Source organism: Jaculus jaculus, chromosome 5 (genome assembly GCF_020740685.1).
Source record: "Jaculus jaculus isolate mJacJac1 chromosome 5, mJacJac1.mat.Y.cur, whole genome shotgun sequence".
In the NCBI taxonomy this organism is placed as follows: Eukaryota; Metazoa; Chordata; class Mammalia; order Rodentia; family Dipodidae; genus Jaculus; species Jaculus jaculus.
Genome location: NC_059106.1, coordinates 73678885 through 73739832, shown reverse-complemented (window position 1 = coordinate 73739832; position 60948 = coordinate 73678885). Strand labels below are relative to the sequence as shown.

The following is a 60948-nucleotide window of genomic DNA, read 5'->3' as shown; positions in this document are numbered from 1 at the left end:
CCTTTTTGAGATCTGTTCTCCCTCCCTTTTCACCAGGGTTTCTAAAGAGGCTGCCAATCACAGTGCCTGAGGCCAATCTGAGTTCTTTCTTCCTTAGGGGTTTTCTAATTGGAATTCAAGAGAGAAATTTCTTCTCCTCTGGGGGCAATACAGAGTGATAGGAGCAAGGAGGGGGGCACATCTAGGGGGTCCGGGGAAGAGAAAGGCTGTCTAACAGAATGAAACCCACACACCAAGCAAGCAGGGAGGGGCGAGAACACCTCTGAGCCTGGGCACATCACCTAAGGCCAGCCTTACATGCCCACAGCTGTCCTTGCCTTGTGTGCACTCCTCAGTGGGCAAGTTCCTTGGGCCTCTGGCTGGCACCAAATTCTGCCCACTCTACTGCACCCCAGTTAGTCACTCACAAGCAGTGGGAGATTGGTCTACTCCTTCCTCCACCTCCTGTGGGTCCAGGGGTTCAGCCCAGAGCCTCTCTGTGGGAGTTTATGAAAGTCACATTCCTCCTGTGAGCCATAATTTCCTCACTTATACAATAAAGGACTGTCTGGAGGAAGCAGATAAGATGGTGTCCGAGTTGAGTGAGCACTCCGGGCAACAGAACACTAGGGCTTCTGGAAGGGCAGAAGAGGAGCTGGCAGAGTGCACAGGGCTAGGAGCACATTCCTGAGAGGACTCTGCCCATGCCTTCTCTGACCAGGGCCTACCCCAAGCAGGATTTCAGTAGAACTAAGAGGAAGCCTGTACCACTGAGGCCCGCAAAACTTCGAGGGGGTAGCTGGAGAGATGGCTGGAGAGCATGGCAACCTGAGTTCAGATCCCCAGAACCCATGGAAACACCAGACGTGGTAGCTCACATCTGTAATACCAGCACTTCTACGGTGAGAGGGAGGTGGAGACAGGAGAATCCCAGAAGCTCATGGGCCACACAGGCTGACAGACACAGCAGGGAACAAGAGACCCTGCCTTAATCAAGGTGGAAAAGGCCTGACACCTGAAGTTGTTCTCTGCCCTCCACACCTACGTACGAGCACACCTACACCCCCACACATGAACAATCACACACACACGTATACTCATTATACACATACACAAGATTTAAAACAAAAACATGCAAGGGAGTCCAACACCACTCCTGTACCCTGCTCGAGGAGCCTCTCCACTATAGAAGCCCACACCAGTGGTTTCTTCTCCCTAGCACCTCCAGTCTAGCCTCCTACATCTCCCCTCCCTCAGCTACCCTAAAGACCTGCATCTGTGTCTCAGAGTCCCTAGAAGAAGCCCAGATGTGACCATGTTACCAAATGACCAGGCCAGCAGCAGCATCTATGGACACTGCTAACCATTTCCTGCTGTACTTACAGCATGACTATAGAACCATAGCATGTGCCACACAACTTTCCATTTGCTGACCCCATGCCCCCTCCTCCTGGAAGCCCAGGAACATGGGTGGGCAGAGAATATAACCCAGCAATCCAGCGCCTGCCCTCAGGTGCCAAGCCAGCCTCTCTCCACCCCACCTTACCCTACCCCCCTGGTCCTGCATGACGCCTGAGGCTCCATTACAAACCAGCTCATGCAACTCCCCTGCAGCCTTGCAGACCAAGTCCCACGAAGCTAAGCTGAAGTGTCCCTTCCAACAAGCCTGGGTGTGAAACCCCAGCTCTGCCTCTCACTGTGGCCTTGAGCAAGCCATTGTCCATGTTTGGTCTCATTTTGTAAACACAAAATGGGCAGTTGAACATCTCAGCAAGAATGTCGTGAAGAGGGCAGGGAAGATGGCTCCGTGGTTAAAGGTACTTGTTTGCAAAGCCCAGCGGGCTCAGGTTCGCTTCCCTAGTACTCATGTAAAGGCCAAGTGGTGTATGCATCTGAAGTTCCTTTGCAACAAGAGGCCATGGCATGCCAATATTTCTCTCTTTATCCCCCCTTGCAAAAAATAAAAAATAGCGTTTGAAATGTCATGAGGAGCTGAAGTCATGTGCATGAAACTAGGACATCATATGAGCTCTTCCCCTACAGCAAACCCTTGCGTCTCAATGAAAGGCAACCATGACTGTGACTGGCACTGGAGCAGACCAATCACAAGGGGCTTCACCCCACTTCTTACCCCAGCCCAGACAAAGGACATAAACAAGATCACCCAGGGAGGTAGGGACAAAGACAAGGTCAGGGCTGGCTTAACTTCATCACACAATGTGATGAGACCAAGTGACAGGAACTGAGGAGACAGAAGAACAAAGTCGGGGTCTCACTGCAGGGCACAGGCCTGGGGTAATTAAAGAGCTCAGTAGCCAAATCCACAGAGTGAAGTTTATTCCCAACAAAGTTCCCCTTCCCCCTCCCCAGCCCGGGACAGGGACACACAGGCCGGGGTGGGGGGCAAAGATGGGGCTCCGGTGAGTGGCTGAAGGACCTCTGAGAAACAAGGAGGGCCCTGGCCCCCAAGCCACACTGCGCCTGGTTCCCCACCCCCTGGCCCGGCTGAGTCCTCTGCACCTCCTGCCCAGCCTTGGGAGGGGGAGGGGCGCTGGCTCCTGGGTAGTTCCAAAGTGGAGTGTGAAAATAGAGAGATATATATTTCTGTGCAGTGGGCAGTCCGGCGTGGCACTCACACCTCTGTCTGGAAGTCACCATCTGGCGGTTCTGTGGGCTCCCAGGCTGCTGCCCGGTGCAGGGCCAGCCGTTCTCGGGGCTTGGGGGGCAGTGAGCCCAGTGTCATAGATTTGAAGGTGCTCCAGCTCTGATGTCGCCGATGCTGAGACAGGCCAGGGCGCTCCCCGGGGCTGGGCTTCTCCTGTGGAGTGAATGGGGAGAGCCTGTGATGAAGGGCTGGAGCCCTCATTTTCACCATGGGAGCAAACCAAGGAGGTTCCAGGACCACCATGACTACACAACACTACAGAGCAACCAGGTGTCAAAGCACAGTCAGATACAGGCTGGCCCAGTGTGATGGTTTATATTGTCAACACGACAGAATCAAGAATCATGGGCATGCTTGTGAGGAAGTATCTTGATAGGTTAACTACGGTGGGAAGACACACCTTAACTACTATGGGGAGCGCCATTTCATGGGCTGGAGCGGTGGACCACAAATAAAAAGCAGGGAGCTGACTGAGCACCGGCATGTCTCACTGTTTCCTCTCTGCTGCTGTGATGACGGGAGCTGGCTTTCTGTTCCTGCCATGCTTCCCTGCTACGATGGACTCTACCTTCTGGAACCATAAACCAAATTAAACCCCCTTCCTTCTATAAGTTGTTTATGGTCCTAACAATGAGAAAGTAACGGAACTGATACACATGGCTCTGCAGTCGGGACTCCTGACGCTGTGTTCAGTGGCTCCCTTCTGTGCCCACCCTCCTTCCCAAACCTGGAGGCCCCCATCAGTGCTTACTTTCCACGGCACCTTCCTATTCACACCCAACCTCACAACCACTGCTCAGGTGCTGGGTCAGCCCGTAGTGAGACAGGCTGCAGTTGTACAGGCATGGCAGGAGGGCAGGAGGAGGCCATGAGCATCTCCGAGCTCACCTCACCTCCAGCCCAGGGGGACACAGGCTGCACTCGCTCCACCCTTCCCAATGACACGATCTTCTGCCACTGGGGCCACAGGTCACAGTCCCTCTCCAGGGACCACTCCAGTAAGTCAGGCCCCAAGCTGTGAGCAGGCAGCCACCAAGGAGCCCTCACCTTGGCCGAGGACTGGCTGCGGTAGCGGTCGAAAGTATGGAACTTCTGGTTGAGCTCGTGGTAGAGTTCCGAGTGCCGTTTCCGGGTGTGCATCACCTTCTGGGGGGCACTGGGCATTAGAGGAGTGCTCCCCTGGACAGCAGGATGGACCCACCTCAGACCCCCTGGGGGCCCAGCATCCTGCTCCCATTTGCTTAATGTTGGTTCCTGTTAGCACTCTCTTCACCCCAGAGCTGTGAGTGTGGGCAGGAGGGGATAGTGAGGAAGATCCCACAAAAGCTAGAGGCTTAGGGACTTGGGATTTGGCTCTATGATCGGACTTGGGGCACTTTTAAAAGTAGACCATGTGGGGACAGATCTCCCCTCACTCCCAACACTCACCTCAAAGTCCAAGTCTGAATACCGTAGCTTCTTTCGCTGGGGAGCAACAAGAAGGAAATGAAGGAGAGAAGGGCTTTTCCCAGAAAACCTGGTGCCCCAGGGCTCTGTGGTACTTCCCCCAACCAGGTCCTAGAGCTGGGAATCCTTATGGGGCAGCCGTTGGGGTCATAACACAGTAGCAGAGGACTGCAATACACACACATTTTGGGCCACAAAGACAGGTGCTCCAGGGAGCACACGCAGGGATGCAAGCACAGGTCAAAGGTCATGGGGCAGATCACGCTGGGGCAGGGACACAAAGTCCCCACACACGATCACAGAACACATGCTTGCTCTCGGTGCCCTGGATTCCAGCCTTCTCGCCTACCTCATCTTTGTTTTTTGTTTGTTTTTGTTTGGGGGGGTTGGTTGTTTGTTTTACAAGGTAGGGTCTTGCTCTAGCCTAGGTTGATCTGGAATTAGTCTCAGGCTAGCGAAGAACTCACAGCCATCCTCCTACCTCAGCCCTCCAAGTGCCCGGCTCCTGCTTCACCTGCCCCATGCTCTCTTCCAGCCAGCAGTCCCTGAAACCTGCACGCACCCTGTGAGAACTGGGGGCTGTCAGTCCCATCCTCTGACTTGGCCTTGCCTCTTCCTCAGCCAAACCAGTCCCTATCTCCCTGCCTCTCTTTGTGCTCTCCTGATCCTTACTTGCCCAAGACCACCTTCAAGGTCCTAAAACGCTCTGCAAAATCCAGTGCCACTCAAGGAAGAAACCAGTACCAGAATGTTGGCATTAAAAGGACTCCTGAGAACAAGACCACCTTACCCATGAAAAACAGGCATAGGAAGGGAAACTGAGGCACCTGGGGAGAAGGAAATGGATTGGCCACTTACCCCCAGGCCCTCATGGGTGCCGCTAAGACTATAGGCCATGTGAGTCTCCTAAACCCTAACCTGGTGACACGCTCACCACCGCCATCCCGACTCCACTCTCTGGGTTTCCCTCCTACCTCCTCACCTGCTCTGCCTCTGCCGCCCACCCTGCTTCTGTCACTAGGCCACAAGTGTGATGTACCCCATCCCTGGCTATATCTGTCCTTCTGTCGACAGCAACAAACCTCCCCCCACCCCTAGTGCCCCAAAGGCACTGCAAGCACAGCTTGTATCCCAACCTCACAGCTGCGCCTCCACCACCACCCCGCCCATACTATTCTGGCCATAATTTTTGACCCCTCAAACTGCTGCCACATTTATGCTACCTCCCACACAAGAGGCTCAGCCCAGCACTGCCCTGCTCAGTGGCCCAACCACAGGCAGGCGCCCACAGACAAAACCTGCCATATGAGAACTACACGCTTCTCCAACACTGTGTCTTTTCTGTCTGTCTTTGCTACTCTTTCCTGGATCTTTATTGGGGGGGGGGGCATCTGTGGCAGGAGAAGCACATTTTAGGAGCAAAAACTAAACTTACAACCCCTCGAGCTGCTAACTCCATTTTCTTTGGGCAGAAGATGAAGAGCAAAGTTTTGAGTCCAGATACATGTAGCCAATTATGTCTGTGCTACAACCACAATCCATCCCTCATCCCTCCAACTGGAGTTCTACAGTCCTACCAGGGGTCACTACCACATGCTTGTTCCCAGTGGTCCTCCGCAAGGAGCAGGCCAGGCAGAAGACAGGATAGCCACAGAAAACACAGCCAGGACAGAGGGGTTTACATTTTCTCGGGAAATGGACAGCACCTGGAGCTGATTTCAGGGATGATAACAGCAGCGACCCTCAATTTTCTGGCACTTTCTATTTACTCCACACGGAAATTAAAAAACAAACAAACATGATCCCTCCAGGGATATCCAACCTTTTGGCTTCACTGGGCCACAATGTTATTTACAAAGTTCATGCTTGAGAACTTTGTTGTTGTTTTTTTCAAAAGAACACAAACAGATCTCCTAATGGTTTAAGTAAGTTTACAGTTTTGTGTTGGGCTGCATTCATAGGTAGCCCCTGGGTGAGGGTTGGACACCTTTGTTGGAATTCTATATAGAAATCATGTGATGTGCTCAGCATCTCATTGCTGATCAGAAGAGTCTACATCGGATCTCAGTTCCATGGACCCACATGATGGACAGGCCCAGGCTCAGGCCATTACATTATTCTGAGACTGCCCTAGAAATTCAGTACCTTGCCTGAGCCAGTCTCCTTTAAAGGAGGGCTCGTCCTCACCAGTCACCCCAAAATGAGCACTAGAGCATGTATGAACTTAGACTTACACAGCAGTGCCCGAAGCCCCACCCATTTGAGGCATTCAGATAGTCAGGACTGCCTTAAAGCTGTGTGTCAGCAGAGCGAGGAACCCCTAGGGCATGCCTCCCCCCCCCCGTGACTGGCTAGAGGTGCTGCTCTGGGAGTGCTCATATCTCTCCCTTCCTGGCTACAGCCTGCGACTCTGACACCACCTAAGGCACACACTGGGCAAACTCGTCTCCCCATGCTTCACAGCTCCTCACCTCCAGGGAGCCCAGCTTCATGGTAGAGCCAGGCACAGTACGGGGCATGGTCCGGCTGCGTTCCCCTGGCTCGGGCACTTGGCGAGCGCTGGGTGTTGGTGGTGGTGGTTGAAAGGTCATCCCATAGGGGTTCTGGAGAGACCCATAAGCAGGGCCCATCCCCAGGCCTGAGTGGTCCACGGATAGGAAGCTGGGGTAGCCTTCAGTATGGGCCACTGTCTTGGCAGCCCGTCGGGGGGTCCCCTCAGGCCGGGCCCTTGGGGCTTCCTCACCTCCTGCACCCCCGCCACCAGGCTGCAGGCTCAAAGTCCGCCGGGGCAGCACCATGTAGTCCCCCTCAGAGCCCGGCTCGCTTGGCCGCAGCCAGGTGAGGTCCAGTTGCCGCAGACCACCCTCCCCGCACATGTACACTGGGTTGGTCTCCTGGGGGGGCGGTGGCTCCCCCAAACCTGGTGAGGCTGCCATGGGCACTAGAATGTTCCCAGGCAGTGGTGAGAAGCTGAGGCCTCCCTCAGGACCCATAAGGCAGGACTTGGGCTCCTCGTCCTCATCCAGGGATAGGCGAGACAGTGTACCCGTGATGGTGGATGGGTTACAGGTGTTGACCTCCTTGAACAGAACTGGGGACAGGAGTGGGAGCAAACCATGAGTCCTAAGGATTAGGAGCCCCCAGATGCTCCTGGCCCAGACTGGGCAGACAGCAAGCCACTCAGCTTGGGCAGGGAGGAAGAATAAGTCCTAGAGATGTTTGGTACTTTCACACAGCAAAGGGGACAGGAAGACTACTGACTGACTCAGGGACCCAAGGAAAGCAAGGCACAAAACAAAGCCAAGGCCCAGCTCCCACAGTGCCCTGGTGCACACCCTGACCTCGACACCACAGCCCCAAGGCTGTCAAAAGGCCTTGCTCCTTGCCACTTCCCAGGGAGCACCTACACTGGAGACAGGACTGGAAAGAAATTCTGGTATCAGCCACAGAAACGATGTAAAATTATAACAGCTAGTGTATGCCAAGGCCTCCGCTGCATACTCAATGGCCCCTGATGAATTCATGTAGGCCCTAAGCCTCACCTGACCTGGAACAGAGAATGGCAGTCTCTCCTTTACAGGTATGTGACCTGCAGCTTAGTGAGGGGAGGAGGGTGCCCAGAAGCAGGCAGGAAGTGGCATTCCCGGTGTGAATCTAACACATTCCTGCCTGATGCCAACATAGGACTCCAGGAACAGAGGGCCTCATCAGGGGCCCCATCCTGCCCATCCCTGGGGGCTCCCCATTCGACCCACTGGACTTACCTGTTTGGCACGCCAGATCTACATCCTTTTCAAAGTCTGACTACAGGAAGAGAAGGAGACAGCAGGTGGACAGAGGGAGGAGCAAAGTATCAGGGTGGGCATGGCTCAGGCCCCGCCTTCCCAGCTCTGCGCAGTCCTCCTGCCCCGAGGTGCCTCCCACAGCCTATCGCCCAACCAAGCCTTGGGGTGTAGGGAAGCTGACTGGGGGAAGAACTCGCCCGATGCCACCCTGCTGTCAAGCAGGTAGGTCTGAATGAAACCCCCTCCATGTCACAGATGGGGTGGGGTGGGTGGGGCACCCAGAGCAGGAGGCTGGCGGGCGTGCTCAGGTCTCCTCACTCACCAGGATCTGCAGTTGCCCATTCTTACACGAATCAGGGGAGTCCTCACTCTCATCAGCCCGACACACACCCATCTGGCACTTCACCACATCCTGCACCTGGGGAGAGAGGGTTCCTGCTGGGCCACAGGCTACCAGCCATAGTGGGCAGCGCCTCCCACCTCAGACACCCAGGCAAGAGTGGAAAGAGAGGCATGGCATGCGTCCAGTCAGAAGATGACACCAAGGCAGGGCTGTGGGGGAGAAGGAGCCACAGGAGGGCCAGGCCTGCAAGGCTGCCCAGGCTAGAGACATGCACACCCAGGGCTGCGCACCACAGCTGAAGCACTCGGGTCACCTCGGTACACAAAGTGGGGCGAAGCCCGAGCCTGGCATTGGGGGCGGGAGGGAGGCAGGCAGGAGGGAGAGACGCAGCCACCTCTCGGCGCAGGAAGCAGTGCACAGCGGTGATGACAAAGCCTTGTGCCGAGTTGAAGACAGCAAAGAGTGCCTGGAAGAGGATGGAGCGGCGGTCTGTCATGGCCAGGACTGCAGACATCCAGGTGAGTGCCAGGAGGGGCAGCACCACGCAGGAGCTCCAGAGCGAGGCCCTGAGGAGACAACAGCAGAAGGTCTGTCAGAGTGACACTCCACGAGACGCAGAAGCAGGAGCCTAGGCCTCCACTGGGCTTGGGGACTGGCAGGGCAGGGCCCCAAACTCCAGGACCTCAGGCATGTCCCAGAGCAGAGGACAGAAACAAAGCAGAGAACTGTCATGCCAGAAGAGGTCGGACAGACAAGACAGTCGGACACACACACACACACACACACACACGCACACGCACACGCACACACCAGTGACTGAGCCAGAGCAGAGGCAGGGGCTGGGGAAAACAGAGAAGGGAAAAAGGGACAGGAGAAGAAGCAGAGGCAGACAGAGGCAAATGCAGAGAGTTTCAGACCCAACTTGCACAGATGCACCTGGGAAGCTTTGGGAAAGGACACATCCCAGCCATATCCCCAGAGACTCCAAGTAGGATGAGAACATGAAAGGAAGAGGACAAAGAAAGGCGACAGCCACAGTGAGCGAGTGTATGAGACAGGTAGAGACACCCAGGAAGAAAGCTCAGACAGAGCCTGGACAAGCCCTTAAGGAGAAGATGGGGTCAGGCCCAGCGAGGCTGACACTGTTCCCCCAGCTCCTTCTGCCCAGCTCCTGATGGCTGCTCAGAGCCTAATGCAGAAGGATCATAGCAGGGACCCAAATCAAACCTACAGACCCCTGGTCAGCTGGCCAGGGGAGGGCAGAGGCAAAAGGCAAGACAGGCCCAGTGGGCTGCACCACCCCAACACACATCTGCTATAGTCCTTGAGGGACAAGAGGTAGATGAGCTGTCCCGCAAGCCCTTCTCTGCTGGGAGCCACGCCCAGCCCACTGTGCCCCCCAACAAGCCCAGCAGAAAGTCAGGCACCGTTCCAGAATTCTGCAAAGACAGCCAGAGGCTGAGGCAGAGCAATGGACAGAGGGCCAAGACCTGTCCTGGGAAGAGTGTTTTAGGGCTGTTCAGCCCGGCAGGGGGCGGACACAGCATCTCTGAAGCCCTGGAGGCGGAGCCAAGATCCTGAGAGGCTCTAATCATAGTAATAAGAGCTGCCATTGATTAACCAGCAATTCTCTGCCAGGCCCTACACTGAACACTTTACATATATTATTTCCAATTGTGATCAAAACAACTACCATAAACAAGCCTGAGGACTAGTATCCCAAAAGACAGATGAAAAGACTGGAGTGTGCCCAGCTGGGCAGGGAGAGGGGAGCTGGGACACAAACCCAGTTTGGACTCCAAAGCCCACACTTTGACCTGCTGGTTCAGCAGACAAGGGCAGAGCAGAGAGGCAGGTAGTAATCCAAGGAAAAGGACAAGCTGCTCACTCCTCTGGGCTTTGCGGGGATGGCACCAACCACCTCCACAGTCCCCTGGAGGTGTGCGAGACAGAGCTGGGCCCTCGCTGTCCAGGGTGGCTCAGATGGACTTCCAGACCTGGGGTTGGATGGAGGTTGGGCCCAAGGCCCTTTTACTCTGGCTTAGCTGAAGGTTTTAAGACTCTCAGCTTCTGGGAGTTGGGGTGGGGGTGGGGGGCTCAGTGAAATAACTGTCTACCTCCATGATCTGTCTCCACTTGATGAGATTCAATGCTTGTGAAATTCTAAGTCGGAGTCTATGACAGATGATAAGACTATGATTCACTCATTCGAACATTCTTAGCTTCTGATTGTCTTATTCTATCATTCTAACTCAAAGGTTCTGTAACTCAAAAATTCTAAGGGCCTAAGATTCTCTGAGCTTTTAGAGGTTGGTGGTGTGAGGAGGAAGAGTCTGCGGCTATGCCTATGAAGATTACCTGGGGCAAGGGCAGGAAGAAAGGGCCGGCCTAGAAGAACCCAGCACCTTGGGGAGGCACCGTCGCTCCCATTCCCCTCAGCCACCTCATCCCCAAGCCCCACAGAGCATAAAGCAATGAGGAGACACGGCGAGCTCTCCAGGGCACTGGGCTGATATCCCATCCTCCCCCCACCACAGGCACTGCCCCCCACATTCCTTAGGCCCCTGCCCATCCCCACCACCCCCCAGGGGGCACGACTAACATGGCATTCCTGGCCGAGGCTGAGCTGAGCAGGGGACTGGGGACCGCTCCGCACGCTGAGCAGGGGAGGAGCAGGCTGGCCCAGGGGCACCGCTCCGACCTCGGGGGCGGCACAGACATGGGAGAGGGGGGAGACACATGGGAATCCGGGAGATGGGGCAGAATGAACCCCAAGAAGGGTGGGAGGGGAGGGCAGACGAGAAAGAGAGATCTGGGTTAGGGTGGGTGGGCTAGGGTCTGCAGCTGAGCACCCCGGGTGCCCATCTTGCCTGCACCCTTGATGCCCCAAGGATGGGGAGCCCAGGTTGGCAGAGACAAGCCTTGAGTCTCTGAGGTGCCCCGGGCACCCCCTCCCTGCATATTCCCAGAAAGGCCGAGTTTCAGTGACCCCCCCTTACCCGGCCCTCTGCTTCTTGGATTTGTCGGAGATGCCATCACGAGCCATGAGCTTGTTGAACACGATGATTCCGATGAGCATGTTCACCTGGGGGCCCAGTGCAGTGCAGTGGGGAAGACAGGGTCAACGGGCGACCTCCGGGCAGGGAAACACCCCCAGGTGGGAGCTGGAAGTCTGGGAGGAGGCGGGAGGACACTATGACCCCCTGGGGCCACGGCCCTCCCTGGATGCTGAAAGGAGCACGTACCAGAACAATGACTGCTGCAGGGCCTACAAAGGCGTAGAGCAGGCCACCCTCAAGAGAGAGCCAGCAGCTAGGGTTGGGGGAGAAGAGGAGGCATCAGACAGGCAGCAAGCTCCCTCCTAACCCAATGATACCACCCCCCAGCCCCTGAGCTGTCAGTGGAGAATGAACCTCATGCAGGGTGGGAGGGAGGCCATGGACTCTTAATGAGCCTGTTTCCCCTCCCACAAAGGTCCATGGAGCCACCGTGAAAGGAGGCTGACCCCCGAGCACAATGGTGCTCAAAAATGACTATCTCAGCATGTCCCTTTACAGTCAGGGAAACTGAGGCTGAGATAGGGAGGAACTTGCCCAAAAACCTGCAATAGGTATGAGCCAGGACCTCAGCCAGCGAAGATCTAACAGCTAATCCAGTTCCCTCATGGACCCATGAACAGCTTCTACCCCCACCCCTGCCACAGGAGGCCCACGTACTAGCTGGATGTACCGTATCCTTTGGTGCGTGTAAAGCCAACAGACACAGCCACCACCAGGGCAGGAAGACCTACAGGAGGGGGAAGCCAGCGTTAAAAGGCTGTGGGTACTCGGTAGACCCTCAGTCCCCATCACCCAGCCCAACTGACCCCTGTGCCCAGAGAGCTGGGCCAGGGCCAAAGCAATGCTTCCTGAGCTGCCCCGGCTGCCCCAGGCCCAGCAGCAGAGTCCAGCACTGGCCCCGCTCACCCCAGCCCAGGCAGAGGAAGCGCTTGCGAACGAGACGGGTGCGCATCCGCCCAATGACAGCCAGGTAGGACTGCCAGGCCTCAGTAAGCACCCAGCAAAAGGAGGACAGAAAGAAGAAGTGCAGGAAGGCAGCTGTCATGGTGCATACACCCTGCAGGAAGAGGGAACAGGAGGGTGTGCCCCTGAGCAGCGGCCAAGGTGGTGTCGCCACAGCTTCCCACGCTGACTGCTGGGCCTGGGTGCTGCGTGGCCAGCCGCCCACCCAAGCCCCACCCCCCACAGAGCCCTGCCAGGCACCCCCGCCTTCCTGCACCCACACACAGCACGACACAGGCCTGGTGACATGCACACAGCACTCAGCATCCGGGGAGGCGGGCAAGCAGGCCACCCACACAGACGGGGCTGGCAAGGAGGGGGACAGGCAGGAGCACCTGCCACGTCATGGCCGAGCAGGGCCCACACCTGGCTCTCACAGTGCTGGCACTGTGCAAGAAGGCCGAAGAGACATGGGGACCGGTCAGATGGCAAGGAGACCTCACTGGGGTCCACTGCCACCCACTCAACACACATGTACTCAGGCATGCAGCTCATGCACAATTCACTGATACATACGAGCACTCACCACAGTACACACACCAACGCCCTCACGTATGCTCGCGTTACACACATGCCAGCTCCCCCCCATGGGGCCGAAATGTACACACACGTCCATCCTTCAACACACACACACTCTTTTACCCACACACTCCATCCACCTCTGCACCCTTACCCTATGTCCCTCTCCCCTCCCCTCCCCCACACACCCATAAGCCTGCACCTGCCTTGCTCAGCACCCGGGACTGGCCCACGAGGATCAGGATGTTGGAAGCCAGGATGGACAGGCAGAAGTTCAGCAAGATGATGGAGCGCTCTGATTTGATGAACCTGACGGGGCACAGTGGGCAGAGGCAGAGGAACTGGCTGCCTGCCCGTCCTGGGATAGCTGGACACCTCCCACCGTGTGCAGCATTCAACCTACCTCCAGAAGGCGGCATAGATGGCAAGCAGCGTGAGCAGGGCCATGCAGGACACCGCACATCCAATCACCAGAGGGACCGAGGGGGCACCTGCCAGCTCCAGGCTCTGCGGGAGACAGGTTGCTGGGAGAGGGCAGAGGTAGGGAAGCGGGGCTCCCTGCCCGGTGCAGACAGGCACACTCCTCACGTGCAGAAGAGAGCGTGCTGTTGTTCCCATGTGTGCACAAACCAAACCGGGTCACACAGCAGCTGCCTATTTACACTCAGCCGCCCACACTCTTCCACACATATGTACACACACTCACACACTCACCCATGGCCATACACCAACCCAGGGGACCTGGCTTGCATAACCCCAAAAGCGTGCCCACACAAAGCCACATGGGATCACCCAGATGTTTCCCAACACCATCACCAACAGCGGTGCCTTGCCCAACGCAGACACCTCTCTCCCACTCACCAGGTCCTTGGGTGGCTGAGCCAGGACGGCAAAGGTGGACAGGTGCTGACACTGGCAGCGGGTGTGGGCTGCCTGGGTCTCCAAGGTCTGGCAGCTCTCAGTGTCCCAGTCCCCTGAGCTGGCATCACTTGGGTGGGGGAGAGGTGTTGGGATGAACCTGAGGCCCTGCTCTACAGCCCTGCCCCCAATGCTGACCACTGCCCAGGACAGGTGAAACCCAGGGCAAGTTCACATCCACGTGAACCCCAAGACAGGCTTTTGACCCCTCAGACCAAGGATTCCACCAAGCTACCAAGGAGACCTTTTAGGGTGAGAGGTTCTAGGACTGCCCCCAACTCACGCTCTAGAGTAGTCCCAGCTGGCACAGTGGGGATCTGTGGTGCCCTGGGGAGCAGAAGACAGGCATGCAGTCCAGGGTGGAGAGCGCACAGGCCCTGATCGCCACCCACCCTGCCACAACAGCTCCCACACAGGTCAGGCCCACCATCGGGGACAGACCACCTCCCCATCAAGAGAGGCCTCTGGCCACTCGTGTTGGTGAACGCTCTTGGGTCCCACTCACATTGATGATATAGGAGAGCTCCACCGTAATGAGGGGCTCAGCGGGAGGCTGGGTTGGGGGCCGTACAGTCACTGTCATCACCCTGGAGGTGACAGCTAGTGGAGGCCTGCAGAATAGGTGCTGAGGTTAGTGCTTGCCAGCAGGCACAGCGACCTAGTTACAAACCCTGAAGCTGCTTTGGATGTGGGCTGGGCTGCCAGGAGGGTGAGACCCAAGGGAAGAGGCCAAGGCTCAGTGGGGCCTGGCCTTCGGGCGAGGTCTTGCATCTGGTCCACAAAGCTCTGCATGCCTGCACAGCCCCTAGGAGCTGCCTGGATGTTTTGAAAACAGGTCGTGTCCACAGGCAGTTGAGGGGTCCCTGAGGATGCAGAGCTACAGATGGGTATGTCTGCTAAGGGACACTCACCTAGGGGGTGGCAGGATGAGGCCAAGGGTGCGGTAGAGCACAGCACCGATCACGAAGTAGGAGGACTCATCTGGGTCTGCTGGAAGGAGGCGCTGGTGGGCGTGACCTGGGCCTGGGGGCACTGTTCCTGGGCCCCTGCCCCGACCAAGGTTCCCTGCTGTGGCAGCCCCTGGTGCGGCTGGCTTCCCTGGGGAGGAAAGGCTGAGCACCTCCTTGGGCAGGAAGAGGCGGTCCTCTGAATGCCGAACCCAGTCCTTCATGCCCCTGCGGCCCCGCATGGGAAACGTGATGTCGCTGGACACAGCCGAGATGGGCTCCCGTTGAATACTGATCACTGTAGTGGGAGCAGGGTGGACAGGGCAGAGCACACCAGAGACAGACAGAGGGGACACCCACAGGAAAAGACAGAAGGGAGAGGCACGCCCGAGAAAGCAGACAGATACCAAGGTTGGTAGCAACAGAGAAGCCGGGTGGGGGTGATATGTAAACACAGAAGTACAAATAACAAAGAGATGGAGGGGGTTGGTCAGAAACATAGAAAGAGAGAAACAAACACGGAATTAAATGGAGGAAAGACAGGGCCTGAAAATAAGAGAAAAATAGAGCCCCTCAACACCGTCCCTCACCCACGGTGGTCTGGGTTCTGTCACATCCAGCACCCCCTCCCCGGCCTGCCTCCTTGTACCCAGATTGTCCGTGACAATCAGAGAGCTCTGGAATGCCTTGAGGGCATCGCCCACCAGGTGAATGAAGTCCTCCACAACACGGAGCAAGTGCACGGAGCCAGGGGACACCTAGGGACAGAGAAGATGTAAGGGGCAAGGCAGCGGTGGGTCATGAGGGGAAACCTGGAAGGAAGCTGGGCCCCTCACCTGCTGAGCATCGTCCCACTTGTCCTTGTTCTCTGAATCGACCATGAAGCTCACCACCTGGAAGAAGCGCTGGGGACAGAACAGGGATGGTCGGGGGAACATGAGGCCAACAGGGCCAACTTGCTGCCCCGGCAGACTGCCACAGGAGGGCAGCCTCCCTTCTCCACGATCAGCCCCCTACCTCTACCAGTGTGGACTGGTACCTGCACATCATCAGCTGAGGGCACATAGGTGGCCCTCTTGAAGGTGTCAGTGACATTCCTCAGAATGTCCACAGAGAAGAGCAGATCCCCACTGTAGTAGGTACGCCGCGCCAGTAGCTCCTGCAGACTGCGTACCACCTGTGACATGCCCTCACCGGCCAGCATGCGCTGTCCCTTGGCCAGATGCTCCCGAAGCTGCAGGTGACATGCGCGCCCCTATCACTGGAGCATCGGGTACTGTGGCTGGCCCGTTCGTCCTGCCCCCATCCACCCGCTTGTGTACAGGAGGCGAGAGGACATATGAGATGTCCAAAAAGGACACAGAACCCCAAAAGGTAATTTAGAAAGATTGACATAGGGGCTGAAGGGATGGATTGGTAGTTAAAGGCACTTGCTTGCAAAGCCTGATGGCCTGGATTTGATTCCCCAGTACCCACGTAAAGTCAGATGCACAAAATGGCATATGTATCTGAAATTTGCTTGCAGGGCAGGAAGCCTTGGCATGTCAACTTTTCCTCTCTCTGCTTGCAAATAAAAAATAATTTAGCTAGGCATGGTGCCGCCTTTAAATCCCAGCACTCAGGAGGCAGAGGTAGCAGGATCACCATGAGTTCGAGTTCACTCTGAGACTACATAGTGAATTCCAGTTCAGCCTGGGTTAGAGTGAGGCCCTACCTTGAAAAACCAATAATAATAATAATAATAATAATAATAATAATAATTTAACAAAAGAAAGATTGACAAAGAAGCACCTAGAGAAAGGTGCTCAAATGCCTACATATGAACAGCCAATGTCTGTCTGTCTGTCCGTCTGTGTGTGTGTGTGTCTCTCTCTCTCTCTCTCTCTCTCTCTCTCTCTCTCTCTCTCTCTCTGTGCAAACACACCACCAAGACCTACGGTTGGAAACATGTTCATACAGGCCACATTTGCTGACACTACCCTTACTCCATACAGGCCCTCAGCTGGGCACTGGATATACAAAGATAAATTTAACCTTGTCCCTGCCTTCAAGGAGGCCCCAGTTTAACAGAGCACGCAAATATTCTTAACAGTGACTGAGAAACTCGGGGTGGGGAGGCAACAGAAGCTCAGAGTAGGCACAAGAAATAAGAGAAGACACTTGAGTGTTAGGCTTTGACATGTGAGTAGTAGTTTGCCAAACAAGAATCACAGCCAGGCAGAAGTGGGCACAACATATACCAAGGTATGTAGGAATGAGTGAGCCTCAAGCTCCTACCACCCCCTACCAGAGCCTGGGACACACGGGCATGTCATATGATGCCCCAACCCGACAGGGCACACTCACTGACAGATACAGGTATCGATATTCATGGGAGATGCAGCGGGCAAAACTAGGCAGTCCCCAGTATGCCACACCCTGGGCACTGAGGAGACAGCGGCGGCTGGCAGACCCTGCAGGGCGACAGGACAAAAGGCTTCACATAGAGGCCAGGCTCTCCCTCCCTCCTTCCCTCTGAACCTCAGGATTGAGACTCAGAAGCTGGGGACCCAAAGGGAGGCAGCAAGAATGGTGGGGTGAGGATCTGTTCCCCCTTACCCGAGGCATTGGGGGGACACTTGTTGTAGATGATCTCCCCAGCTGCAGCCTTCTTCCACGTCATCAGCATCACGTATTCGTCCCTGCACATCTCATGGAAGGCTATGGGGACAGGGGTGCGCTCAGCCAGGCTCACACACCTGCCCCAGCCCCAGCATGGCATGAGCAGTACCTGGACACCTCTTCTCACTGCAGGGCTTCACTTCTTCTCCAGTGCCCTCGCAGGGGTAGCCCTGCGTGCCCGTGGCCTGGCACATGCGGAAGCGACGCTGCCAGCCTGTGTCGCAGGTCTTGGAGCACAGGCTCCACGCATTCCATGGTCCCCACTTGCCATCAGAGGCTGCGGAGAAAAAGGAACGTGAGAGTCTGCAGGAGCAGAGACCCCAGGGCCAGGGCTGCCACCTGCCACCCGTGCACCACTCACTCACCAGGGCACTCAAGGTTGCTGCACTCGCGGGTGTCAGTGAGGGCCCCCGTGCACGTGGCCCAGGCTGGGCCCGCTACACTGCACTTCCGGCTGCGCTGCTGGGTGCCATTGGCACAAGATGACGAACATGGGCCCCAGGGACCCCATTCTAGCCACTGGCCTTCCACTGCATGGGGAGACACAAGCAAAGGTGGCCATTGAGTAGAACGTGGGTGGACTGGCAGGGGCAGAGGCTGCTGTTCACTCAGACCTGTGTCAGGTCAAAACCACTGAGCTGGGCATATGAAAGGGGCTGAAGGGAGCAGGTGGTGTCTGGGCCTCATCCTGCCTGCCTATCACCAGCTCCAAGAACACAAGACACCTCTCTTCTCAGCATTGAGGGCAAGCCCCAGGGGTGAACTCCATTCTAGGTGAGCACATGGACTAGAGGGGCGCCTGCTGATCTCTAGCCACACTGGAAGTCCAGCTATCTCATGGTCCAGCCGATCATGGGCACCAAGGGCATCCTAGAGGTTGGAGGAAGGGGCCCTACAGAGCGGACCCCTTTTGATGGTCACTATGTGCAACTCTAAGTCAGGGATGAGATTCTCCTCCCACACCTGTGGGTATACTTCTCCAGTCTCCCCATGCTTGGTTAAAGTTAATGGGAAGCCCCCTCCCAACCCACCCCAGAGGCAGAGCACTGGACCTGATGGCCTCCCCTGAGTCTCCCATTCCTCCCACCCACCCGACTGGCAGCGCCTGCCTAGAAGCCCCTTGGCGCTACTGACCCGGGCAAGCGGCCATACTGCAGAGTTTAGTCTGCAGCTCAGGACCCTCGCAGGCCTTGCCGCCATGCTGGGGAGGCACGCAGGTCCGCATCCGGCTCCGGGACCCACGCCCGCAGCTGCGGGAGCACAGGCTCCAGGACCCCCACTCCTCCCACACGCCGTGCACTGCAAGGAAGCACGTGGCCGGTGGCTGGGCGGCACCTTGGCTCCGCCCACTACCAGCGCCTGCCCGTCCGCCCACCAATCAGGAGCTCCGCAACTCAGCGACTGCTCCTTATTGGTTCCACCCTGTCACCAGGGGGATCACTCAGGGCCTCCCAAGATACGCCACCCTTGGAGGGGGATGTAAAAAGCACAGGCTTCTAGTCCCAACTCACACAGGGCAAACCCTGTGGACACCGGGACAGAGAGGCTAGGACCAACCCAGGAGGGAAGCCAGGGATCCTCCTCTCCTGCTGGCATAGGAAAACCGAGGAAAGGATCCAATATCCACCCTAGCCCTGCCCTTCCCACCCCCCCTCCCGACCCAGACCCTGAATCCAACACGGCAGGCCTTGGGGCAACAGACGTGCCCCTCCCAGCCCCAAGCGCATAGACACACAGACAGACATGAGCCTATACATGGACACCAACCGACAAAACAAGCCTCACACACTGAAACACAGCTTCGCCCCGGTCCTCTGCAAGCTCCTGCCTCAGACACCAAGAGCCCCCAACCCAGGTCCTAGTCTAAACCTGCTAGCAGCACGTCACCCCTGGGGAACAGGACCGGCTACCTGCCCTTTACAGTCACCACCTGTCCCAGGCAGGCACATGCATGTCCTCAACACCTATGTGCTTCATTAAGGAAGGCTTGAAGGGCTAGCAGAGGTGCCCAGGGGAATGCGAGGAGAGCCCAGAGAAGAGAGGGAATGCCAGGGATGGCTTTATGTAAAGAAAGTGGCATTCATCTTAAGAGTGGAAGGACCGGCTGAACGCTTACCTAAGGTGGCTGAGGAACAGGACAGTGTTAAGCAAAGATAGGGGGCTGAAACACTGCAAGAGATGATGGGAGGCTAGTGATGTGCGGAGACAAGCCTAGCCTACCAGGACCTGGACATCAGGCGAGTGAGGTGCCCTAGTGGTGTGGTCTGATTCGTGTGTCCCCAGTGCTCCAAGCCAGGCTGGCACAGTGGGTGGGGCTTAAGCAGGATGTGGAGTGAGGCGGGTTGAGGGGGGAGCAGGCAAGTTTATTGAAGAAAAGGTGAATGCAGGCAGATTTTTGGAAGGTTCATGTGCCCAAGTGGCTGGCAGGACCTAACCCTGCAGGCAGATGGGGCAGGGAGGAGGACGGCCTACCTGGGCAGGTGGCTGAATTGTTGCAGGGCCTGGTCTCCCGCAGGGGCCCGCTGCACAGGGTCCCATAAGGGGAGGACACACAGGAGCGGGTCCGCACCTGCAGACCCTGCCCACACGTCAGGGAACACACGCTCCACGGGGACCACTCCTCAGCTGCCGGGTCGCCTACGAGAGAGGGACAGCGTCGGCCGCAGGGGACACCTCCCAAGCACTCAGCTGCATGGGGAGCAAGCATTTAGGGGACCCTCCTACCCTGACCCCGAATGGCAGACTCTTTGGTAGGCAACCCAGTCCTGCCCACAGGCCTCACATGGCAGACATGACTGAGCTCCATGACACAGACACAGACGGGCACACGCCAAGCACACATGCCAACAGATGCCACAGTCGGGCCCCGCCACAGAGGAAGGGAGGTGGCCCGAGTTACCTGTCTGCGCCATGTATAGCCCAGGCTCATCTGCAGACCTTGGCCACTGGGTTTTCACCTTCGGTTCCTCTTCCGGCTCCTCACCTGGAACACGGAGGTGGTGGCAGGGGCTCAGCAAAAGCCAGCTCAGTGCTGCCACAGTGGCAGAGAGGGGTCAGCCTTGCTGGCCCTCAGCCTGAGGGCCTTGAACCAACTGCAGGAGATGCAGACAGAGCATCCCATTCTGCCTCCTGCCCCACCACCACCATTTTACAGATAAGGAAACTGAGGCACAGAAGACCACACAGGACTTTTCCAGTCTCACAACTACCTTTCTACTACTTGCCTCAGCCTAATGAAAGCTCAGAGGGCAGTGGTCACCATATGAATGAGCTCTGGCGAGGCATCTGTGCCAAGCCATGCCCACACCTATTTCCTTTAGCCCCCTCATTGGCAAGAACTGACTGAGATGGGGAAAATAAGAACTAGAGAAAGGAAGTGACTTGTCCAGGAGCACACATAGCAGTAAGCCCATAGCTCAGCTCTTTCCTCTTCCAGAGCTCAAAAAGTCTCTGACAAACCTGTCAGCTCTCTGCTCCATACAGGCTCCTGGATGACCATTCATGCTGGGTTAAGACTGGGCACAGGAGGATTGTGCCCACTCCCCCAGGTAGTACTGGACTATGATGTGGAGGCTCAGGTCAGACTACAGCTCCTCTGAGACCTGAAGGGATAAGGCAGGAGCCTATTCCCAGCAGACCTTCCTCCCACTGGAGGACTGGACTGACACCTCTGGTGTAGGCCTTGGCAGCCCCACTGAGCCTGGAGGCAGGAGCCTGCCCTGCTACATAAACAGCTCCTACAGCCTCTCCTTTGCTGGAGTGTGCCTCTAAAGCATCCCCCAAAGGTGGCAGAAATATTAAGAGGCAGATTTAGTAGGACTAGTGGCATTCCCTTGTTCTTTTCATTCCTAGTCAAAAAGGCTAGTAGTTTCCTGTGTCACACATTCCCATCCTGATGTGCTGCCTCCACAGACCCAAAAACCACAGGAAAACTCACTATGAACTGAAAGCTCCAAAACCGTGAGCCAAAATAACCTTTCCCCAAAACATTATAAAGAACATTTTTGCTTTGTAAGCTGATTATTGCAGGCATTTGTTATAGTAATGCAAAACTGACTTAACACCCTCAGACATGGTGATAGGAATGAGGGTCAGACTGGAATGCAGAGGAGAAAGGTCCCACCCACATAGGGGCCACTGGGCAGGTGGGATTAGAAAAGCATTTAGGGACTGGACTCAGCCCATGGTGTTCCCTAGACTAGAAGATACTGCTTGCACCACCAGATCTATTTCTGAAAGCTGGGTCAACAACAAGCAAGCATTGGGACCTCAGGTACTGTGCTTCTTCTGCCCCCTGCTGCCCACTCCAGGCCTTGCACTTCAGAGAAAGCCCTCCTGACCAAGCCAATAGTGTGGTCACTCCCAGGAAACCCATTGCTATGCTATGAACTACCAGGATTCAGGCTTCCAAACCTTGCCCTCCATGTTAGCCACCAGTCACTGGGCCTGAGCCACTTCCTGAAACTTCTCCATCATCCCTGAAACCTGCATCCCAGAACACTGACCAGCTGTCTCTTCCCATCTCTTATTCTGACTTTCCCTCTGGGAAGGGTACTTACTCATCAAACCCCTTTCAGGACTGATTAAGCCCCCCTGAAGGAGGCTAGAAGCCCCTAGTGCCCTGTGTGGCTCAGAAAACAGGAACTAGATGCAATGTGGTCATTGTCTTCTCTGTTAACCACCTCAACACCATAGGCCCCTTCAACGCTTCCTGTGCCTCTTTTAGTTTTGTGTGGCTCCTGTCTCTGCCAGACCTCAAAAAAAAATGGCATGGCCAGGACAGTAGCTCTGCAGTCCCCTCACCCTTCTGCCACGCCCGCTCAGCCACCCAGCCTGGAGCCTTGTGACAAACCACCTTCTCCACTCCCACTCCCAGACTGCTGAAAGCTCTACAGCTGAGCCAACTGGCACGGTGACAGGTTTGGGGCGCTGTGTCTGCCTAGGACTTCTCAGTGGCCCTTCCTCATTCCCCTCTATGGTCACGACACAAGCCCTCATCTTCTCTCTTCCTCAAGCCTGCCTCAGCCTCTCCTTTTGCCACAGCTTCCTTCACAGAGAGGGGAGAAGCCAGGACACAAGGTCCGAGTTCTGGCCTCACCTCTCCTCCTCCCACCTCTGCTTCTCCCACCGGCTCACCCCTTGCCTTGGCCCTGCCCTGCCTCTGCCCCTCGCCTCTCCTCCACCTTCCCAGGAGGCCCTGTCCACCCACTGTCTTCTCTCTATCAGTCGTTTCTCACAACCTCTCCCTATAGTACCGGTGACTAACCCAGACTTCCTCTATTCTGGGGGGACCCTCCTTGTATCCCACTTCCTCCTCTAGCTGCTGCCCTTGGCTTCTTTCCCATACCACTGAATGGTCCCCAGCTGCCACCTCACTTTCTCACCTGCCACTCACTTCCTGGCTCAAATGTTACCTCCCCAGTTGGTCCACTGCAATCCCGCTGCGCCCACATCTTTCTGCTGGAACTGGTCTTGACAAAATCAACAACGTCCTCCTTGCTGCTAAACCTTGGGAATACTCTGCAGGCCTCATCTCACTTGACTCTCAACACACACAACGCACACGATTGGCCCTGTTGATCTTTCCCACCTTCAGAACTGGCCTCCCTCTCACCTCTCTCCAAGTGGTGGGGGGCTTCTGGCGCCTTCTTTAACAGCGTATTTCCCTGCCGCTCCCCAAAGCAGGTGTCCATGCCTCTGCACTGCACACTGCCCCCCAAGGCTTGAGGAATCCCTCTGAAACAGCAGCCCCAGTTGACCCTCTTGGCAGATCCTATTCAGCACCCTCTACCCACAGTTCCCCACCTCCTTAGCCTAGAAGACTCCTATCCAACCTTGCAGCACCATCTCCAGTGACCTCTCATCTAGGCAGCCTTCCTTCCCGCCCACTCGCCCAGACAGAGTAGACTACCCCTTTCCTAGGTCTCTTTCGTCACTTCTATTTTCCTTCCATCTTCTGAGTGTCTGAAATAGCTCCCCCTCCCCACCTTGAGCCCTGTGAAGCTGTATGAGTCATCTTCCTGACCCTTGTGAACACCAGCAGAGTCTGGCCCAGAAAAATATCAATAAGTGAATGTCAATGAACTCCGTGCCCCAGACGTGTCCCCTCCTACACAGGGATCACTGGAACCGGTCTCCAGCAAGGTGTCTGCTCTGCACAGGAGTGCCTGCATTAGACTGTTAAGCTAGCCTTCACTGTAGGGATGCAAAGACGGGCTGTGAGACAGACTCCCAGCTTCCATCTGAACCACCTTCAAGTCCAACACCCAATCATATGCACTCTGAAAACACTGCTCAACCTGTCACAAGGAGTGGCACCACCCTCTGGTCCTGCCCCAGTTTGGCTTTATTATGCCCACGGCCACATGGGAACAGTGGAGTCCTTCCAGTCCAGTATACAGTAAGCTGATCACTCAGAGACTTCCTGAGTTGTGTGTCATGGGTTCACCCTGCTCATCCAGGTTCTCTACTCACCAACCACTTGCTGGCCAGCACCACATTCTAACCAGACATGGATTGGTAGCTTCCAGAATCTACCCTATTTGAAATCAGCATAATTTCCAAGCACAGCTTTGGGATCCCTCTCCCAGCCTCCTGAACCGAGCCAGAGAGGAAGGAACAAGCCTGCAGCCGCACAGCGAGAGTCTACACCAGCCACACATACCACCCTGCTTCCCTCAGGAGAGGCCAGAGATTCATCGCTCTGCTTGAGAAAGCCAGTGCTCCCTGAGGGGGACAAAGACAGATAAGGCCAGGTGGCAGTGACTGCCAGGATCATTTATTCAACATGCATGCACAGGCCCAGAATAGGGCAGGCAGGGCCTTGGGGAAGCTGAGGCAAGCAGCATCCAAGAGGGCAAGGAGTGCCCGGGAAGGTTGTGAGTGCCCTGGAACTCACAGACACAGACACCCAGACACTGGATGCAGTGTGCCCAGTCAGCTCACCGGACCAGGGCTGGGGTGCTCATAGATCTAACACCCATCAGTCTCCAGTACCATACAGGTGGACCTGCAACCTGGCTCATGCCCACTCAACTACCTGGTGGCCTCTTTTGTTTCAATTAAAGTAGCATGTATTAAACAACTCAAGGTGCGTGCAGATCAGCATAAACTCCCCCCCGCCATAACATCTCATTCAGTCCTCACTAGGGTCAGGCCACCCACTTTACCAGTGAGGAGGCTCCAGTACTCCCATGGGGTGAAGATTAGTGAGACTCAAAGCCAGACCTGTCCACTCAGAAGGCCTGCTCTCTCCCTGGACCTTCAGGCTCTGCTCTCACCTTCACAATGCGCTCAACTGGCACCTTCTTGGATTTTCCTTCCTGATGCCTGTGGGGCCCATGAAACCCCTGTCTTCGCATCCTTCCATCTGCACATGCTACCTAATCGTTCCTTTGTACCTCTGCTGCCTCCACTAGCACTGCTGTGTGAGCCTTGGCTCTCCTGAGTGGCCTCTAAAGTGGCATTCTGAGATCCCAGCTCCAGCCGTATGACTCTCCTCCTGAGGGGCCTTCAGGGGCTCCCCACCAGTTCAGCTACACTGTAACCCTCCAGCTCCTGCCGGCCTGTCTGGTCCTGTTTGTTCCTTTCTGCTGGGCAGCCAAGCACATTGCGAGGCCACCTGGACCAGCGGGAGGGGCATGGATTCTGACAGACAGGTATAGGTGTGACTCCCAGCTCTTCCACCATCTTGTAGATGCCCACAGACAAGTAACTTCTCCTCTCTGAGCTTCAGATTCGCCATATCAAAAATTACATGGAAGAGATATGGACTGCTTGGAGAATAATAAAATGGGGACTGTGCCTTCTTCTCTTTATCCTCTGGGTATGCAAACATTTTCTTCCCCTCCCAAGCATCTGCTAATGTTATTTCCTCCTTGCAAAATGCCCTTCCCCCCATCTTGGTCTGCCAAAATCTACACGTCAAATGCCATCTCTTCCAGGAAGCCCTCCTCTGCTGGCCACACAGGAGTTTGGGTGTGCTAGTCCCCTTTCTGTGGCCTAGACCTCAGGATGTCTCCTACTGTAGCAGCTGTCAGTATCCTATGCTCATAACTGCCATGGTCCTAAAGGAGGGACTCAGTTTCTGGTGCCCTCTGGCACAGAGGGTTTGGACTCTGGACAGGCAGGCATTTAGTAAGTAAGACTATCCTGGTGGGAAAAGGGGGGAGAAAGGGGTTCCTCTACCCTCACCACTAGGGGCCACCCTTGGCTCGCAGTGGTTCTGCAGGCAAGGTGCAAAGATTCTATGCCACTGGGCCACAACTACAGCTATCAGCCAGGCTGGATGTTACCCAAACACCACACAGTCCAGGCCCACCCCACCCCCACAGGTTTCCTGGCCATGAGTGTATTCAAAATAACCACAATAATTACCACTTCCATGGAGAGAGAGGGCCTGGGACTGACAACACAGTCCTTCTTCCCCAAGGCTCTGTACCCTCCCAAACATGGCTCCTAATGCCCAAGTGGCACCAAGGTGTCCCCTGCCAGCTCCCTCCATGGCTCCCCATCCCATAGTACACCAGAATCCCATGGGTGCAGGGGGGAAGGGCAGTGGCTTTTATATACTCCAGGTTCTCCCTGCAGCCCAGTGCAACTGGGTATCCCCATGAATCAGGCGCTCTGTCAGAATGCCAGCCCCCCTCCAAGGATCCTTCCTCCCAAACTGCTGATCTTCATGCTCTGCCTCCCACCTAATCTGGCCAGGCTGCTGCCACCTCCCCACACAGTCTTGAAGAGCAGGGACTGTGCCTGGATCAGCCTGCTTCCTCTTACTGTCTTCAAGCCTCTGGCCAACAGGACTGGGATGAGGCCCCAATGTCTTGGGACTGCTGTCCCAGCCCTGCCTCTGTCTCGCTCCCCTTTCCGCAGCCCACAGCCCAGCTCCTTCTAGCACCTTCCCCGCGTGATGTTTCACACTCCCCTCTGCCACCAAAGCCCTCTTGAAGCTTCCTGAAGTACAAGGCAAGATGACGTGGGGGGGGGGGGGGGCTCAGGAATGTGCCATTAACAGGCACTGCATCCTGGACTGGGGTGTTGCCCCTTTTGTAGGTGTCTTCCAGGACAATTTGTTGATTTGTCTGGGACAGTCCCGTTGGTAGCTACTGTCCTGCTGAAATGGTACCCAACTCCTCCTCCTCAGGAACCTCAAGAGGGCCCTTCCAACTGCATGAAGGAGAAAGTCTGTGTGAGCCCTAGGCTTTACACACCCCCATCCTGAACTAACTTCTCTTTCCAATGAATGGAGAAGCAAGAAGAGCATCGAACTAGGGTTTGACAACACGCTGCCATTGCTTTGCTTTCACTGGGGTCATTTCTTTGGTCATCATCTTTTTTTTTTTTTTTTCTTTTTCTTTTTGGGTATTTTGAAGTAGGGTCTTGCTCTAGCTCAGGCTGACCTGGAATTCACTGTGTAGTCTTTGGTCATCTTCTATTTAAGATACTCCTTCCATTTATGATATGAAATCTCTTTTTAATATATTAAATTTTAAAAAGCAATTCAATTTAAGGAGAAATTTCACAGGCTAGTGAATTCCTATTCATTCCTCAAAACCCACCTCAGAATCACCTTCTTGAACTGTCTCCCAGCTCCTTGATGGTTTGATCACCCATTCTCCCTTCCCATCCTCATGACATCCAGCATATGCACAGTTGTACCCTGAACACTAAATTATAACAACATAGAAACTATCAGTTCGGGACCAACCAGTGCCAACACTGTGGTTTGATCATAGTTTTCAGGTTTCAAGAATAGAAATTTGGGGGCTGGAGAGATGGCTTAGCAGTTAAGGTGCTTGCCTACAAAGCCTAATGACCCAAGTTCAGTTCCCCAGTATACACATAAAGCCAGATGTACAAAGTGGCACACGCGTCTGGAGTTCATTTGCAGAGGCTGGAGGCTCTGGCATACCTATTTTTTCTCTCTCTCTCCTTGAAAATAAAAATACAAAAAAGCTTTAAAAATTATCATGAGGAATTGAGAGGGTAGAAACTTAAAGCTGGGTATGGGGGCACATTCCTGTGACCCCAGAATTCAAAATGTGAAGGCAGGAGGGTCAGGAGTTCAAAGTCATCCCCACTAGATAGCAAGTTCCAGGCCAGCTTGGGATTCATGAGACTGTGTCTCAAAAGAAAAAGAAAGAGAAAAAGAAAAAGAAAAAGAAGGCCAAGCATGGTGGCATACACCTTTAATCCCAGCACTCAAGAGGCAGAGGTAGGAGATTCACTGAGTTCAATGCCAGCCTGAGACTACATAGTGAATTCCAGGTCAGCCTGGGCTAGCGCGAGATCTTCAAAAAACAAAACAGGGCTGGAGAGATGGCTTAGTAGTTAAGGCTCTTGACTGCAAAGCCAAAGGACCCAGGTTCAATTCCCCAGGACTTACGTAAGCCAGATGCACAAGTGACACATACATCTGGAGTTCATTTTCAATGGTCGGAGGCCCTGGTGCACCCATTCTCTCCCTCCCTCCCTCCCTCCCTCCCCCTCTGTCTCTCTATATACCTTTTTCTCTCTATCTTTCTCAAATAAATAAATTAAAAAAATAAAAAGAGGGTGGAAACTTAGTCAACGTGGTTTCTACAGATGGGGCTTTGGGAGGCGACCGGGATTGGAGACAGTCATCAGGGTGGAGCCCCATGACTGACTCCCAGCTAGTGGCTTCATAAGGAGATAGAAAGGGGGGGGAAGGAGAGAAATACATGTGCAGTTCCTTCCTTGCTGTGTAATACTTCGTCCCACCTAGGGACTTTGCCAGCGAGAAGGCCATCACTGCACACAGGTCCTTGACCTGGGAACAGAACCATGAGCCAAAATAAAGCTCTTTCTTTAGAACTTACCCTGTCTGTGATGCTGTGTTATTAGCAACCGGAAATGAGTAGATGCAGCCAGGCACTGCTCTGAGCACCTGCCCACATCTTTCCCCAGTCCTCCCTTTTATCTGTAAAACAGCAGTCACTATCCTCACTTCACAGGTGACAAAAGGGCAGTGAAGTCACTTGTCTGTGGTCACACAGCCAGTCAGTGACAGGATCAGGAATTGAACTCAGGAGTGGATGACTTCAGCCTGTGGTCTCAACTACCAATGTACGCCATCAGATACTGCCTTACTAGAGGGTAAAAAGTGAGCCTCCACTCCCTTGCACCCTCACTCTGTCAGAGCTGGAACGAGGTCTGGCACAAACTCCCTTCTGATACAGACATGTGTGAGAGGCACAACCCAGTCCCTGCTGAGAGGCTTAGGGAGTCTGAGCCCCACTGCCCATCCTAGCATAAAGATTCAGGGGACTGACAGGCTCTCCAGCAAACACCAAGTGCTAGTCTCCCTCAACTTACCCTGAGAGAGGACCTGCCTCCACACTTTTAGAGCCCCGAAGAGGCAGGTGAGACCCAGTTCCTGTCACCAGACCAGGAGAGCCAACAGAGCACAGAGGGCCCTAAGTGTCAAGAGGAATGAGGCCACTCTCAGGACTGGGTTGTCCAGGTCAGGAGCTCGCGTGTATATGTGACTTAGCAGGATGGCAAAGTTTGAGTTCACCCGGGGCAAAGGGCGTTCAGGGGGAGAGGAACAGCTCAGCAAGGGCAGAGAGGCTAGAAAGCCGAGGCTCTGGGGACAAGGGAGGAGGGCAGGGAGAGGGCAGGAGGGAAGTGGAGGGAAAACTGGAAAGAGTCAGGCAGCTTGAACACCAGGCTGAAGGGCTTCGGCAGAGCTGGGGTTCCAATACAGGACTGGGGAAGTGACCCACAGAGAACTGGCAGGGTGGAGCTGAAGCTCTGGGAATGGCAGCAATTGTTCAAATCACACAATAGCCAAGGCAGAGTGGAAGCCTGAAGCCACTCATGCCTCCCAGAAACCCCCAGGTTCCCAACAGCCACGCCTCAAGAATGGAGCACAGATGATGGAGAGGACAGGCCAGCAACATCTGTCCAAGGTGAGACAGTGCTCTACGAGAAGGAGGTGTGCTGCCAAGGAGGGAGGATTGCGCTCACAGAGCACTCCGCCTAAGTTTCTCTCAGCACAGCTGTTCCTATGGGAGGCTGCTTCCTTGGGCTGGAGGGTCAGTGGACGGAAGCTGCAGGCTGGGGCCCACCCTCGGGAACTGGGCCCCGCAGCAGGTGCCACCTCCCAGCTCCGGCCTCAGCTAGCCTCCGTGCCAGTCCTCTGCCAGCTCCTTCCTGCCTGCCTTCCCTTTCTTCCTCTCCCCACACTTAACAGATTGCGGCAGCAAGATGGCACAAATTTATGGCTCAACTCACCAAAAATAACAAGAGATCTATCAAAGGCAGTTTGCGTGAAATTAACAGGCGCCTGTACCCTCTTGTCAAATGCACTCAGCTCTGAGGCAGGCCAAGGCCCCTCACTCGGTCACTTCCCAGAAGCCCCTGGCCTCCTTATGGTCCAGTGCCCACCCAAGCCCATCCTTAGTCTAGCTGCTGACCTCACTCAAAGATATCCCAGAGAGGGTGAGCCCAGCTTCATGACCCCAGCATCTGGCAGAAGGGCTCAGATGAGGGTCTCTTCCTGTTCACCCTCTCATCAACTCTCCCTCAGTCTGGCAGCTCCTTGTGGCAGCTTATTCTCCTACAGCCCAGGGTGAGGCATGAAAGGTAGCATGGAGATGGTCCAAGGACTTGGCAAAGATGGCACAGAGTGCTTCCAGCCCCTCTGCCAGTGCGGAGGATTGACAGGGAGGCTGGCTGAGGCTGGAGCTGACCAGCAGACATACCCTGACACATGAAACAAACTGAGTCATGTGCCCACTGTCTCTCACATCAAAAAGGTTGGGCAGGAGGAAGGAGGTGGCAGAGCAGAAGAGTTTCCTGCTTGCCAGGGGAGAGGAGAGGGCTGAGCCTGACAGCTCTGGGTACCAGGTGCATGTGAACACACACGTCAACTGATGTCCCATCACTCCATGCCAACTTCCCATGCATCCTCCCTGCCCAGCAACCACATGGCAATGTGCCAAGTGGAACAAGGGGGAGGTTATAGGTCAGCCTTGGGAACAGCTAGAGTTTTCAGCTCAGAGGTCCCCACCCTAAGATGTTTAAGAATAACCAGCCATCCAATCTCCATCCCCAGCCCTAGTGGTCCCTCTATCCAGAGGCTCTGCTAACGGTCCCCTTCTAGTCACCAGCCTTCTCTGACCCTTGAAGATGTCCCAGCTACCAACCAACTCCTACTTCCGCTTCAACCAAGCCCAGCTGGCTGCTCCTGGCTCTGTCTTCCACATGGCAGCTTGCCCAGCCCATTCCTGCCCAGGAGGGCAAAGCCTTGCTCAGTCCACTCCAGACCACTGGACTGATGGACCACAGAGAAAGTCAGACAAAAGAACCTGCCCTCAGCTGAGTAGAGTGGGGGAGGCCCTTCGAGAGTGACAGCAGTGGCAGCCACAAAGGAAGCACCATAAACCTCCTGATATACGCCCAGCACTCTCCGCCGATGTTCGACAAAGAAGCAAAATTCAATTTCTTCCTGCAGGCACTAAATCCTAGGCCAGCCTCCAGGACCGGTAACCTGTCCACAACCTGGCTGTCATTCGGACGGCTTCATCGACCACTGTGATAGAGGCCAAGCTGGTCTGGAAGAGAGATCACAGCAAGGCTACTGGGTGTTCACTGTGCCTATGTGGGCATGATGCCAGATGTCTCACAGGGGCAGCCAAGAAGGTCCCCATGCAAAGCACTAAAAGAGACCACTGTCATTGTAACTATCCTTCTGACTAACTCAGAGACAGCTCCATATTTTGCAAAGAAACCAATGCCCTTGTTATTCAAGCTAAGTCAATGGCAGTGCCCAGCTCCAGGACTCTAGTCTCCAAATGAGGGATGGAGGGAGGCACTATCCTCCTCCAATCCTCCCAATGGCCCTTGTAAATACTCAGTGAAGCTCAGATGCCCTTCTGACTGCATATCCCATCCTTTTGGAGGCACTTGCTATCCAAACGGGGTAACTGAGGTCCAGGGAGGCAAGGGCCTCCCTATACATGGACCACCTTCCAGACCTGCCTTCTTCCCACCCACCTGTCTTTCGTTCCTTTTCCCTGCTACACTCTGAGCCAGTCATTGGCCCAGCATTGGTCACCATGCATGCAGGGTCCAGCTGGACCTGGAATCTGAAGGAAGCGGGTCAGTGGAAGGTGGCTGTGGATGGGGAGCTGGGGTGGGTTGGGAGCAGGCAGGCGTAAGGGCTCAAAGAGCTTTTGCCCAGTCAGCAGGAAGCTCTAGCAGCTGGCGGCCTTGGTCCCAGAAGACATGGGCCCAGAGGGGGAGGTGGGATGCTGGGATCAGAGCCAGCCCAGCCCTCTAAGACAGCCTCAGAGCTCAGACCTCTTCACACAGGCACACTCTTCCTCGCCTCCTTCTGCCCCGACCCTGGGGCACTGCCAAAAATCATTGACCCGTGTGGGCAGAAATACATCTCTGCTCCCTGCCTACTCCAGCCTCCAGGCAAACTTGTCAACTCACAGTGCCAGGGCCTGCCACCACCACTTGGGCTTTGGGCCCTTGCGCACACTCAGTCCATCTGCCTGGAATGCCCTCACTGCTCCCATGACTCATCTCACTCACCCCTGTCCAGGAAGGCTCTGTTCCTCAGCTTCCTTCCCTTTAGGAAATCCCCTTGGCTGCCCAGCTAGGGGTCCGACATCAGCCTGCACTCTCTCGTGTGTGCGCCACCCAGCCACCCCGACTGTGCACTCTTCCAGTTGAATCTGACCCCCAAGCCATTTTGATGACCCCTACATCTGGAAAAGGCTAAACACAAAGGTGACATCCACAAATGACCCCATGAGCGACCTGGAATCAGCCAGGAAACTCAACCGGGAGACACTGTCAGCGTCTTAGAAGTCCCCATCCCACTTGGGCCCCGCTCGGACTCACCATATCTCATCTCGGTGGTGAAGAGGTCATTGCTGCTTCCCGAGTGCAAGTCAGCCTCAGCAGGTGGGGCCGGGCCCCCGGGTACCAGGGCATTGGACAGGGTGTGGGCAGCAGGAGGCCCTGGAGGCGTGGTAGTGGCTGGGCTGGCCCCAGCTTCTCCAGGGCAGCTGCAGCCTGGCTGCGCAAAGCCACAGGCCCTGCCCGCAGCGCGGCCACACTCCTCGCTCCAGCGGCACAGCACACCGCAGGTGAATTGGCTAGAGTTGTTGTTGTTGATGAGCAGAACCTCCACAAAGCGGAAGGCTAGGGCGGCAGGCGCCAGCAGGCGTGGGGCCTCTGAGGGCTCAGCCGACAGGCACAGCTGCACGAAGTTCTTGTCGAAGTGCAGGAAGGTAAAGGGTCCTGAGCCACCACACAGCTCCAACCCCGCCGCTGCCTCCTCCTCCTCCTCGGGCCGCCCCGCCTCAGACTCTGCCTGAGTGGCTGCCTCCTCGGGGTCAGGCCGCAAGCAGGTAAAGTTGACCAGGTAGTGGTCCAGAGGCAGCAGGCGAGGGGCAAAGTGGGCGCACACCTGCTCCTGGCGGTTGAAACGGAGGTAGAGGGAGTACTTGGTGGGGTCAGGGTTCTCCAGGGTCCAGGAGCAGCCCGAGGCGATGGTAGGAAATAGGTCCTGCAGCGAGAAGGCCCCGTAGAGCACACCTGAGGCCAGGGCGGAGCAGGCACTGGGGGCGGGGTCGAAGGCGGTGGCCAGGCGCAGGGACAGAATCACAGACAGTAAGAGGGGACAGGCTGGGGTCATCCTATGTCCCTTGCCCTGTGGAGAGAAACAGAGGTCAGCAGAGTCCAGCTCAGCCAGCAAGTGCTCTGAAACTCCAGTGGCCACCTGCGGGTAGTGGGCTCATCATTTAGACCTTGCTCTTTTAAGTCATCAAGTCCACCTCTGTAATCTTATACCAGGCACTTGACCTCTGTAAGCCTCGGTTTTCTTACGTGTAAAATAAAACAACGATGTGATATCTCATGTATTTCCTACGAGGCCACAAAGTGGGGAGGGGCCCAGGAAGGGAGAGAGGCTTGGAATTTTGCAGGCTCTTAATTTCTAAGCGTCCTGTGGTGTTGCGGTCTCTACCACTGCCCAGCTCCTTCTGGGCATCCTATCAACAACAGGTGTGATGTGCACCTCCGAAGCCACCCCACCTTTATTTTCTATAACTGATACAGTCACACTGTACTGTGATCAGCTGTAAGGAGTGTCATGCAGTAATCCAGCAGTAATTGTCAAAGTGGTGATGTTTGACAACCATTTGCTTTTTTCTAAATCAGAGCGACTCAAGGTTATTCCTGGAACAATGTCATTCTCACTCACTTGCTTCACTGAGTGGAGAGGAAGGGGTGGAGTCAACACCAGTGTGCCAGGGACTGTGCCCAACCCTGCCACGCCCACAGGAGGGAGGCCATTGCCAGTGTGAATATTACCACTGTGGATTTGTGGTCAGGGCTGGGAGGGAAGGCACCAGGCAAGGTGATGCTGGGCTTGCCATCCCAGCCAAATACCTGCTGGCTAAGTGAGCCTCTCAAGCCCTCTCCACTCCCCTCCATGGCATTATCCTCCAAGGCCTGGCATAGGGCCTGTCACCACAGTATAACCAGTGGCTCCTATGACTTTTTCCCTTTGCTGTGACCCCCACGGCTCATCTCAAGCTCCCAAGAGTGAGGACCAGAGTTCCTTGTTTCCTTCTTACCCTCAAAGCGTGGACGGACCCCACGGGCATGGAGGGTGCCTGGGACTCAAGCCCCACCCTCCCACCCATCAGGCACCGACCACTCTCACCCAGCCTACACCCCACCTAGTAGAAAACACCCTGGTATACAGTCTGGATGAGCCCCACTTCTGGTACCATCCCCAAAGTGACCGCCAAAGGCCCCCTCCTCCCTGAGACAATACAGCTCACAACTCTACATGGGCCCCAGAGCCCAGCCCTTCTACATGGACGATGCTCAGAGAAGGGAGGCCACCTGCTTAAGATCACACCACAGTGTCTCAACCGGGACCAAAATTGGGGGCCTTGGCTCAGGCCCACCATTCTCTCCCCTTTCCTTTTGCTTGCTGCTCATGATTCAGGCCAAATAGACAAAGCTCTTCACGCTGAGAACTGAAGCCCAAGCACAGGCTAGTTCACAGGTGTGGCTAGATTTTCCCAAGGCACAGCCGCTCCCTGGGGACAGACTTCCCCTAGGCTGCTCTAAATAGTTCAAGGAGGGGGATAAGTATTAGAGCCCCAGTATCCAGTTCTCCCTGCAGTATCCAAACTCGACATGCCCACAAGGGGCATCTCTGAGCCAGACCCAAGCCCCCATCACAGAGGAGCACCTGCCCCGCCCCAAGCATCCAGTGAGCAGGAGGATGGGAGCCAGTGAAACTCCACCAGGCTCATTCATGGGGAGGTGCCACCCCACCCTCCGCCCAATACCACCAGGAGCCAGAACAGACTTTGTCCCCACCATACGCCTCAAAGTTAAGAAGGGGACCCCTGGCTTTCTCTGCTCCACATCATGCCTATCCCAAACTGTTCAGTCAGCAAGGAAGCACCAATAAACCAGCAGCGGATGATGAGTGACATCCAATTTCCCCTGCTGCCCCCAATTATTTTTAAGCAGGCTGCAAAATTCAGGCCATGGCCACAGCTCAGTAGAGGGGAGGTGGGGGCTCATTATAACTGGCCTTTCCTCCCCCACCCACAGCAAGGCAGAGAGCCTCCTCCCCATGGACACATCAACTGGCATAGGCTTTTACAGCCTTGTGCCCCGGAGAAACAGACACAAAAGCATGCATACACAGGTGTTTGTGTGTAGTCAGACATTCACAGGTGTTCTGCTCATGAACACACACATGCACACAGAATTATGACCTTACATGCATGCAGCAGCATAAATACCACACAGGGTAGAGAGTCGGCTGCAGACATACAGAGACGCACATTTTCCTATGTGTGAACACACAGGTGTTTGGCCCTGTATATGACAGGTGGTATTGGGTGAGATCTGCCCATTGCCCCTTCCCTGTGGTTCCGTAGACCCCAGGCCCCACCTCCTGCACCTCTGCTGCTCCCAGTTCATCAAGAAGCATTAAGTCCTTATCGTTCCTTGCCAAGGCCTGAACGAAGCCATCTATACATGCTGGCCAAGCCTCTTCATCAATTCAGTTCCCTTCAGACATGTCACACCCATTCTGAGATTCCCCCCCCCCCCCACCGTCCTCGGGGTACAGCACTTATTATTGTTCAGCTGCAAACTGAGACCCGGGGAAGGGATGTTTTTACATTACTTCCCACCCCTTAAAATAATACCGACCCACCTGAAGCTGAGTTAGTCATTGACTTAAAACCATTCTAGGGTGTGTGGACAGAGCCTGGCCTCTTAGGGGCACTTACCCACAGCCCATTCCCTGGAAGGACGCTGGCCTCCCAGGCATCCAACTGGGTATTACCCATGAGTAACCACCAGGGCCTATTTTTGCACAGGCCTCTTCCTCAGCCTTCTCAGGAGTTCCAGAAAAGACTGGCCCACCACCAACTCTCATGAGATCCCTTTCTGGTTTCCTCTCCCTCTCAGGCCAGAGAAGGCTGGTGGAGAAATTCAACAGGCATCCTCCTCTCTAGGGCCCCTTTGGGCTGAGGTGTGACGGGAGCTGCCTGGAGTAGTGTCAGGAACCCTGTCCTCACCTAAGCAGCCCCCTACCACCAGCTCCTCCAGGAGTTGGGCTGGGGTGGGGAGCGGGCACCTCAAGACAGGACTGGACCTCTGGGATCGATTACTGTCAGGCCAGCTGTGAACTGGGGTGCTGGGCGGCCAGAAGCTGCGTGGCTCGGCTGGGGTCCGGGGAGGGGCGAGGGCGGGGGCGCGGCGACGCGCACATCCGTTGCGTTTATCCACCTGGCAGCTCCAATTCGCGCGTCCGTCACTCATCCTCCACCTCCCGGGTGCCTGCTGCGGGGCCTCCGGGTCTTTTGCCCTGGTACTAAGCTGCGAGTAAGATGCTCCGAGACCCCTCTCCTGGAGCTCCGGCCCCTAGAGAGGCGTACACCTCCATCGGGCCTTCCGAGCTAGGGGGCGGGACCGAGGGCAGCGGGCGACCCCGGAGAGGCCTTCCGGATCTGAAAGGAGGATGGCTCCGTGCCACTCACAGGGTCTCTCGGTGGGGCGGCGGGGGTGGAGGGATCCGGAGGTCTGTCTCACACACGTTAAGGAGGGATGGGCGGGCCGAGTGGACAGGGGTGGGGGCGGGGGCGGGGGCGGTGCCGCGCGCGCGGGTGGCAGGGGAGGGGGCGGTGACTCAGCTGCCCTCCGCCCGCCTCCCCATAACTTTGCAGCAGCTGGAGCTACCGTTGCTACAGGAACCGAAAGCTTTTGTTCCCCAATGTCTGGGCTGCCCTGGCGGGAGGATGGTACCCCTCCCCAATTGTACCTAGGTCCCTCCACATCGCCAGAGGCCTTTCAGTCTAGCAGAACGCCACGGGCTCCGGACCCCCTTCCTCCTCCTATCCACCCGTCACTGAACCGCTCACGCTAAAGCCAGGTTTCTTCAAACTCCTTGGGCCCTCAGACCAGGTTACCCCCTAACTCTGATTCGCAATGCTAACTGCCCTGGAAAGTTCCTGATGATGTCTAATATCCTGAGGGAGAAGGGAAGGCTCTATGCCTACGAGTTGCTGGGGAACCGTGATCCCACTTCCCTGACCTCTGTATACTTGAACCTATACCTCGGAGTCCTTGACCTGGCATTCATAGTTGCCCTTAGGGACAGAGAAGATCCCAGAGGGGTTAAGCCAGACGATGATGGCCAGTGAGGGGGAGTCATGGGCTCCCTAGACGCATGGGGCAAGGCTTATTTTCTGTATTACCCATGAGGTTGGAGTAAAGGCACTAAAACCGATTTTGCATTTCTCCCTTGGGATTAGGACTGGTGAGGGACCTGACCTTGGTTTTGAAGAAAAACAGCGCAACACATTATCATTAGTGAATATTATAGGTGCCAGGTATTTCATACGTACAATCTGAATTTATCCTCCTAACAACTATATAGCGCACTGGTCACTGAGCCACTTTATAGTCAACTGAGGTTCAGAAAGGTTAAGTAGCTTGTCCAGGTCACACAGCTTTTGAACCTAGGTCACCTGACCAAAAGCTGAGATCTGAGCTACTCAGCTTCAGTAGCTGGGGATTTGGCAGAGGGGAAAGGGAGCAGAAGCCAGCGAGAACCTCCCTTTGTGTCACAGAAATGACCACAGCTGACACATACACCAGAGGAGACCTGTCCCTTTCTGAAGAGCGATGGGGAAGAGGGCAGTAGGGGAGAGGAGGCAGAGATCTTGGTCCTTCATCTTCCCTCGATCACCACAGCATACTCTCTAGTGTCCACCCGGACCCCCCACTCTCCAGGTGTCTGCTCTGTACCTAGGTCAGGCGAATTCACCCACAGCCTTCTCTGTGCCCATCGGACAGACTTCCCCCTTGTCCCCTATCCTGTGTGCGTGTGGGGGTGGGTGATAGACAGAAAGAAGTTCCCTGGGGATGTCTGCTCTAGTCCAACCAGACCTTTCTGAAGCCAGGACCAGACCCAGACAATCTGTGTCTGGCGCTGCTGGTATGAGTCCTCCATCCCACTCCTCTATCCCACTCCATCCCCAAAGCACGTAGTCTAGCGACCCGGAGTGTTGGGTCGTACTATTTATTCGAGGGGCACCTGGCCTCGCCCACCATCCTCACCTCCCCAGGGACTTTCCCAGTGCCAGTCCCCGCAGACACCGCTAATGCTCCTAATGCTAGGGCTGCGGAAACCCGGGGTTTGCCCGCGGGAGAAGGGGCGGCGGGTCCCGGGCTGCGGGCAGGGGGCGCCAGAGGGACGCCCAGGGGCCCGGCAGGCAGCTGGCAAGGCGGGCAGGCGGGCGGGCGGGCGGGCGGGCGGCATCTCTCGGCCCGGGCGCCCCTCCCCCCCGCGGGCAACCGACCGGTCGCCCGCTCTGCACTCGACGTGGCGAGGGGCACTTCCAGTGGCTATGCCCTCGGGCCCGGCCGACTGCGGGAGTGGCCGCGAACTTCACAGCCTACAACCTCCCCAAATCATGCCGGGGCCCCGAGGTTGCGGGAGGGTACGTCTGGTACTCCAGGTGCTGGGTGGTGCGAGAGGGATGTGTGTGTGTGGCGGGGGTGGGGGGAGCAGTCCTATCGAATATGAACCCGGGAGTAGAGACCGGTCGGATGGAGATTGAGGGAAGGGCTGGGGGAGACATGGGGGACACGGCCCCAATTCCAGGCTGGGGGGAGGGGACTTGCAGCAGAGATTGGCGAGGGAAGGCGGGACTCTGGGCAGATATGGGGGAGGGGGCACTTGGGGCAGAAATAGAGGGGGAGCGCGGTAGCCTTAGAGGCGCGGGGGAGGGCAGCAACAGACACGGATGGGGACGGGAACGACTCCGGGCAGAGATGAAGTAGACAGGACCAGGGTCCCGCACCCAGACTAGAAGGGGAAATGGGGGAGGGGGCAGCCGAGCTGCAGGTTGGAGAAAGGGGCTCTAACCAAGCTGGGGGAGCCCCCGCACTGCCGGGATCTTGGCCAAGACAGGCAAAGCCTCGAGACAGCGATGTAGGGACAGTCTGGGTCAGAATTCTAAAGGTGGGGGACTTTAACGTAGCCAGTAAAGGGGTCGGTCCAGTCTAGTGGAAGGGAGATAAAAAGGACTCATCAGAGATTGGGGGGGGGGGCTTCGGGACTGGGCTTGGGAGTCCCCCCCTCCTCCAAGCCTGGGGTGGGTGAGCGCTGAACGGACTCAGTTGGGGCCCTGGGAGAATTCGGCCGAGATGGGCTAGCAGGAGCTCCCCGAGTGCCGGCTGGTGCGGAAACTCGGGACGGCGCGGGAGGGCTGGGCGCGGGTCTGGGTCGGGGGTCCGGGGTGGCACACTCACCTGGGCGCCGTCAGCAGCAGGAGCGGGGGCCGGCGCTGGCGGAGGCGGCCACGGGGCGCAAGTTTGCCATCCCTAAGGCGGGGGCCGGGCCGGGTGCGAGGCAGCTCTCTGCAACCGCGCCGAGGGCCGAGGCTCCCGCTCCGCGGAGCGGCGAGTGCAGAAAAGGCGCCGCGGAGCAGCACGGGGCGGGCGGGCGGGAGGGCGCGGGCGCCGGGCCGGGCGCGGGCTCCTGCCGCCGCCGCCGCCGCCGCCTCCTCGCCGCGCCGCCCCCCGCTCCCCCGCCCGGAGCACCGCCCGCGCCGCGCGCCGCCTCCTATTCGCGGGCGGCGGCCGCAGCCCCAGGCTCTGATCGCCGGTGCCGCATCCTCGGTCTCTGAACGCAGCCTCCGCCGCCGCTGCTGACACCCAACCGGATTCCTCCGGCCGCTCCGGCCGCTGCCCGCAGCGCGCGCAGGGCCGAGTGACGGCCGAGGCGGGACGCGGCGCCTGCGCGGGCCGGGCCCGGGAGGGGGCGCGCGCCGGGCCGGGCGCGAGGAGCCGCGGGAGAAGGGGCGGGGGGCGGGGGCGACGCGCGCCGCCTCCTGTTAAAGGGGGAGCAGAGCCAGCGGAGCCAAGCGCGCCCTCCCCTTCCCCTCCTCCCCTCCCCTCCCCTCCCCTCCCCTCCCCACCCTGGGCCCCAGGCGCCGGCGCGGGAGAAGCCCTGGGTAAGCCCCCGCCCTGCCGGTAGCCTCCTGGACCGCAGAGCGAGGCGATCCGCGGCACCCCTCCAGCGATATCCCAGGCCAGAGTCATCTTGCGCAGCCAGGGTCTCCCGGGCTGTGGAGACGGAAGCATTTTCTCCCCCTCCCTAATATGCATTGCATATTGCGTGTTCCTGTGCATGCAGGTGCCACTCGTGTGCCCTGAACTTTGCATATGCATACAGGTGCCTTGCGTGTGCACTGCAATGTTGCCTGGCTGGATGCATGCAAACGCAAGCTCGGGTCCTGGATGGATGTTGCTCGGCCCTGCGCCTTAGGAATGCTGTATGGGTACCAGCTCACAGGTGCCACATGTGTGCGGAGTGCGGTGTGTATATAACTGGCATATATGAGCAACATATGTACACTGCAGTGTGGCATGTTTGCTGCATACTCTGGTGTAAATGCTGTAATGTTGCATGTCCCTGAGCACGGGGTTGCTACACGTGTGCAGTATGTTACATGCTTTCCTGAGACTCTCTCCCACAAGTGCCTTTCTCTGTGCCAGGGGCGCCCCCATGTTGCATCTGTTTGTGTAGAAGCCACAGAGATGACAGACCCACCCCATCCTGGCGCTGTGCCCAGGAACAGTTGGGTGGGGCCTGAGCCCACATGGCTTAGGAGGTACTCACAGATATTCCCATGGCTCAGGGCTCTGGTCAGGCGGTTTGTGGCCTGGGCATGTTGCCACAAGGAAGGTGGGCCTACTGGGGACACACCACTGCAGCCAAAACAAGTAGGTTAATCTGGTGGCTCTGGTCAGAGGAGCCAGCAGGGGGCAGCTTTGTAGTGAGGGTGGGATGGTGTCTGGTCATACTTTTGAAGGCTCTCCAGCCAGTCCTACAGGGACAAGGCAATCCGTATTCCTCCCCCATCCATCTTTCCACTTGTCACCCCTTGAGTTTTGTCACCCTAGACACTGGGACAAAATGAGAAGAGCTCACCTTTCCCCAGAGACAGTACCAGGAAGAGGCAGAGAACCGCCCCTGTGCCTTCCCTCTGTCCCTCCCCCTCTAACGGTCCCAGTGACATTTGTTGTGAGTGATTGGGAGAGATTATCGACTTTAATGGAAGGAGGTAATAAGAGGCGATGAAGGAAACTCACCCGTCACCTTAAGGGAATTTATGAGGCTGTATGAAGCAGGGAGGAGGAATGGGCTGACACACTCCCCTTTCCTGCTGGAATCTAAGGAGCCCAGTGCCTTGGACTTAGCACTGGCAGGCAGAGTACCAGAACTCTTGCTGGGCACCCTCAAACACACCCTGGCATCTCTGGTTTGAAAGCTCAGCTGCTACTGTGAAAGCTGAGCCAGGCAGGCCTTGCCATCTGCAAAGTGTTGAGAGCTACATGATACAGTGGGAAATCCTGGGCTCCCGCTTACTTGGGCACTGAGAAGCAGTAGGGTTCCCAGGTTTGGAGCCTAGAGGAAGTGGATAAAAGTGGAGACAGTGGCCAGGACATGGAATGTCTATACAAATATGAGGACTGCCCCTTAGAAGTCCCCACAGCCCTATCCACCAGAGCTCCAGCCTCTTCCTCTCCCACAGAGCTGCCTTCCTCTTCATGAATATTCATGATCATTTGTATGCCTGAGACCCAGAACCCAAAGAAACCCAGGCAGGTCTCTGGCAGATGTAATGCAGCTGGATCTTTAAAGTCCTCCTCCTTCCCCACCCCCAGTCCCACCATCCAGCTGGGTGAGGGGTGATGGGAGGGGCTGCCTCCAAAGAGACAGCAATGTGTTTCCTTCTGTGCTCCTCAGTAGCCCTCTGACTTCTTGACCCTTTTATTCAGCCATAACAATGTGTGCCTGGGAAAGACAGGTGGTGGGACATGGTAAGGGACAGGCAGGGTTGACACTACATACCCCAGAGGCTCACAGAGAAGGCTGGGGAGGTCAGCAAGAGCTAGATGGAGAGCAGGACCTCCCGGGTCAGTGCTGAAGCTAGCTGAAATAGGGCAGCCACCTGAAAGGCTCTCCCTACATCAGGGCTTCCCCACCTCCTTTCCCAAGAGCTCTGGCCCTTCTAGACTCTCTCTGGTGATAATGCCACTCGCCTGCCCGCCCGCCCGCCCGCCCGCCCGGGAGGACTTGGAGTAATTACAAATCGTTTCCATATTCAAATCCAGCTGGTTGAGGAGAAATTACTTCTCTGAACAGCCCAGGCGGGGGTGGGAAAAACACATCTTAGCACCAGGAGGGGCCCCCACGGAGCTTGGGGTAGAGGCACCATGGGAAGAGGGGCCATCCAGTGTTTTAACCCAGAGGACTTGGGCAGAAAGAAAGACTACTTACTCTATACCCAAAGGACAATGGCCCAGACCTTCTGTTTCATGATCCTTCCCTTGGGAACCTCTGATGGCATGAAGAGGCCATGAGAGGCCAGGCTCTGTACCTTGACCTACTGCCATGCTAGGTGACCTTGAGAAAGTCCCTAGCTTTCTGGGTCTCTGCTTTCTTAAATGTGGAATGGTATTAACTATCTGAGCCTGCGGGCCAGAAAGGTCAAAGGTATGGAAGAGCAAGCGCTAGGCTCTGGAAAAGGACCTTTTGTAATAATGATCTTATTAGCAATTAATTAATATTTTTGATAACAATCACAACCACCAATGGCCTAGCTGGCAGGCGACATGCTATCAAAGGCCAGACCAGCAGGACAGCTCATGAGAAGATGAGGGTACAGCAAGGGAGCTCCCTGGCCTCACTGGCCTGGCCTTGGTCTTGCTTCCCGCTGGGCCAGCTCTGCTATGCTTCATTGCCCTTTAAACAGATGAGAAAATGTTCTTCTTCCCTGCCCAGTGATTTATTTGGCCCAGAGCCTAGGCAGGTTTCCTTCCGGCCTATGGGACCTAGAGTGCCCCTCACTCAACCCCTGCCTACCATTGCCACTCACCAGGAGCTTTAGGGTTACCCAAAGCTCAAAGAACCGAGGCTTCCTTTCGATCCCACACCTACGTGAACACCTCAGTAGCTCAAAACATGTCCCCAAAGATGCCCAAAGCGATGTGACAATCTCTTCTCTAAGGTCTGCCCCAGAGCTCCTGTTTCTGTCTAACACCTCACTGTTTTGAATATCATAGCTACTAGAGGGCTATGCCTGTGAAAGTAGGTGGCCCTCTGTGCCTACAGGAAAAAGGCCTTCCATCCTTCCTGCTGCAGGTACTCAGGGGGTTAGGGGCCTGAGGCAACCTGAACTGGGCATTTGTCATTTTCTTTGTGTTGCAGATTGGGAGCAGTTACTACCTAGCCAAATCCTCCCAGAGGGTCCTGGGTGATTTTCACACATGTCCCATAGAGAAGGGTACACACAAGTGTTTACAGAGCCTGGTGTCAAGGCTTTATTGGTGGGGGGGAGACAGAATTTCATGCAACGCGGACTAGCCTCAAACTCATCATGTAGCAAGAATGACCTTGAACTTCCAATCGTGCTACCTCTGAGTACAGAGTGCTAGGATGACAGGCATACACCACGCTCCCAGTCTGTGCAGTGCCGGGGATGGAGCCCAGGGCTTCTTCCTGCGTGCTAGGCAAGCACTCTACCAAACGAGGTCCAGCCCCAGCCCAAGAAGCCTCCTTTTTCATTCACCCAACAAATATTTGTAGAGTGTTTGCTGTGTTCTAAGGGCTGGATCCAGTCCATCAGCAAGTTCATCTGTTCCTCTACCTCCAAAAATATCCCTCTTCACATCAGCACTGCCAACACCAGAGTCCTAGGGCCTGGGCTCTCCAGACTTACCTCTGCGCCCTCCCACCTCCTCCTCCCCCACCCCATGCCATCTCTTTAATATGAAGTAGAGTGTGTGGCTTCCACTGCACTAAGCATGGGGGTCTCCAGGCTCCACAGGCCCTGGCCCCTGGCATCCTTTCCAGACCCGTCTCCTCCTCCAGCCCCACAGACACCGAGCTCCAATCTGTCACACACATCCTTCTTGCTGTTCTAGGAAACTCCAAGCTAACTTCCTTCTTATCAGAAAAGCTCAACTCTTACATCACCTCCTCCATACCATACATCTAAAACAGCACACCCCCCCCACACACACCTATTATCCCATGTCATGTCCCTTATATACTTTTTTAGATAGCACTCATTTCCCTGAAAACATGTTCTTTCTTTATGAACATATCACCTGTCCCCCTGCCTCCCATGAGCTATGAGTTGTGTTAAGACAGGACCCTGTCAGTCTACTCATAGGGGCTTCTTGTTCCTGCATGCAAGGCAAGCACTCTACCAAATGATGCCAGACACAAGGGAGATATTCAGTACATACTTGTTTAGTGAATGAATAGTGAAAGGGCCAGGAGAGACCCAGCTCTGCCAGAACTTTCTGGCTATGACCCTTGACCCATGCTTGCCAAGAACACAGTCTCTTCCTTTCCCATAGGTTGAAACAGAACGAGATAAGGCTCTGGAGTCACACAGATATGGATCCCTGCCTCCATCCCCTCACTAACTGTGTGACCTTAGGCAGGTCACTTCAGGTCACTTGGGCTTGCTTGCCAATCCTTCAGTTTTCTCTTCTATAAAATAGAAATAATGACCCCCAACTTCTCAGAGCCATAGAGATAATGAAGACAAGGTACCTTTCACAGTGCTGTGCCTTGAAGGGGTCATCTGTGTGACTGTGAGCCCATTTCAGACTTACTCAAGGCCCAGGGCTGGTCCAGGTTATGGAGACATAAAGATGACTCAGAATGGGGGATCCCTAAACTTGACCCCTTCCTAGCACCCTCCATAAAGGAAAGACCTATTAACAAGAGCTCTGTCTGCTAAGACCATCAAGAGAAGGGCCCAATGGAGCCCAAGGATGAGATGCCACCATGGGAGTTGGCAGTTGTGGTTCTGGACTGTGTGTGTGTGTGTGTGTGTGTGTGTGTGTGTGTGTGTGTGTGTGTGTAGGATTCATAAGTGTATAAACTACATGTATAACCTCAAGACTCTGGTCAAGGGGCACCCACCTGTTCATCACCTCCTGCTTTAGGCTGGGGCCATATAGTTCCTCACAGGAGGCAGGCAGCTCCAGCACTCACTTGATGACTTCCTACTGATCTAATCCCATACTCCCCTGCTGAAGACCTAAGGACAGGCCCTCGCAGCCACTCCAGGCCACCAAAGGTGGCATGCGCACCCTGAGGCCGTGGACCTGAGGGTGGGAGAACTGCTTCCAGCTCCTTCCCAGTGAGGCACAGGAGACTTGTTCAGGGAGAGTGGCAACTTTCAGCAGGCCAGGGACACATGGGTGGTGGAGGACCCCTGCATTCTGACCATCTGGGTCGCCCCAGGTCCTCTTCTCTGGGCTCTGTGCCACCTGGATCCTCCTGAACTGGGCTTGTGCCAGACAGGACACAAAAGGCAGAACAGACAAGGTGAGGGGACCTAGGGAACATAGAGATCTAGGAAGTGGGGGGACAAGCTCACACTGTGGAGCCCTCTGGGGGCAGATACCATGTCAGCTGCTTTGTACTTATTGTCAAAATTAGACCACAGAGCCACCCTAAAATCTGTATGGGCACCCCATTTCACAGATGAGAAACTGGTTTAGAGAGAGTCTGAGACAGGACCTGCGCCTCCGCCTTCCTCAGGACTTGTGCAATGCCTTGCTTCAGCTCTGGCCTGTCCTCATCCTCCTCATCACCTCCCCCAGAGGACAGACCAAGCACCAGCTGCGGAAAACGATTTATTTCGGGATTAGAGTTGATCTACTGAAGAAGACCAGCTCCCTCAGGGTGAGAGACTTGGAGGGCCTAACTCCCGTGCTGGTGCCTGCAAGGAAAGGCTGGAATCTTGGGGGTGTCAACCAGAGTTGCTGAGAACAAGGCATAGGACCATCAATACCTACACACCTCCCCAGTGGGTGGAACCACACCTCTCGCCACCCACACACCCCAAGAAGACATCAGTGCCTCACTTGGAGGATAGCAGAAGCTGCTGGATGAGGGTGTAAACCTTCTATTCACCACCAACCCCGGCACGAGTCTGCTGTGGGGGGCTCCAGGCTAGGGGAGTGGGCTGTGGATGGGGCTGGGAGGTAGAGAAGGCCTCTGAGGGCTGTGGTTGGAGGGGAGGGGCCTTGCTTGCCTGGCTGAGCCAGTGTGCTGCATGTCAGAGTGGGAGTGAGTGGGGCTGCGGGTACATGAGTGGGCGGTTGTATGCGTCAATGTGTAGGGGAAGAGTCTGTGTGTGTATATGGTGTGCCTGGCTCGGGTTTTGTGTATGTCTGCCTAAACCTTGTACGTCAAGAGCCTGAACCTGGCTCTGCGATCTCTGCTGAGAGAAAGAGAGAGAGTGTGTGTATGTCTATCTGTCGGTCTGTCTGCAGAGCATGTGGCGTTTATGCATTTATTTTACTGTTTACATGCATGTGTGATGTAGAACGCACGCCCGTGTGTAATGCTGGGGTCTATGAATTCACTTGGTGTCTTGGTGAATGTGAGGTGTGTGGGCAGGGTAGTGTTAGTGTGCTTGTGTAACCCTGGAGTTATGTGCAGCCAGATCATAGTATTTCCTTGTATTGGTGTGTATGTGTGTGCGCGCGGCTCACTGGCCTTGGGTGAGTCAGGGTGTGTGGCATTTACAGGCCAAAGCAAGATGTGTCTGTGTGGGTCTGTGCTCAGTATGTACCTTTGTCATTCACTGTGCTTTGGGTACCAGTGGGCCCCAGTCTTCTAGTAGGGTCTCCATGTGACACTATTTGGTATGTGCCTATGAATGGACAGGTGCTTAGGTGAGGGATGTGGATCAGCAAGTGGTATGTGTCTACAGACCCTCCAGCCTTTTGCTTCTCACCACCAGGGACCCTGCGGGGTGGGGGGCCGAACCTCCTGGGAAGCCTCATCCCACTATGGGACTGGAACTTTGGCCACACCAGGCATTTGTAGCTAGTATGGCAAGATCTATGCCTAGTTTCCCCAGTGGTTCCCCCTCCTAAAGAACCCTGAGGGCTGGAGAGATGGCTTAGCTGTTAAGGCACTTGCCTGCAAAGTCTGAGGACCCAGATTCGATTCTCCAGTACCCATGTAAGCCAAATGCACATGGTGGCACATACATCTGGAGTTCATTTGCAGTAGCTAGAGGCCCTGGTGCTCTCTTTCTCTCTCTCCTTCTCTCCTTCCCTCTCTCTCTCTCTCTCTCTCTCTCTCTCTCTCATTAAAAAAGAACCCTGAGACTAAGGGCCACAGGTCAGGTCAAGGTCACATAGTGAGGAAGACAGGCTCCTTTTCTGATAGTGTCCATCACTGGCTCTCCACTCACAAAGAGCCCCACTCCTGAGGCTGCCAGTGCCCCGTGCCCTGCCCAGTCTTCCATGGAATGAATTTTAATTTCCGTTCGCTCAAGGCAGGCAGGTGCACGAAGCTCTGAGCTGCGGTCAGGTTGGAAGCATGGGTGCTGGGGCCACCAGAGAACCATGGAGTGGAGGAAGGGAGTGCAGATTTGAATTTCAAAGGCAGCTGGAGTTCCAAGTGCATCTGCGCCTGCCTTGTGCAGTTGTGTGTATGTGTGCATTTTTGGTGCATCCGCCAATGAGCACCTGCAATGTGGAATGTGTCTGGATGAAAACATACTTTGTGACCATGCCTCTGTAATACCCTGGGAGTCCTTGCATTGGCCATGTGACAGCTTGAGGGTTCATAGGGGACTCTTACCAAATGAATGCCCCTGAGAGCCTTTCTGAGCATGCTGCCTCTGGGCAAATGTATGTTTGGGGAATATATGTGTGTACCAGTGTCCGTGGTCCATTGTGTCTGTGTGCTTGATGCTTGTCACTGAGGAGACATCTGCAGGGGGATGGGGACATATCAATGTGTTTGTATACACACAAAGGGGAGTATTTACATTCCCACGTGTGTATCTGTGAGCCTGTGCAAGCATGTATCTATAGAAATGACTGTGGGTGGGCACATCTGTGACTTACTGAACCCCTGCTCTTACCCCCACATACGTCTGCGAGTACGTCAATGTGTTTGTGTACTAGGAGGTCTGTGTCAAAGCACAGCTCTGTAAGTATTTGCACCTGTGAGTGTTGGTGTGTCTGTGTAAGTGAATGGTTAGGGGACTGAGTGTGTGAGTGTGCGGTAGGGTCACAGCCCGTGGGAGCACAGGCATAGGTGACCCATGCCCCCACCGCCAAGCCGTGTGCCAGCACTACCACAGTCCTCTCTGGACACTGGGAGGGGACTGAACCCTCCCCTCACAGGAAGAGGCCACCAGCCCCAAGCACACCCTCCCCTCCCCCAGCAGCTGATGCTGACCCACACGCACCCAATGTGCTTTTGGGAGGCAATGGCCAGAGAGGATGGGCCATTAGTGGGAGGGGCAGCCCAGTGCTTATTTTACCATCTTGCTGGCTGAGGGCATAGGGGCAGCTCATCCATCTTGGGCAATGGGCCTTCACAGCTACGACATCTCCACTGTCTGTGACTGTGCTAGAGATGGAAACTCCCAATAGAGCTCCAAAAGGACCAGCTGGTCCACAAGCAGTGGTCTCCCTGAGTAAGCACACACAGAGCCTTGGTTCAGACACACAACATTCCCACGAAGCCCTCACATCCAGAAGTCTAGAGCATCCGCGTGTTCACACACATACACGCTGACTCAGAGAGGTGAATTTCAGTCACTTGACCAGCCCCACCCTTCCCTGAGTCTCAGGCCCAGAAGAGAAAGAGGCTCAGAAGACCCAGAGAATAGGGCAACTGCGAGTCATTCCATCACTCTCATATTCTATTTGGAGGATCTAGAGGTTGCTCACCCCAAGTCCGGCCTCCCAGATGTGTTCACATAAGGGTTAGGAGGCAAAGTGCAGACCCCAAACCCAGCCATTCTTTTAAGGTGTCATTGCACAGCCAGAGGTAGGTAAGGGCCAGGGTCTGCCTCTACATGGGGGGTCCCAGAGACCTGGCTGGGCCCAGGGAGAGGGTGTCAGGGTGCCCAAAGATAATAAGGGAAGCACTAGAGATGGAATAATAGCTGCGAGGCTCCTTTCCCAGCAGACAGCCAGCATTTGAAGAAGCAGGGGCTGACTACTCACTGCCAGGGCTTAGCGAGAGGTCCGGCCCCAAGGCTCTGCTCCAGAAACATGGACTGCCTCAGTGAAGGACAGAAAGAAGTGAGAATGCAGGGCCATGGAGGTGAGGGAGCACTAGACAGAAGAGGCAGAAATAGTATGCTAGGCTCCGTGTGTGTGTGTGTGTGTGTGTGTGTGTGTGTGTGTGTTTATATACTTGGGGGAGGCTGCACTAAATACCAAACACTTTGTAAGCAAAACCCAAGGTGGATTTTATTCTAGAAGCAAAGGAGATCCTTGAACAGTTTTGGATGGGAAAGAATCACAGTCAAGTTTGTTGGCCTAAGAAACAAGTGAAACAGTGGAGCAGGGCCTGTGACACAGGCCTGTACTCCCAGAAGCCAGGGAGGTTTGAGGCAGGAGCACGGAAAGCTGAAGGCCTGCTTGAGCAACTTGGTGAGACTCAAAATAAAAACGCACACACACATTATAATTTTAGCAATTTTCTATAGTTAGACATTCAGATTTAGGTCTTTAAAAATATGCATTTGTGTGTGTGTGACATGCATGCCACAGCACACATGTGGAAGTCAAAGGACAGCTTCGAGGTGTCTGGGCTCCACCTTCTTTGAGACAGGGTCTCTTGCCACTGCAAACACCTGCCTAGCTGCAAACGAATGTCAGGCTGATGCGGGAGAGAGCTGTGAGATTAGCATTCCCGTGCCAACAGCTCTCAGTTCTCAGGTTCTTGTCCATGTTAACAGAGAATTGAGAATACAGATTCAGAGGAAGGGTAAATTATGCAATTTATATTAGGGAGAGTTAGGATTAGGAGGGAAAGCAAAGCAGGGAAGCCCAAGCCTGGCTGGGAAGAGGGAGGGGACACCAAAAAAATCTCCCTCACTATGGGAAAGGTCTCTCTCCAGGGAGGAAGCCCCTGGGGAAGAGGTTCTCACAAACATGGAAAGCAAGCAGGAAAGTGCCCAGTCAAAAAGAAATTCTCATGGCTTAGTGATTAAGGCACTTGCCTGTGAACTCTAAAGACCCAGGTTCAATTCCCCAGTACCTACGTAAGTCAGATACACAAGGTGGTGCATGCATCTGGAGTTCATTTGCAGTGACTGGAGGCCCTGGTATGCCTATTCTCTCTCTCCCTCCCTCTCTTTATCCAATAAATAATTTTTTTTTTTTTTGGTCTTTCTAGGTAGGGTTTCACTCTAGTCCAGGCTGACCTGGAATTCACTATGTAATCTCAGAGTGGCTTTGAACTCATGGCAAACCTCCTATCTCTGCCTCCCGAGTACTGGGATTAAAGGCATGTGCCACCACGCCCGGCTAAATAAAATATTTTTTTGAAAAATAAATTCTTAGCCTGGGCATATTGGTACATACCTTTAATCTCAACATTGAGGAGGGCAAAGGTAGAAGGGTCGCTATGCATTTGAGGCCAGCCTGAGACTACATAGTGAATTCCAGGTCAGCCTGGGCTAGAGTGAGACCCTACATAGAAAACCCAGAAAAAAACAATTCTCCCCCATTCCAGCTAGGCTGGGAGGGTGGAAGGGGAAGCTGCAAAGCTCTCTCTCACATAAGGCAGAAGGGGTAAAGAAGGGTAAGAGGGCCAAGAGAGAGCTAAGAAAATTCATACACCAGTTTTGGGCCCATTTATGTGAATCCAACATCCAATTAGAGTGAGCCTCATCACCAGACTCAGGGCTGTAAGGGAGAGAGACCTGATTGGTTGATGGGCCCAAGAGGCTGACAGGAAAGGCCAGCCCAGAGGTGTGCTGAGCCTGGGAGAAGTTGAGGAAGAAGCTGAGGAGTTGTTGCCTTCAACCATCTTGGATGAGACAGTATCAGATGCCAGTTGTAGCCTTGCCAGGGCAGGAAAGGTGGCATCCAGAGACAAGGCTGCTTTGCTCTATCTGTATCAAGACTAGCTACACCCTCCTGCTTTGGATGACCCTGGCTCTGCCTCCATTGCCATGGGCACACTGGGATCACAGAGGTATATGCCACTTTGCATTCAATTTTATGGGGGTCTTGGGGAATTGAACCCAGGCTGGCAGGCACCTAAAGCAAGCACCTTTAACCTCTGAGCCATCTTCCCAGCCCTCAGATTAAAAAAAAAAAATTGTTTTAAATTTCAAAAAAAAAAAAAAAAGGGAGTTGGGGCTATAGCTCAGTGGTAAAGTGCTTGTCTCGCATGAGGGAGACCCTAAATTCATTTCCATCATCACAAAAGAAGGAGGAGGAGGGAAGGAGAGGGAGAAAGACAAGACTGGGGCAAGTGGGAGGCAAATTAGAGGTGGAGATCTGCCGCACAGTGATTCATTTATTTAACAAATATTGATTAATGGCTTACTAAAAGTGTCCAACACTGAGTGAGCCAGACACATCTAGATCCCAAGGAACTTGTAGATCCAGACCTGGTCACTGCTGCATTTCCACAGCATCACAGTCTACTAGACCAAGGCAGGCAGATGAAAGTGCACCCAGGGATGGCTACGGTAAGCACGAAGAAGAGAAGTGGAAGGAAAAGGGGGGCTGTTTCAGGGAAGGTGGTCAAGGAAGATGTCTCTGAGAAGGTGACATCTGAGCAGACACCTGAGGGAGGTGAGGAATGTTTGGAGGAAGCGCTGTCCAAATAGGGGAAACTGCAGGTGCTAGGGCCCCCAGGGGGAGTGTGCCATTTACTCAGAAGGGGAAAGAGTCACAGGAAGTCGATCGGTTCTATTTTGGACTTGCAGCATTGAGGCGCCTTCAGGACATCCAGTGACAGTGACCAAGAAACAGGAGCGATTTGGGAAAAGATAGGGATTAAAGAGAAGGGCACTGATGCAGGCAACTGCAGGGAGAATGGAACCAACTGCAGGCAGAAGACATGGGCTGTGAGACATGAGGGTTGGGGACCACATGATGAAAATGGCAGCCCCACCGCAGAGATGGCTCAGTGATAAGGCATTTGCCTGCAAAGCCAAAGGACCTAGGTTTGATTCCCCAGTACCCACATAAAGCCAGATGCACAAGGTGGTGCATGCATCTGGAGTTTGTTTTCAGGGGCTAGAGGCCCTGGTGCACCCATTCTCTATCTGCGCGCCTCTGTCTCTCTTTCTCTCTCTCTCTCATAATAAATAAATAAATATTACCACTGCCCCTTCTGCAATCCAATCTCGTGCCTGAGATAAAGAGCCAGGGGACCCAGCTGTGCTGCTGGCAGGATCCCCCTTCAAGAAGGCCTCCTGGGCTCCCCTGGTTCCTGCGGTCCCTCATTCTGACCATCAGAGTTAATTCTTCCTCCACTTCCTCTTGAGGCAGGGTCTCCCACTTCACAGGCCCCTTTCAGCTGTTATCAAACTGGAGCAGCAGGGGAGCCCTGGCTGAGATTCTGGAGGTTTGAGTCTGATTTCCCAGGTGGTCTCTGGGCCTGCTTCAGCCTGCCAACCGGGATTTGGAGAGACATTAAGCATGACCTTCCAGCCCTCCTGTGATCAGGATCTTTGAGTGAGAGATCCTGACTTCCATAGGGGTTTTCTGGTGTGTCGGTACCTGTTCAGCACCTGGCACAGGCTGGGGAGGTGGAGCCCTGCTTTGAGCAGCTGCTGGTTCCCATGGTGTCAATTCTCCCAGGATGGCCAGTTTAAACTACCAGTGGGAAGTCAACTGGCTGAAATCCTTAAAAAAACATCTAACAAGCAGCTTTCATGAGCTGGGAGAAGATGGTCTGAGCATCTTCTCAAACCATTTCCAGGGAGACAGAGAGAGGGAGGGAGCCTGGGGGTCACCTCTGCCCCAGAGAGAAACTCTGTGCTTGTTTGCTTCATTGCTCCTCCAGCTCTAGCTGTGTAGCATCCCGCCCAGGCCCTGTATGTACCCAGTGCATTTCCTACACAAAACATGCTCAGGGGCTGGAGAGATGGCTCAGTGGTTAAGGTGCTTGTATGCAAGGCCTAACAACCCAAGTTCAATTCCCCAGTATCCATGTAGGGCCAGCTGTACAGACAGGGTGGCACATGCATCTGGCATCTGTTTGCATGCAGGCCCTGGCATGCCTATTCTCTCTGTCTCTCTTCTATCTCTCTCTGCTTGCAAATCAATAAATATATTAAAATAAAAACATGGTCAGGACCCCCCCCTCCTACCTTCACCTGCTTTGCTTTGCCCTTGGAATTAGAAACCAGAAAGCCAGGGGCCACAGATGGCAACATCCTGACCCACAGCTGTGGTCACTGCAGGCCACTGACCTGGATGTCAGACCTAACTCTGCCACTAGCTCTCGGAAAGTTCCTGTGCCCTCACTTTCCCCATCTGTGAGATGGGCAGCAAGTGCTAGCCCCTCCAATAGCCCTTTCACATGCGAGAGCCTGCAGTTTTGCCTCTCTCTGCCTTAGGTTCAGTGACTGCTCAAGGCCTCCTCTCTCAAACATATCCCCAGCCTCTTAGACCCTCCCTGCTTGTAGTGCCCCCCACTGCCTCTGGCTCCCCAGGCTCCCCGATAAGGGGCCCAACTAATTACATTAGGATTTCATGCCAATTAGCAAACAATTACATGGGCAAATTGGTGCCTAATTTGGAGCAATAAGACAGCTCCACTGGCTGAGGAAAGACAGCCTGGCCCTATGGGGCCCCCCAGAGGATGGGGGCCAGCTTTCCACAGAGTCATGCACCAAACCTCAGCTCTCCTTTTAGGATCCTTAAGCGACTGTTCATGGTGCACCCTGGCCAGTGCCAGCTGAGCAGACTGGGCTGGCTTCATGGAGGAGCTGGGGAGGCAGGAAGGAAGGTGGCATGGGTGAGTCAGTGGAGGGGTCTGTGATTAACATGAGCAAAGGCCTGAATGCTGGAATGAGGGAGAGGGCATACTCAAAGCTAATGGAGAAGCTGGTTGGGTAAGAACACAGGTTGGTGGTGAGCTATGGCCGAAGAGGTATGGAGGGCCAGATGTGGAAAGTCAGAGCAGGGAATTCATCCAAACATTCTTTTACGTGAGGCACAGAGCATTTAGAGAGGGAGCAAATGGTGCTGGGACCCATCTTGGGTTTGTTTTTTGTAATATTTACTTGTGAGTAGGGGTGATGGGTGCACAAGTGCTCCATTCACGGCAGACAAACGCCAGATGCATGTGTCACTTTGTGCATTTGGTTTTACATGGCTACTGGGAAAATGAACCTGGGCCTGAAGGCTCTACAAGCAAGTTCCTTTAACTGTTAAGCCATCTTTCTACTCCCTCATCTTGAGTTCAGTCTCTTGAGGTCTGGTCTCCCCTTTTAAGACATTACTATCATTATTCAAGTTCTCAGAGACCACCGCTCTAGCCAGCAATCTGCCCCCACCACACAGACACGCCATTTCTTGCCCAAGTGATCACCCTGTGACCCAAGCCCAACCCTGTTCCTCCTCTGCTTAAACCCTCCATGGCCCCTTGGTTCTACTGCCCTCTGCCTCACAGCCTTCCACCATCTGGCCCCTGGGCACATACTAGCTTTCCCTCTGAGTCCTCGCTCTACTGTAGGAGCTGGGCACCATACACACACTGTGCCAGGCTCCTCACCAACTGGTCCTTGCTGCTTCCTTTGGTTCAGATTGGTTTAAATCACCTGTTTGCTTGTTACCAAGCCCCTCCCAGCCCACTTCCCCACCTCCCCATTCCTTCCCCAAGCTCCACTCCTCCATCCTCTGGGCTCCTTCTGGGTCCAGCTGCATGTGTTAGGCTTCCTAGTCCTGCTGGGTTGGAGCTGCCTACAGTAAAGGAGGAGAGTATTAAGCTTCCTACCTCCAGGACCAAAAAAACAGAAGGCAAAGGGTGGGCTGAAAACATTCTTCTTCCCTGCGGGACAACGAGGACACTGAGGCAGAGAGCCACAGCCATAGTCACGAGTGTGGTTTCTCTTAGGAAGGAAAGCCAGGTTTTTCAGCTCTTGCCCACCGGAGCCACCACGTCTATCCCCAACCCCTCCTGACTTGTTTTGGCACATCCTCACAAAGCCTGCAGTAGCCACCTCCTCCTCTCTCCTGTCTCCCCCCCAACTGCCCCCAGGCACTTTCACCTCAGCCTGGAATGGACATAGTAGAGAAAAAAAATCCCTGTGTCCAAGGATCCCTAGAAAGTAACATAGAGGCAGAGAACAAATCGCAGCATAAAGAACTGTGGGCAGCCTCAAGGAGGAACCTCCCGACCATCACACTTGGTGATTCCTAGAGGGATGGCCCATGAGAAGGGGCACTGGATGGAGCGGGGGGGCGGGCATGGGAAGGGGGGCTGATCTCTGAGAGCCCAGGAAGAAGCCACAGTCTGAACCCAGACCTTCTTGGGAACAGAGGGATGACCCAGCTGACTTTCCTGGAAGCTTCCTTCTCACTTAGGGGGCTGCTTCTCCATCTCAAGGCCCATCACTCATGTTAATTACCGAAGAAAAGCCGATTTCTCCTCATTCCCAGACTCCAAACGACAGTATCATTAGGCTGGTAATGTGCAGAGAAATTGTGCGTGTCTGTCTTAGAACATGTCCTGAGCCAGGATGGGTGAGGGCACCCCTGGCAGAGGTTTGTCTCCAAGATGTCCCTGTGGCAGAGAGCCAACTTCAGAGGAGATACTGTGCCACCCGGGCAAAGGTGCTCTCCCTCTGTGTTCAGTGGGCATCAAAGATGGAGACTGAATCCTTCTAGCCACAGGTGTGGGTAACAATCTACAACACACCAATCTTGTCAACTGTTAACAGGGCTGTTTTGGATTTACACGAGGACCCAGGTCCCTTATCTCAGCTGGACTTCAGCTCAGCCTATCTATTGCTTCATCCCTGCCCAGTCTTGCCTGCATCCTATTCTCTGAGCTCCTGCCCAGCTCTGGACCAAGACACAGCTGGACAACTTCTTGCATCTGGGAGGGAGGAGCTGGCCAAGTCACTGAGCACAACATGCCCTCCCCACCCTGGAACACTAGGCACTGCTCACACACGCCTCTTCACACCAGGCCTTGTTCAAACCCATTCAGCACATGGGAAGACTGAGGCCCAGACAGGTAAGGTGATCTGCCCAAGGTCAAGTCTCAGAGCTAAGCTAACCCAGGCCTTCCGCATGCCGAAGCTCTGGCTGACAGCAGTCCCTTCTCAATCCACCTGGCATTCTAGGAGCACATTCCCTCTCAGCTCCTGTCCTCAAGCTGAGGTGGTGAGGCAGAGGCAGGCTGTACGAATGTAATTATAGTTCAATGTGATCCACGCCTGCCACAAAAGAGGAGTACAAAAGGTTCATCTCACCAGCCTTCAAAGAAATGCAAATTAAAACAATACAATACTGGTTTTTACCGATTGAAATTAATACAGGTTTTTGTTTTGCTTTTTTTTTTTTTTTTTTTTTTTTAAGACAGCCCCAGTGTTGATGAGAACTGGAATCCAGGCTCATCTCAGACTCTGCTGATGGAGGCTAAAGTAGAACAGCTTTCCTCGAAGACCACTGGGCAGTTGGTGTCAAGAGCATTCAAACCAGACCATTTAGTCCTGTGAATCTACTTTTAGGAACTCAATCCAAGAAATAACTAAGGATGTTAAGAAAAGAGCCATGTACAAGGATGTTCATTGCTGTTATTTATAACTGTGAAAAATCTCAGCCAACGTAAACGTCTAGCAGTGGAGGGCTGGTTAAACAAATTATGATCTATCCATATCTACGAATATTGTGCAAACATTAAAACGTCATATTCTTGAAGAATTTTTAATCACCTGGGGAAATGCTCACAATATAATAAGTGAAACAAAGCAAGAGGCAAAACTGCACATCTGGGAAGGTTTCAATTGTATAAAGAAAACAGATAATCAATGCATGGAAAGAAGTCTGGAAGAAAATAAACTGAGGGGATCTGAGAGAATTATAGGTGATTTTTTTTTTCAAGTTATACTTCTTTCTCTAAATCATCTAGAAATTTTCAGGGGGAAAAAGTGATTAGAATAATGGTAGTGTGTCAAGCCTGGTGGTGCAGACTTGTAATCCCCCAGCTACCCAGAAGGCTAAGACAGGAGGATCACAAGTTCAATGCTTACCTGAGCTAGAGTGAGTTCAAGGCTAGCTTGGGCAATTTGGTGAAATAATCTCTCAAAATAAAAACTAAGGGCTGGAGAGATGGCTTAGTGATTAAGGCGCTAGCCTGCAAAGCCAAAGGACCTCAGTTTGATTCCTCAGGACCCACATAAACCTGATGCGCAAGGGGGCTCATGTATCTGGAGTTCATTTGCAGTGGCGGGAAGCCCTGGCGCACCTATTCTCTCTCTCTCTCTTTTTCTCACACACACTTTGCTTCTTTCCCTCAAATAAATGAATGAAACTAAAATATTTTTTAAAATAAAATAAAAAGTAAAAGGAGGGTTGGGGGCTGGAGAGATAGCTTAGTGGTTAAGGCACTTGCCTGCAAAGCCTAAGGATCCAAGTTAGCTTCCCCAGTTCCCATGTAAAGCCAGCTGCACAAAGTGGCACATACATCTGGGATCCATTTGCTGTGACTGGAGGCCCTGGCATGCCCATTTCTCTATCTGTCTCTCTCCTATCTCTCTTTGTTTGCAAATAAATAAACAAAAAGAAAAATAAAACTACTGGTGGCACACACCTTTAATCCTAGCGCTTGAGAGGCAGAGGTAGGAAAATTGCTGAGTTTGAGGCCACCCTCAGACTACATAGTGAATTCCAGGTCAGCCTGAGCTATGTCGGGAAACCAAAAATAATAAATAAATAAATAAATAAAAATACCAGGGTTGGAAGCTGGACATGGTGGCACATGCCTTTAATCCCAGCACTTGGGAGGCAGAGGTAGGAGGATCACCATGAGTTCAAGGCCACCCTGAGACTACAAAGTAAATTCCAGATCAGCCTGGGCTAGTGTAAAACCCTACCTCAAAAAAACAGAACAGAACAAAACAAAATATCAGGGATGGAATACCTCCCAGTGAGGTATTGACCAGGAGGTCCCTGATACCCCCAAAACATTACAGGTCATTGCCAAAGCTCTTGGTTTCCACTAGAAATAGATGGTAAGACCCCACTGCTGAAGACTCCACATGCTTGTGCTGCAAGGTCACTGAGAACTCAAGCTGCAGCTGAACTGAAACCTGCCTCCTTTGTAGACCAGCCAACAGAAAGCTGTGCTGCATGCAGCCCCATGGGAGAGAGAAGTTATCAGCGGTGATAAACAACAGTGGCACTGAAAGCCTTACGTTTGACCGGCCAGGCCAAATGAGCCAATCGGTGCGATAGTGGCATGTCAATTATGGGGGAAACCAACAGCTCTGTTATTATACTAGAGGCCTGCTCCACAGGAGGGAATACATGCTTGGTACTGAAAACTTGGTCAAAAGCCGGGGAGGTAATGAGCTCTAGGGGTGTAACACTGGCTGTTGTCTGGCTAAATGAATATATTATGCTCACCAAATTGCCCTGTGATCAGTTTTCTTAACATTCATACCCATATATTAATTAAAGAGAAGCTTCTCTTTTCAGATGACAGTGACCAATGGGATGATTCAAAAGGCACCACAGTGCTAAGAAGTGTTCAGCACTGAAACATCTCTATCACAGCTTCTGAGGCTCAGGGTCCATTGCAGAAGAGGTGGCAGAAAGAATGTAAGAGCCAAAGGAGGGTAGAACTGCTTACAGTACAATCTTCCAGACACAAACTTCCCTCAGTATTCAAGACATTGCAGTGTCTAGTACTACCTACACAAGACCCTCATAGTAGGAGGAAAAGATGATGATATCAAAATAAAAGTGAGACTAATTGAGAGGGGAGGGGATATGATGAAGAATGGATTTGTAAAGGGGAATGTGGGGAAGGGGAGGAAGTTATCATGGGTCATTGTCTATAATTATGGAAGTTACCAATAAAAAAATGTTTTAAAAAATAGGGCTGGAGAGATGGTTTAGCATTAAGGCACTTGCCTGCAAAGCCAAAAGACCCAGGCTCAATGCCCCAGGACCCACGTAAGCCAGCTGCACAAGGGGGACACATGTATCTGGAGTCCACTTACAGCAGCTGGAGGAGGCTCTGGAGCACCCATTCTTTCTCTCTCTCTTTCTCCCTCCCTCCCTCCCTGCCTACTTCTCTCTCTCTCAAACAAATGAATAAAAATAATTTTTTAAGTTAAGTAAATAAAAATCAAAAGGTGAAAGGAGGGCTGGGGATGTGGCTCAGTGGAAGAGTCCTTACCTAGCACATGAGAGGCCTTCAGTTCAATCTTCAGTATTGCAAAGGAGGAGGAGGAGAAAGGGCGGGGGGGGGGAGATGCACTGTGTGGTGTGTGTGGAAGGGAAGGCGGCCCAGCTGTCAGGAGAACGCAGACCCCTCTCTCATGCAGCTTGCAGGTAGAGCAGCCCAGGAAGGCTTCCTGTGTGAGATGGTATCTACTCAGAGTCCCGAGCAAGCAAACTTTGCCCAGAAGAGGAAAGACTGGTGTTTTAGGCTAGAAAGTAATGTGCAGAGCAAAGAAGTAAAAGTGACACAGACAGCTTCTAGAAGCTGTGCGTAGCTGGAGGGGCTGGGACGAGAGGCAGGCGGGGAGGCCTGCAGGCCAGGCTGCAGAGCCGCACTTTGCCCTGAGTGATGATGGGGCCTCGGAAGGCAGGGAGGACAGGAGCTTGGGCAATAGGGCTCAGCAACACAAGAACCTAGAAACCTGCCAAGAGTGGAGTTGGCTGAGAGGAAGAGAGGAGGGGCCTCTGGAGCCGTGATTACAGCAGATTTGACAGGACTTGGTGATTAATTGGAGGAGGGAGGCGGGCTGGAGGAGGGAGCTCTGCTGCTGACGGCGACTGTAGCGCACACGTACAGGCGCGCAGACATGCACGCACGCCTCCAAGGCTTAGCTTGCACATTTTAGGAGGGCTTCCACCCCCATGGCACCCAAATGGGCAGAGATGGAGCTTATTTGGTATCTGATGGCAGGTCCTGGGAGAAGTTAACCCCATCACCATACCTGGCTGATGTCTGTGTGTGAGGACCTCTGTGCCACCTTCCCCACTGCACTGTCAGCCTGGAGCTCTGGGAAGTAAGGGGCAGGGGCAGGGGCATGCCCAGAAAGGCCGCAGCCAGGTCCCTCCATCAGCACAGTCAGTGTCACAAAGGACACCTATCCAGAGAGAGACAGGGAGAGAACACGGTCATTCTCAGGAACTTCAAGAAGCAAGTGACAGGCATTGATGTGTGCCCAGGGACACAGCCCAACAGAGCCCATCGCACAGCCACACACCCCACAGTCACACAGCCTTGACATAGACGGCTCCAGCCTGGGTCTCACACACAGGCCATTGTGCTCTACTGGCGTCCCCAAGGTCCTCCTGCCTGCGCCACCCCCAGTCCCCCACTTGTTCCTCCCCCACCCCAAGGAGGACAGGACAGAGGGCTGGCAGAGGGGCCAGCACAGGGGACTGGCACAGGGACCTGCGGCCAAACGGGGCAGCCCAGCCAGGAGGGAGGCCTCTGAGAAAGGGTTGCCACGGCAACAGGCTCCCGCAGAACCAACCAGAGGCCTCAATCCTCGACTCTTATTTTTAGAAGTTGGGCCTAGACTGGTTGGGCCTGCCAGGGGCCAGGCTCCCCTGGGCACCAACATCAGCCAAAACCCCCAGGGGCTGTGGTGGGCACTGCCCATATTAAGCTGCTTCTCTGTAGTTGTTGTCAGAGGAGGGTCTTCTCTGTCTTCACCCTGCCCAGCAGCACTTTCTACCCTCCCTTCAGGCCCAGAGTGGAGACATAGCGGCAGTCGCACCATACTGCAGCCCCTGGCTTAATTTGTAGCATGTCAGAGAAGAGACAGGGGCCAGGGCTCAGGCTGATGGTATGGTGGGGCGAGAAGCCGCGTCTGAATGAGTACGTTTGTGTATGCAATGCTGGGACTACAACTCTGTGTGTATTCACGTGTTTGTGTTTATGAGTGTGCATTCCCTCTCCCACAGGGACAAAACAGGGAAACACTGCCTAAAACTAGCCTCCACCCCTGCCACGATCTTGTAAAAGCCTGGAGAGAACAAAGATCTCAGACTGGAAGGCTGCTAGCCTTAA

General features: G+C 54.5%; 1 protein-coding gene across 8 annotated transcripts; it reads right to left on the bottom strand.

The window, feature by feature from the left end:
• Window positions 1-2294: 2294 nt before the first annotated feature.
• Adgrb2 (adhesion G protein-coupled receptor B2) lies at window positions 2295-39296 on the bottom strand. Of its 8 annotated transcripts, XM_045149319.1 has the most exons (30): window positions 39168-39296; window positions 32205-33018; window positions 20224-20307; window positions 19797-19961; window positions 18459-18623; window positions 17690-17854; window positions 17434-17601; window positions 17262-17363; window positions 17010-17116; window positions 15703-15897; window positions 15500-15568; window positions 15313-15421; window positions 14628-14961; window positions 14222-14327; window positions 14000-14043; window positions 13660-13786; window positions 13202-13305; window positions 13005-13107; window positions 12184-12334; window positions 11935-12004; window positions 11464-11530; window positions 11218-11303; window positions 10821-10919; window positions 8613-8784; window positions 8198-8293; window positions 7855-7894; window positions 6562-7181; window positions 4073-4108; window positions 3692-3790; window positions 2295-2797 (listed from the first exon to the last, which is right to left on the bottom strand). In XM_045149319.1, the coding sequence occupies exons 2-30, from the start codon at window positions 33001-33003 to the stop codon at window positions 2612-2614; spliced, it is 4668 nt and encodes a 1555-aa protein (XP_045005254.1). In that variant the 5' UTR covers window positions 33004-33018; window positions 39168-39296; the 3' UTR covers window positions 2295-2611. The 8 variants fall into 8 exon arrangements, with proteins under 8 accessions (XP_045005254.1, XP_045005255.1, XP_004665339.1 ...); XM_045149320.1 differs by lacking the exon at window positions 10821-10919; XM_004665282.2 differs by lacking the exon at window positions 19797-19961.
• Between the last annotated feature and the right edge of the window lie 21652 nt (window positions 39297-60948).

Bases quoted from the DNA above. Each gene is read 5' to 3' on its own strand.
- Adgrb2 (XM_045149319.1), bottom strand. From the start codon at position 33,003: ATGACCCCAGCCTGTCCCCTCTTACTGTCTGTGATTCTGTCCCTGCGC. The intron at 12,335-13,004 runs GCAGGTGCAGGC...CTCTTCCTGCAG, and splicing joins AGTCCCGGGTGCTGAGCAAG to GGTGTATGCACCATGACAGC. The intron at 11,304-11,463 runs GTACGTGCTCCT...CTGGGCCCCCAG, and splicing joins CTGCAGCAGTCATTGTTCTG to GTGAACATGCTCATCGGAAT.